We start from the raw sequence: 72,089 nt of genomic DNA on the forward strand, positions 1-72,089 counted from the left end.
TGTGAGCAAAACTTAGAGGTCATTTTCTCCCTAAATGGACAATTGTATGTGGCCTTAAGAGTGTTAATAGGAAGGAGGCAGCCTAACATTTATTCAGTACATGCCATGTGCCAGGAACATTTACAGATGACTTTATAGTGTCCCCCATATTCATGAATCATAATGATGCTGGAGCTTAGAAGCAAACTCTTTCCTCACGAAGATGATTTGGTTTTGTTGAATGCCATAGCAGGATGGGATGATCACAAGACAGACATCATTCCTCTTCAAAAGAATGGAGTATTCTATTTATTAAAAGTATCTGGAATTCTATTGTATGTGAGTCTATTGTATGTGCAGGGAAACAATGAGTCTCAAAGTGAAGAAAAACTTGGATTCCTGGTTCCTACAGCACTTTTGTTCAGATGCTCTGTTATTTTGCTACATAAAAAGGGAGCTTGAATTTCATGTGAAGTATAAAAACCAAGGAGAGAAATCCTGCTTGGGGCCATCAAGTATTATAGCATTGTGGTCATGAATGATTAAATAGATAGGGGAAGTATAATTCTCAATAAACACCAAATGAATTGTTTAGATGAAACTCAAAGTTTGCCAGTTGAATTTTTTAAAAGGCACATAATTCTTTATTTGGTTTTATTTCCTCTCCATCCCAAAAGAATATTGAACGATGGAACTTGGGCAGTACAAATGCCTTGAATTCTTAGTCCTCAGTGTTATTTTGTTTTGTTTTAATTGGCTCTTTTAAAGGAACTGTGTGGTCAAGAGGCAAGCACAGAGCAAACAGAGAGAGGGAGAAGGGGGCAGTCTGTATCGGCCTAGGTTTTGATCTCCCATCCATTACTTTATTAGACTGTGATTTCTGGCAATTTTACTGAACTTTTGGATACACAGTTTCCTCATCTTTAAAATATGGATAATTATTGCCATTTCAGAAGCTTAGTGACTGCTGAATTAAACATAAATGTAGACTGTTTATCGTGACAATAATAATAAGTGGTTGTCCTCCTACACTCACTTTTTCCCCTAAATCCAGAGTCACTAAAATCCAAGAGTCCCTTAAATGCAGAATATCATCTCTGAAAAATATGGCTGACAGTAATACAGTTAGTATCATATATATTTGTGATTAATGGGACAGAAATTACCCCATTCATTGCCAGGGTGGGTGAAGGGCAATATCAGTTGAGGTGCCCAGTCATGACCAGAGGAGTAGGCACACTCTCTGGATGTGATGGCATTGGTTATTGGTTCCAGAGAAGGCGTGGTTAGCAAGAAAATCCTGCACAAATAACCCATTACCTACTGGATAATAGGAATGTAGAATTCTTTTGATGGGATATCCATGAAGGGTAAGATTGTTCCCTTAAGGCAGAAAAAATCTGTAGCGTTTCCTTGTAAGCTACATTCCTTGTAAGTTTCCTTCCATGTTAGAAAAGCAAGAATCCAGGGGCCAGAAAAAGGGTAAGCAAGAGAAGGAAATGAAGAATGAGTTCTAGAAGGAGATGTTTATTAGACAGATTACCAATTACCCAGACAGAGACTTGCACAAAAAACAAATGGAGACTGTAAAGACCCTAACTGGGGTTAAGGAAGAGTCTGTGCTATAGAGAGTTCACTTATTAAAACTGGAGGACAAATTCAGGATGGGGTAGCCAAAGGGCCCTGAGACTTGGCCCTATAAAAACTAATGAGTGACATCCTGGTGTAAGTTGGGTGGAATGAACAGGGTTTGGGTTACAAGCTGGCTACTTGGCCTGACGAAAGGAGCTTCTGTTACTTCAATAAAAATCTAAAAAGTCTACTCCAACCTCTTTTCATAGAACATATAGTGTATTCCTCATTGGCCTTAAAACTTATATTTGAATTCAAGATATCTAGTTCAGAGTTTTGATCCCTCTGTTTCTTAAGCTAGTCATTCAACTTGTGAAACACTGGTTCATCCTAACTACTGGGTTGTAAGCATCCAATGTGGTAGTAGGTATGAAGAAATAGAGCTGTGGTTATTTTTTGTCCTAATCTTGTGCTACCTCATACGTTAGCAACATGTGTCTATGGAACCCTTAAAATATGTTGAAATTGAGGTATTCTTTTTTTTTTTTTTTTGTTTTTTGTTTTTTGTTTTGTTTTTGTTTTGTTTTGTTTTTTTAAATTTATTTATTATTATTATACTTTAAGTTGTAGGGTACATGTGCATAACGTGCAGGTTTGTTACATATGTATACTTGTGCCATGTTGCTGTGCTGCACCCATCAACTCGTCATTTACATCAGGTATAACTCCCAATGCAATCCCTCCCCCCTCCCCCCTCCCCATGATAGGCCCCGGTGTGTGATGTTCCCCTTCCTGAGTCCGAGTGATCTCATTGTTCAGTTCCCACCTATGAGTGAGAACATGCGGTGTTTGGTTTTCTGTTCTTGTGATAGTTTGCTAAGAATGATGGATTCCAGCTGCATCCAAGTCCCTACAAAGGACTCAAACTCATCCTTTTTTATGGCTGCATAGTATTCCATGGTGTATATGTGCCACATTTTCTTAATCCAATCTGTCACTGATGGACATTTGGGTTGATTCCAAGTCTTTGCTATTGTGAATAGTGCTGCAATAAACATACGTGTGCATGTGTCTTTATAGCAGCATAATTTATAATCCTTTGGGTATATACCCAGTAATGGGATGGCTGGGTCATATGGTACATCTAGTTCTAGATCCTTGAGGAATCGCCATACTGTTTTCCATAATGGTTGAACTAGTTTACAATCCCACCAACAGTGTAAAAGTGTTCCTATTTCTCCACATCCTCTCCAGCACCTGTTGTTTCCTGATTTTTTAATGATTGCCATTCTAACTGGTGTGAGATGGTATCGAAATTGAGGTATTCTGTAAGTGTAAAATGCAAGCTGAATTTCAGAGACATAGTGTGAAAAATGTAGAATACTCTTCTAATATTTTTTATATTGATCACATGTTGAAAATAACATTTTAGACATATTACATTAAACATAACCCACCATAATGTCTGTGGAAAATAAAAGGAAAAGTTAAATAGAATATATTGAATTAATTTTACTTGTTCATTTTAACTTTTAAAAATGTGTCTATCAGGTAATTTAAAATTACATATGTGGCTGACCTTATGTTTCCTTTGGAGATTGCTGCTCTATACAGTCCTTCTCCTTCTTCAGGCAACACCTCTGATTTTTATTTGTGGAGTGGCTCCAGTCCTAATGGTAGAATATATGAGTAAGCACAACACATTACACTGGCGATTGCTTCAGGAGTGAACCTTGATTCAGTCTCATCCACCAGACAGCATGTGATGACAATGGCAATGTAGTCTAACCTGTACAACTTCTACTTGACAATGCAGAGTCTACCATGCTAGGGACTCTGAGACAGAGCCTGAGAATGAAGCCAATCAGAGGAAGCAGATCCAAAAGCTGGCTCAGATAAACATTCCGATGGCCTCTGCAGCCAGATTCATCACATGGGTTTTCCAGTTCCATGAGCCAACACACCTTGTTGCTTATGTCACATCAGACTTCTTTTTTTTCTACTTTCAATACGAAGAATTCTAATTATTTCCAAGGACCTTTCACTGGTGAAGAAGGTCCTGCATATGCACTGCCTGCCTGTGCTGATCACTTCTTCTGGAAAAGATGAAGCTTAGGAATCTGTAGTGACTTGTCCAAAACCAAAAAGTAAAAAAAGCTCAGGTTGTAAAGTAGCAGAGGAGCCTCCTTACTCCCAGACAATGCAAATCCCACTGCCACTCTGGCGTAAGAGTGAGAATAAGTGATGTACAACAGTCCAATTTTGGATGTTCAAACACTGGGTCTGGCTCAAATTCCCTTCATCTCTCCTGCCCTGTCTAGCCTTGTAGTGTGTACACCAACCCTGATTCTAAGCCCGTTTTTCCTTGTCAGGAATCAAGGCTCCGAGTACATTAAACATTTTGGGCTATCAGCCAGGGAGTCTTGAAATATTCTTATTGCCTTAAACTCCAAATCAATTGTATGTTGAATAAGTCCTGAGTACCTGCTTAACCATGGTGTGCCTCTTTCTCTTGAACCTTGAATCCTAGGCTAAGGGTGGAGGCTTTCCTTACCTTAGTCACTGGCATCACCACTTTGCACTGACTCTAGGAGGGGTGAGTAGGGCGTGGGAAGAAGGGATGTTTTACTAAGGAAGCCCTCCACATGGAATTATAAGCTGGAACACAGGCTTCCGCCCTAACAAGAAGGACCATAGAGAAAGATGCAACCAAGCCGTACACAAGTAGATTTTCTTTTTGCATAACCCACACATCTACTAGTCTAGCTGGTGCCTCAACACCAAGATCACAATAATCTCAGCTTGTGGTGGCTTTTTTAAATAACCCTCTAGAACAATTAATTTCTTCAATACTTTTCTGTACCTCTGAATTGTCTCAATCTCTGAATGAGGATATAGTGGAGACGCCCAAAAAAGTCCAGACCTGACATTTGTGTGAGCCCGCTTAGCACGTTAGACATGGGGAAACACGTGTGTGCTGGTAAGAAGCTCACCATCTCATCAACAGGAGGGAAAAGCCAGTTGAATGACTAGATGCTGCTGGTACATTTCTGAAAAATAAGAACATGTGAAATATAAAAGTAGTTCTAAGATTTTCTACTTTCTAAATTATAATGAAAAATCCTGCATAATGACCATTTTGGAGCCTGCTGAACCTGAGGTGGGAGCTCTGAATGCTGGAGAACATCTGTTTCCAAACACCAGCCTGCCTTTTCCTTCTCAACAAGTGTCTGAGAAAAGCCTGGAATGTGCTGCACTCAGACCCATACGGGGAGAGCGGAGGAGGGGGCAGCCTTTGCACTTGCTCTCGTAGAACTTCTCCAGGATCTCACTGTGGCTATTACTTTATCACACTTGCGGTGTATGTATGTGCAGCACAGAATGCTGTTGACCCTTTTCAAGATTAGCGTGAATAAGTCCCTTGTTAGATAGATGAGCTTTGTTTCTTTATTATTTATACATTATTATACATTTTAGATGTTGTATAGTAAAATTTTAATGGGTAAATAGAGAGAAAAGTAAATAATGTATTCTGAACTTTAAAAAAAATTCTTTGATGCTATCAGAGGAAAAAAGAAAAGTTGTTTATTGTGAATAGCATAGATTGAATTCACTGATGTTCACTCCAAACTCCCTGTAAGTATTCTTGTCTCACAGGGGTCAGAAACCTAAGTATTTGCTAGGTTTTCTCAACTGTACTTGCTACTAGGTTTCTAGATGTGATTTACAGCATTGCAATTAGGCATTTCTTTGAATTCAGAACTAGGATAAGGTGAAAGGCATCTATTTATTTGATGCTGATTGTGGCCTGATTGTGGAACTGGTGGTTTGCAGGTGGCTTCCCTGATTGCCAGGCAATGTTCTGATACTAAAGCCTCCTCAAGGAGCAGCAGCCTCCCAAGGAGCAGCAGCACCTGGCGAGCTAGTTCTGCACTGAGCTCTGGGGCCCCTTCCTGGAAGCTCACTTTAGTAGTCTGTTTCTTCAGCCATCCCAACAATTCGGTGATCTGCTTAGTACTCTAATAACTAGCAGGAGACAATTCCATTCTCTGAAAATTAACCGTAATTGAAATATTATTCAATGAATCTGCTTAAAAATAGGAAAAAATGAATTTAAAACAGAATGTAGTATTCCAAGTAGGAGAAGACTGACATTATCGGCATCACAGCTTCTCTCCAGGCATCATCTTCTTCTCAGTGCTGCTGAAACCGTCCCTTCGCTTGGGGTGTGTGCAGTCACAACACCCTGTTGACTCCTACTAAAATTTGTGCAAATGAAGTCCTCAGACTTTCTAAAAAGTGTATTCTGTCCCTGCTGTTCTTCCTCTAAGAGATTCTTGGGCTTCTCTTCATCTCTTGGAGCAAATGTTTCCTCATCTCCTTTAAATTAGGCCAGGCAGAAAGTGGAAAAAAGGCCGTCTGGACTGTTTAGCAGATTAAGGAAATAAAGTTTATGTTTCATCTTTAGAAGGCAAGGGAAAAGGCAAGGTGATTATTATAAAGTCACGAGGAAGGCAGAGCGTGGTGGCTCGTGCCTGTAATCCCAGCACTCTGGGAGGTTGAGGTGGGCAGATCACCTGAGATCAGGAGTTCGAGACCAGCCTGGTCAACATGACAAAACCTGTCTTTACTAAAAATACAAAAAAATTAGCTGGCGTGGTGGTGTGGGCTTGCAATTCCAACTATTTGGGAGGCTGAGGCAGGAGAATTCCTTGAACCTGGGAAGCGGAGGTTGCAGTGAGCTGAGATGGCACCACTGCACTTCAGCCTGGGTGACAGAGTGAGACTCTGTAAATAAAGTCATGGGTGTGATGGGAGGCTCTCCATATGACTGTGGGGCCTGTGGATAAGGCTCCATATGGTTCCCAAGCGGCATGGTGAAACCTTCTCGAGGGAGAGGCTGTCAACCAGCCTTTCTTATAAGCAGTTCATTGTGCTCAAATGCTTAGAAAGAAAACAGCTTTTAAAAGCAGACACCATGTTAAAAATCACATGGGTATTCTGTGGGCAAGAAACCACAACACAAAGAATGTTTGACTCCTTTCTTTAAAGACTCATGAGAGAGGCAACGAGTCTGGATTCAAGTTCTACATTCTTTGTTCTATTTTTAAAAATATATATATGCAGATCAACATCCCAGACATAGATAGAGACTTACTCCAAAGCATATTGGTCATCATTCTGATAGCCCCTAGCACACAGTTCTCTAATTCTGTATCTATGCAGCTCTCTCCCACTGAACGGCTTCTTCAGGCAGGGGCTATCTATGTCACAGTGGCAAAAACATGCATCTCAAAACTGGGCCAAAGCAAATTAACATCCAAGCTTAGCCAGTTTTTAATGCTACTTTGTCCACAGTTTTAAATTCCCACCATGGCTGCTTCGTTAATAAAAAAAATGGGTAAAATAATGCCTCATAACTCAAGCCAGAATGAGATAACATGTGCAAGGTGCTTAACAGAATGTCTGATTCTTGGAGAGCAATCAAAACCACCAGCTAATATGTGCTATATTTATTTCCAGGACTGAGTCCTAGAGCATCCAGTAAATAATAATAAATAACAAATGCTAATCGAATTTGAGTGCATAAATGAAGGAACTTTGAGTCAGAACTGAGTTCAGTTCAGTGGCTTACCCCGTAGTCATTAAGGGCCTTGGACAAAGCTCTCTCACTGTACCACTGGAGTCCTTATTTATTAAGTCATAATAACAGCTTATTTCTCACAGAGATACTATGATAGCAAATATGAATATGTAGTTGAAAGTTATTTGTAAATCTCTGTAAGTGAAGGCTATAAATATCAGTTAAGGATTATTCTTTGTCTCTGCCAGTGTTCTTACTTGCTGGTTCTCAGATCTGGAAACATCCCTACAAGACCATCAGTTTTGTCCTCAGTGTATATTCTGTGCAAATGGAAACCTGAAAAAGAGCTGCTGCTTCTAAAGGCTGAAAAGAACTCTGCTAAGTTGTGTGTCAGCAAAAGGGACTCCTTGAGCCTGCTGGTGGAGACACTGGGGCAAACGGAGTGTGTGTGTGTGAGACCCTCCCATCCTATGAGGGAGTGGCTGTCAGAACCATGGCACAGTCCCTGGGACTTTCTTTCTTACTGACACCGCTCAGGGGCTGGCTGGTGAAGGCTCCTTAGCTTAGAGCCATGGTGCAAGTTCCAGCACCTAACTCAGCATCTGTTGGGATGCTTCTGCTGGAAGCACAATGCTCACCATAAAGATGGGCTGTCCTCCAGCAATGCATTTGAAACTCTGCATGGATATTCTAATAGAAATAATGTATAAAAGCAAGCTGGCTCCTAAGTTAGTCCACAGATACCATTTTAGTTCATAATATAGCTGAATTCTGTTCAGTCATAATCTAGACCTGAGTTCTAGAACACATATGAAAAAGGAGAAGCAAGGAGAAAATGTGCGAAAGCAGTTCTTACGTATTTTCTGGATATAAATTCAGCTTGAACTAATTAAAAATTTGGCAATATTTGCATTTGGGAATTAACTACCCAAGAGACAAATGTCAACCTAGAACAGTTGAATGTATGGGGGAAAAAAACAAGGGTTTTGGAACTAAGCATCAATAGGTTTGAATCCAGTTCTGTTATTATTACCTAGGTGACCTGAAACAAGATTTTTAACTTCTCTAAGCCAGAATTTCCTTATTCATAAAATAGAAATAATATTATTTGCCTCATTTTATTTTCATGGGGACATTGAGATGATATTGATAAAGCTCCCAGCACCCAGTGGGTAAACAGCACATGACCTTTCTCTGTACCTTTTCTTTCTCTCCTCTGGCAAGATTAAGAAGTGGCACAGGCGACCATGTCGGAATGTTCCAAAACTATGCCGTATTCTTCCTTATCTTCTTTCTGCAAACCCTAGGTATGGTCCTGTGCTTGGTTCTAAGGAGATCTTCATCCATAGCTGTGAGGTATGGTCCTGTACTTGGTTCTAATGAGCTCTCTGACCATAACCGTGACTATAGACGTCCTTCCCCTTCCCTGTTGGCAACTTTTGCCCAGCCTTCAATTTTGCCTGCCTCGTTCATGGACCAGCTCCAACATTGGATCACTGACGTCTGTAAACCCAGCCAGGTTTCAGCGTTGCCTTCACCCCCTGCTTGTTAGATGGGAAGTGAAACTAACTCGTGGGTCAGTATGGATTCTGTTTTATATAAAATCCATCTGTACTTGATTAAAAAGCAAACAGAAGCTGGGTGAGGTGGCACCCGCCTGTAATTCCAGCACTTTGGGAGGCTCAGGTGAGTGGATCACCTGAGATCAGGAGTTCAAGACCAGTGCCTGGCCAACATGGAGAAAACCCGTTTCTACAGCTACTACTAATAAAAAATTAGCCGGGTGTGGTGGTGCGCGCCTGTAGTCCCAGCTACTTGAGAGGCTGAGGCAGGAGAATCACTTGAATCTGGGAGGCAGAGGTTGCAGGAGTGAGCCAAGATCACCTCACCTCACTCCAGCCTGGGCGATAGAGGGAGATTTCATCACCAAAAAAAAAAAAAAAAAAAAAAAAAAAAAAGTAAACCCAAAACACTATTACATATGATAATAATTACCAAAATAGAAAAAATAGCAATTCTAATGTCATGTCAATTTTGTGCCCTTGACTTGCCAGGCTCTTTCCATTTAATTGAAACGAACCCCTCTCACCCAAGCTTCCCCAGAGAAACAGGGATTTTCCTATCACAAAGATCAGAATACGTGGGAATTGGTGACTTGGCCTGGGTTGTATGACTGATTAATATATAAAATCTTCCATTTGACTGGAGGTTTGTTGTGCATCAAAATCTGTGTGTTTTCCATTAAAGATATCTTTCTGCTTTCCTCATTCAGCAAACTGTTTCCTCCTGTGCTCCAGTGCCCAGAAAGACTGCTGTACCCCTGGTACACAAGACAGAAGACACTTTGCTTACTTCCTACACTGCTTCACCATCAAAAACTTCCATTTTTTCTGCTTGAGAAACAGGAAAAGCCATCTGATTATATATGATCTCCCCTGAACTTCCTGAGAGTTTTATGTATGAAAATTATTATTATTTGTATTAGTCAGCGTTCTCTAGAGGGACAGAACTAATAGGATAGATTTATATATAAAGGGGAGTTTATTAAGGAGTATTAACTCACACGATCACAAGGTCCCACTATAGGCCGTCTGCAAGCTGAGGAGCAAGGAGAGCCAGTCTGAGTCCCAAAGCTGAACAACTTGTAGTCCGATGTTCAAGGGCAGGAAGCCTCCAGCACAGAAGGGAGATGTAAGCTCGGAGGTTAAGCCAATCTAATCTCTCCACGTTCTTCTGCCTGCTTTTATTCTGGCCTCACTGGTATCTGATAAGATGGTGCCCACCCAGATTAAGGGTGGGTCTGCCTTTGCCAGTCCACTGACTCAATGTTAATCTCTTTTGGCAACACCGTCCCAGACACACCCAGGAATAGTACTTTGCATCCTTCAATCCAATCAAGTTGACACTCAATATTCACCATCACACTATTCCTAAAAATAGACTAGTCATCCAAATCAACCTCTAAATTAGGAAGCATAACTTCTGTCGTCAAGTTTCTTAAAAGATATCCTATGGAAAAGGGATGGGCTTATTTTACATATCCTCATGGGATAGAGTTAGTATCAATGTGTGAACTTATACGCACACTTCCTAAGTTTCTCAACACAATAATGATGCAATTGTGTATTGGAACTCTGTGGTAAGGAATCATGGTATGGTGGCATCAGGGTGGCTATTGCAGGAAGGAGAGGTTGTATAAGTCAGTTGTTTGCATACTGGGGACTCTGCAATCCTCTTTATTCTTCATTAGAGGTAAGAGAGATGACCCAGGGAATTGGAAATAAAAATTTCCTAGGTGAGAAAGTTGAAAGAACAATTGAAATTCTTCATTTGATTGGTTCAAACAAACCATGTTAGTATGCATTTGCCATTAACAGGTGTGAATTGTCAGACTCAGTCCGGACAGACAGCCTTGCCATACTGGCCTATCAAACTCACTGCCACACTTTCTTAGTCCACTTTTACATTGGCTTCTCTACCACACCCCAGCATTCACCTCCCATTATCAACTGACAAGCTCCTCTCATGTCCATAGAGAATTGGGAGCTCTCAGGTGGAACTGCCTGATATCTCAGCACATGATGCCAGGACTCCAGAGGGCTGATATATAGGCCACTTCTTTCCTTCCCAAACATAAAACCAACTGAGACAGATATGAACACAGGAAAACAGACACAAAGGTCAGCTTTATTAGTAATAAGCTATTTGGAGAATGGGCTTCTATATTTGTGACCAGAGGGGTATCACTTACACCCTCTGTCACCACACCCACCTCTGCACCATTCCGCCACCATGTGTAGAGTCTAGAGGTCTAGAGTCTAGAGGTAGGGTGTCCCCCTAACCCCAGGAAAGCATGGATTTAGAGAATAGACACACTTGAATGATTCATTCTTTCACCTCCTTTGTGGATAACTAAGGAGCTGGGAAAGAAGGCAGGAACATCCTCCCTGTGGCAGCCTCTCCACACGGAAACAAGGCCAAGAGATTCTCCTCTGACACCTGTTCCTACATCTTGGTTCTCACAAGTTTAGGCCACCAGCTTTGTCAGGTTTAACCAGATGATCTGCTAGATTACCTGTGCTCCACAATTTTATTTTTAACCACAGGATGAGAAAAACACCTTTCAACTACCTTCTGAATTTATATGCAGGAATTTAAGATAGAATATTCTAACATTTGCTTAAACCCCTAAAGGAGTAATTCTTAAAATAAGTGATCTTCTATGAAGACTTTTCCCTTTGTTTACTAAATGTTTCTTACAAAGTTATAAATGCATGCCATTTCTATAGCACAAAAGTAGGACGTCAAACGGGAGCTTCATGGACCAGCTACCAAGTGCAGTGGTAGAAATAGAACAGAGAAGTTGAGATTTTAAAAGCTTGAAAGGGGAAAAGAAGACAGTGTGTGAACTGTTCAATGCCGTGAGGAATGCAATGTGTTCACTCGCTTTTAGTCTTCATGCTCACACTCACGTTTGATCTCTTTAATGCAGTCTCACAAAGACATTTGCAGTTACACGTTAGAAATTAGCATCATTCTCTTTTGAGAAAGGAGAGAATGTGAGAGACTTTTCATCCTCTTTATAACATTTTTTCAATACTTTCTCTGGGTGGTCCAAAAACCATGTTTGAAATGTGTGAGCAAGTAGTATTCTTGGCATGGCTGATATGAGATTTGCATTTCCTCCAAAGGCACCTTTTTATACCAGGACCTAGACTTTTCCAACCTCTCCTTTCTCAGAAACTGAACAAAGCAAGATTCTTTAAGGCCAGGATTCTGATGAGGAGCACTATTCAGTCCAGGATGATATTTAATTCTCTTACAGCCCCTATAATACATTTCTACATTTTTTAAAAATTTATTTTTTATTTCAATAGTTTTTTAGGGAGCAGGTGGTGTTTGGCTACATGAATAAGTTCTTTAGTGGCGATTTCTGAGATAAAACAGCCTTCCATCCAGTCATTCAAAAGGCAAGATCTGGGGGGTAGAAAATTATTCATCTCAGGCTTAAAAATCATTTGAGACCCAACCCAGCCTATGATCCCTTTAGGCTCCAAGAGCTTTCTTGGCTATACCTTTACCAGGAAATTGGAAGCGTTATCTGTTTTGATTATTCTCTGTCATTGTAAGGAGGGGTGGGGCAGAGCAGTTTATCCAAGAACACACAAAGCCAGATTGTTTAATCAAATTAAAAGAGAATAGGCACACTAGAGCTTGAGTCTCAACGAAAGCAACAGCAATGGTTTCTTATACTCCCAAAACATTTTGAAGCAAACAAAATGGATTCGTATAGGTTTTTTTCTTTTTTTAAATCTATTGTTCTATTTTTATTTTATAATGTCAGCTTTTATTTTAGATTTAGGGAGCACATGCACAGGTTTGCTACATGGGTATATTTCGTGATGCAGAGGTTTGAGATACAAATGATCCCATTACCCAAGTGGTGAGCGTAGTACCCAATAATTAGTTTTTCAACCCTTGCCCCCCTCATTCCCTCCCCTCTCTAGTAGTCCCCACAGTGTATTGTTGCCATCTTTATGTCCATGAGTACTCAATGCTTAGCTCCCACTTATAAGTGAGAACGTGCCTTACTTGGTTTTCTGTTCCTTCATTAATTCACTTAGGATAATGGCCTCCAGCTGCACCCATGTTGCTGCAAAAAACATGATTTTATTCTTTTTTATGGGTATGTGGTACTGCATGGTGTATATATACTACATTTTCTTTATCCAATCCAGCATTCATAGGCACCTAGGTTCATTCTATGGCTTTGCTATTGTTAATAGTGGTGTGATGATCACACAAATGCATGTGTCTTTTTGATAGAATGATTCATTTTAGTTTGGATATATACCCAGTAATGAGATGGCTAGGTCTAATGGTAGTTCTCTTTTCAATTCTTTGAGAAATCTCCAAACTCCTTTCCACAGTGGCTGAACTATTTACATTCCTACCAACAGGATAAGCATCCCCATTTTTCTGCAGCCTCACCAGCATCTGTTGTTTACTGACTTGTCAGTAATAGCCATTCTGAGTGGTGTGAGATGGCTTTATATTGGGGTTTGGATTTGCATTTATCTGATGACTAGTGATGTTGAACCTTTTTTCATGTGTGTATTGTCTGCTTATATGTCTTCTATTGAGAAGTGTCTGTCCACGTCTTTTGCTAATTTTTGAATGGGGTTGTTTTTTGCATGTTCAATTGTTTACATTCCTTATAGAATGTGGATATGAGATTTTTTTGTCAGATTTATAGTTTGCAAATATTTTCTGCCATTCTGTAGGTTGTTGATTCTGTGGCTAGTTTCATTTGCTGTGCAGAAGCTCTTTAGTTTAATTAGGTTCCATTTCATATACATTTTCTGATAGGAGTTTCAGAACAGGTTGGGTTAGGAAATTTCCATTTTTTTTTCATTAAAATTTCTTATCAATGTGGACTCTTATGTAGTTTTAAGAAATAATACAAAGACAACCTATCTACCCTTTATTCAGCTTCCCCCAATGGTAACATCTTGTAAAACTATAGTGGCCATATCATAGCCATGATTCAGCTTTCCCCAATGGTAACATCTTGCAAAACAAAAGTACACCGTCATAGCCTTGACGTTGATACAGTCCATTAATCTTATTCAGATATCACCTATTTTACTTGTAATATTTATTTGTAGGTCTATCTGTGTGCATGTGTGCATGTAATACCATAGAACTGTGCCACCTGTGTAGGAGCATGTATTCACCACCGCAGTAAAAATACAGAACTGCTCAGTCATCACAAGAATTCTTCATCTTCCCTTGATGACCACACATGTCTACCTCTACCCACCTGTTCACTCATCCCTAAACCCCAGCAACCACTAATATTTTCATTGATGTAAACAATTACATAAACGAAATCATTCAGTTTGGAATATATTGATTTTTTTTTAACTAAACATAAATTCCTGAAGTTTCATCCAAGGTTTTGCATGTATCAATAGTTTTTTTGTTTGTTTTGAGAACTAGAATTTCAAGGTATGTATGTACCATGGTTTGTTTAATCATTCACCTGCTGAAGGACACTTGGGCTGTTTCTTGGTTTTGGTTATTGATAATAAAGCAGCTATGAGCAGTCACTTCCTGGTTTCTGTGTGAACATATGCTTTCATTTTCCGTAAGAAGACAGTTGATTGGATATAATGGAAATTGCATTTTGTTTTATAGGAAACTGCCAAGCTGTATTCCAGCCATGTTGCATTTTCACCAGCAAGGTATGAGTGATTCAGTCTCTCAGCATCCTTGCCAGCATTTGGTATTTTTACTTAAAAAAATAATTTTAGCCATTCTGGGTATGAACCCGGGAGGTGGAGCTTGCAGTGAGCCAAAATCATGCCACTGCACTCCAGCCTGGGCGACGGAGTGAGACTCCACCTCAAAATAATAATAATGATAATAATAATAATAATAATAATAATATTAATTTTAGCCATTCTGATAGGGCTGTAGTGATAGCTCATCATGATTTTAATTTGTATTTTCCTGATAGCTAATGGTGTTGAAATTCTTTACATGTACTTAGTTGCCATCTCTCTCTTCATCCTCTCAGTAAAATGCCTGTTAATGTCCTTTGCTCATTTTCTAATTGGAATGTTTGTTTATTCATTTTACTGTTTTTTTTTTAAAGTTTTGAGATCTATTTTCTACATTGTAGATACTAGTCTTTTGTTGGAAAAGTGGTTTGCAAGTAATTACCCCCAGTTTTCAGGGTTTTCTTAACCCTCATTTTGATGAGGTATAATTTATCAATTTTTCCTTTTGCAGATCAAGCTTATAGTATCAAGTCTAAGAACTGTTTGCCTAGCCTAAGAACCTAAAGATTTTCTTCTATGATTTATTATATATTTATGATATAATATTTATTATGGCTTATATAACATAATATTTACAATATTTCTGTTTTACTTTGGAGAACGTGTTTGGTTTTTAGTGCTTGTGTGAGGTGAGAGGTTTAGGTCAGGGTTCACTTTCTTGCCTGGATTGAATGGATGATCAATTGCCCCAGATCTATTTGTTTAACGTTTCTTATTGACTGTTTTTGCACCCTTGCAAAAAAAAAACAAAAACAAAAACCTCTGTTGAGTTTATTCATTTGGGTCTATTTCTGGGTTCTCTATTCTGTTCCGTTAGGCTATCCATCCATGCCTCTACCAACACTGCACTGTCCCAATTACTGCATGTAAATAGTAAACCTTAATAGCAGATAAGTGATTATTCCTACAGTCTTTCTCAGACTGTTTTAGCTATTTTAGGGCTCACTCCTTTCCACACAAGTTTTATATTAAGCTTTTTAGATATGTAATCAAATCTTGCTGAGATTTTTGATAAGAATTGCATTAAATCTATACATCAATTTATAAACAATCTTTACTAGTTTAACACTTCCACTTCATGAGTTTCTATTTACTCTCCTAATCTATATTTGATATATATAGCTCTCTGTTTACTTAGATCTTTTTAAAAATGTCTTTTATCAACAATTTGTAATTTTCAACATACATAGATTTTGGTTAAGTTTATACCTAAATATTTCATTTTATTTGGAGAAATTGTAAATGTTATTGTGTCTTTCAACATAGAAATATCAGTTTCTATGTTTGTATTATTCATATATAGATATGAAATTGATTTTTATGCATTGATCTGGAATCCTGCAACCTCGTTGAACCCCTCTGCAATAAGGAACAGTTTTTTTTATTTCTGCCTTTTCAATCTGCCTTTTCTTATTTATTTCTCCTTCCTTATTTTGTTGACTGGAATTCTAGTAATATATTGAATAAAAGTTATATGTTTATTCATTTTGCTGTTTTAAAGTTTTGAGATCTTTTTTCTACATTATAGATACTAGTCATTTGGTGAAAAAGTGGCTTGCAAATATTTACCCCAATTTTCATTTTTTTACCCTCACTTTGATGAGGTATAATTTATCAGTTTTTCTTTTCATGGGTGAAGCTTATAGTGAGTCGTAGAACTGTTCGCATCCCTCCGTCTCCTCCATCTTCTGTCCTTTCATGTCCTCTTCCTATGTAACTGACTCCTCCTGTGCCCGTCTCATCTCTTGTACTTTTACTTTACCATCACCGTCCACATTCCCTCCAAAACTTCTCCCATCTTCCTCCTCTGTTTCCCTCGTTCTCCCACCCTTCCTTGCTTCCCCGTTATAGTTTTTAAAAATTTACCTTTTAAAATAGCTAGAAAAGAGAATCACTTGAATGTTTCTAGCATAAAGAAAAGATAAATATTGAAGTTGATGGATATCCCAATTACCCAGATTTGATCTTTACACATCATATGAAGGTATCAAAATATCACATGTATCCTGAAAGTGCATACATCTGTTATGCAGCAGTGAAAATAATGATAAAGAAACTTTAAAGTATTTTGCTTATATATTATAAATAAAAACTGTATCCATTTAAGGCATACAAACTGATGTTTTGTTATAGGTATACACAGTAAAACAATTACTACAGGCAAGTTATTTAACATATTCATCTCCTCACAAAGCTACTATGTTTGTGCGTATTTGTGTGTGTTGAGAACTCCTGAGATCTACACTTTCAGAACATTTCCAATATACGATATAGCACAGTCCTGTGCTGCATCATGGTTTGGTCAATGATGGGCTGTGTGTATGACTCTGGTCCCACAAGATTGTCATGGAGCTAAAAATTCCCATCACCTAGTGATATCACAGTCATCTTAACATTGTAGCATGACACATTACCCATATGTTTGTGATGATGCTGGTATAACCAAACCTGGTGCAGCAGGTTTGTTTTATAAAAGTATAAAAGTCTTATAAAAGTATAGCCCATACAAGTGTGTACAGCACATAATACTTGATAATGACAATAAACAACTATGTTGCTGGTTTATGTGTTTACTATATTATACTTATTATCATTATTTTAGAGTATACTCCTTCTACTTCTTAAAAAGAAAAAGGTAACTGTAAAACAGCCACAGACAGGTCCTTCAGGAAGTATCCAGAGGAGGACATTGTTATCCAACATTGTTTTCAACATACATAGTTTTTGGTTAAGTTTATACCTAAATATTTCATTTTATTTGGAGAAATTGTAAATGTTATTGTGTCTTTCAACATAGAAATATCAGTTTCTATGTTTGTATTATTCATATATAGATATGAAATTGATTCTTATGCATTGATCTGGAATCCTGCAACCAAAGCTCCATGCATGCTATTGCCCCTGAGGACCTTTCAATGGGACAAGATGTGAAGGCAGAGAGCAGTGATATGGATGGTCCTGAGACTGTGGGCCTAGGTTAGTGTGTGTATTTGTCTTAGTTTTTAACAAAAGAATTTAAAAAGTAAAAAAAAAAAACACTTGAAGAAATAAAAATGAAAGAAAGCATACAGAATAAGGAAATCAACAAAATATTTTTGTATAACTGTACAATGTTTGTGTTTTCAGCTAAATGCTATTACAAAAGAGTAAAAAAATAATTAAAACAAATTTATAAAGAAAAAAATTATAGTAAACTAAGGTGAATTTAATGTGAAAAATGAAAACTATTTGTTAATAAATTGAGTGTAGCCTAAGTGTGCCATGTTTCTGAAGTCTACGGTGGTGCACAGTGATGTCCTAGGCCTGCACAATCACTCACCACTCACTCAGTGACTCACCCAGAGCAACTTCCAGTCCTGCAAGCTCCATTCATGGTTAACACCCTGAACAGATACATCATGTTTTAATCTTTTCTACCATATTTTTACTGTATGTTTTCTATGCTTAGATATGTTTGCATACATAAATGCATACTATTTTGTTACAATTGCCTGCAGTATTCATTCAGGATAGTGACATGCTGTATAGGTTTGTAGCTTAGATATACAGTAGGTTATACCATCTAGATTTGTGTACATTCACTCTATGTTTGCACAATGACAGAATTGCCTAAGGATGCATTTCTCAGAACACATGCCTGTCATTATGTAACACGTGACTATTATTAACTATAGTCATCACGCTCTACAACTGTATCTCTAGAACTTTCTATTATATGTAACTGCAACTTTGTACCCTTCAATCAACATCTCTTCATTTCTCCTACCTACCCACCCCTGGTAACCACCATTCTACTCATGAGATAACACCTCACACCTGTTGCAGTGGCTATTATTTAAAAAGTGAAAAATGATGCATGTTAGCCAGGAAGTGGAGAAAAGGGAAGCCTTGTATATTGTTGGTGGGAATGTAAATTGGTACATTCATTATAGAAAATATTATGGAGATTCTCCCCAAAAAGTTAGAAATGGAACTACCATGGGATCCAGCAATGCCTCTTCTGGATATATAACCAAAGGAAATAAAATCAGTGCCTCAAAGAGGTATCTGTGCTTTCATGCTGGCTGAAGCATTATGCACAATCTTAGTGTCTGAGGTAGGTGAAAGGATAAAGAAAAATGTGAGGTACACACACACCTAATGGAATATCATTTAGCCTTAAAAAGCTCTACTTTTGAGACAACTAAAATCCAAACATCTTCTTCTCCTTTTCTTTGTTTCTTCCTCCTTCCTCCTTCTGCTCCCTTTCCTTTCCCTTCTGCTTCTCCAGTCCTTCAGCGCTCCAGCCTCTGATGCTGTCAAAGGCTTACTCTGACTATGCCCACAGTCTGAGAGAGGACAGAACGGTCAGCATGGACTTGTTTCCAGATGACTTATCTCAGTGAAAATAGCCTGGTAATCTAAAGTATTTCTTAAGGAAGGAGGCTGCCAGGTGCGGTGGCTCATGCCTGTAATCTCAGCACTTTCGGAGGCTGAGGTGGGCGGATCAAGACCATCCTGGCCCACATGGTGAAACCCCGTCTCTACTAAAAATACAAAAATTAGCCGGCCGTGGTGGCACGCACCTGTAGTCCCAGCTACTCAGGAGGCTGAGGCAGGAGAATTGCTTGAACCCGGGAGGCAGAGGTTGCAGTGAGCCGAGATTGCGCCACTGCACTCCAGCCTGGCGACAGAGCAAGACTCCATCTCAAAAAAAAAAAAAAAAAAAAAAAAAAAAAGTGTATATCAAGGAAAAGAACATGACAGGCATAGGTTAAAGCAGATACAAAAGTCCATGGGGGTAGATGAGTAGTTGGCATACATGAGCGAGAGAAAGGAAGAATAGCTGAGGGGGGATAAGGGGTAGGTGGAAATAAAGTGGGAGAGGTAGCCAAGAGCCATGTGATATTATTCCTTGAAGCCCATGGTAAGCATTTATAATTTTATTCCAAATACAAAAAGAAACCAGTGGAAGATTTTGATCAGAGAAGAAAGGTTGCAGTCTGACTTACACTTTTAAAAGATCCACTCTAAGTCGCATAATAGAGAACCTCTAGAATTGGATCAAGACTAGAAGCAAGGGGACTATTTAGAAGTTATTATAATAATGCGGGTTGGAAATCACCGTGATTTGGACCAGTGCAGTTGGGTTGGGCAGAGATTGGGGATTTATTTAGAATGTATGAAAAGGCAGATTCTGAAGATTGTTTCTGTTTATATTTCACAAAAAGGTGGATCAAGGGTAAAACAAAGATTTTGGCCTCTACACCTGGAAAATGTTGCCAGTTAGGAAGAAGTCAACAAGAGGATCAAGAATCAGAGAAAAAAGTATCAAAAAGCATGTTTGCACATGTTAAGCTCGAGCTGTTTATTAAATATTCCACAGAAATATCAAGTTAGAAATAGATTCAAATGTAGGGAAGATATCATATATATGAATTTATATGTTGTTTATTCAAAGCTCTAAGAAATTGTGCAGCCAAACAACTTCTTTAACATTATTTAGCCCATAGTTTCCCAAAGCAATTTGACCTGGAGGCTTGTATTTCTAATGATGTGTGTATATGTATTGCAGAACTGGTGCCTCACAGAACATATTTTGAGATATGTTGGCAGATAAATCACAGAATGAAGACCTAATAATTGTGTGTCTTGAAAATTTACTGTTGAATAATATTTTTTTTTAAAAAAAAAAGAGGAAAAGAAACTGTCCCAGTGAATGCATAGAGTCCTGTAGAATCAATGCTTATGCAATGTTTCTCCTCACTGTATTCCTGTTACAATTAGTGAAAAGTCATTGTTGGAGAAAAAATAAGCTTAAATAGAATAGAGGCTGGATACCATTGAGTGTTTCTCTGCCACCTTATAAATATGTCAAAACTCCGAAGGGCTGAAGCAATTTATTCTGAAAGTGGGAGTGGAGTAGCGAGGGAGTACTTGGAAGGCTGTTTTCAATCTCTCCTGCTGACGGGTAGGTTCATAAAGCATACAGGCATTGAGTTCAGCTGGATGTTTCAAATTATGAGCAGAAAGGCATCAGCGTCTAATTCGCATTTAGTGAGTTTGAAAACACTGTTTTTAATGCAACAGACTAGAATGTCATGACACCAAAAAGAGTGGATTAATATGAGAATAAAAGATATTAAATCACTCCCAGCGAGGAAGGTTAAATATTGTTACCTATACAGTCATGCATCACTTAACAACGAGACTATGCTCAGCAAAACGTGTCCTAAAGTGATGTTGCTGTGAGAACATTATAGTGTCAGTATACTTACACAAACCGAGACGGTATAACCTACTACATACCTAGGCTATATGATACAACCTATAGTCATCTACCATGTCTGGAGCTGGCAGGTGTGAAGCAAGTGATTGCAAAGGTCTAGGACATGCTTGGACACTACTGAAGACTCTGGAAACACTGTACACTTAGGCCACACTAAATTTATAGTTTTGTTTCTTCCTTCAATAGTACGTTAACCTTAGTTTATTGTAACTTCTTTATAAACTTATTCTCATGAAATCCAGGGTGGCTGCAGCAACAGAGGGAAGGAGAGTAAGGAGAGCCTGGAGTCGCTGGCCCTGCTCATATGGAAAAGAGCACAGAGCGTTCTCCACTCAGAGGGTCAGTGGCTGCAGAGGGGGCTGGGTTATGGAGGGGGAAGGCATGGAGGTTGAAGGACAGGCTGGGAGGAGAGATAATAGTGGCTTGGAGTAGATGATGATGCCACAGATAGGGAGAATATGGACAACTTCTTGCCACCTTCACTCAGTTATCCTAGTCCCAGCCCCCATTATCTCTCACCAGGGTGGCTGAGTTTGCCTCTTAACTGGTCTCATTCCTCTGCTGTCCCTTACCCACACAGGACCTACTGGAATATTTCCCTTGAAAAGTTTTACTAGCATAAAGCATGCATGCAGAGAAGTGTGCATACAACAAGCACACGGCTTGATGAACTTTTACAACTTGAGCACCCCCAGGAACCAGCTCCAGATGAAGAATCAGACCCCGTCCCACCATCCTCAGGCTTCCTCCTACTTCCCACCAGACACAGCCCCTCTCAACATCAACCACTGCCTGACCTCTCGCAGCACAGAAGAGTTTTGCCCCCTTTTCTACTTTGTATAAATGGAATGCAGTGTGAGATCTTCAGTATCTGGTTTTCCCCCTACTTCACGGTATTTGTGACATTCCTGCATATTGACCTGTGTGAAATCCTTTAGAAAACACTCATTCTGCCATGTCATTCCCCTGCCCCAAACCTTCCCCTGGCTTTCTATGACATTCAGATTAAAACTCTTACCTTTCTGCACAGGCGCCCACCTGTTTTGGCTGCCACTCCACTCTGGTCTCACTCTGCTGCTTCTTGTACCCCCCTTTCCTTGATGCTGTGCGTGTGACGTGCCAAAATAGTCCCTACACCAAAAAGTTGTGATCTGAGATTGGCGGTACAATGCCCAGTTCAAAAATGTGGCTTGTCCTAGGGGCAGGTGAGGTGGCTCATGCCTGTAATCCCAGCACTTTGGGAGGCCGAGGTGGGTGGATCACCTGAGGTCAGGAGTTAGAAACCAGCCTGGCCAACATGGTGAAACCCTGTCTCTACTAAAAAAAATACAAAAATTATCCAGCGTGGTGGCACGCACCTGTAGTTGCAGCTACTGGGGAGGCTGAGGCAGGAGAATCACTTGAACCCAGGAGACAGAGGCTGCAGTGAGCTGAGATCATGCCACTGCTCTCCAGCCTGGATGACGGGGTGAGATTCCATCTCAAAAACAAACAAACAAACAAGCAAACAACCTGTGACTTGTCTTAGGTCACAGAACTCAGTACATGTAGAGCCAGTCTTCCACCCCTCCCTCCAGTGTCCAGCATTCTTTCCCTCCCTGTGCAGTTTGAGATTCACCCTTCTGCAAAACATGCCACCCACTCCCCTTTGCTTGTCTCTCCATGAGATCTGGAGGCACAACCACCCTTTTCCCCACAGTTCCCCTTTCTCTCAATCACCCTTTCTCCCACAGCTATACTTAGCCCATATCACTCCCTTCCCTGGAAAGCCCACCTGTGCAGACACCAACTGCCCCGTTCATTCAAAGGCTGCTGCTTTTAAAATCCTGTTCATTGGACAAGGTTCTGTTGAGTGAAAGTTGTTTCCTTCATAGGAATCAGAGAATTTGTAGTTATGGAATTTGGATTTTAGCCTGTCTCTGGCACTTTTAATCTTTAATTTGAAATGCAAACTATTATTCAGCTAGTAGTAACCAGCATTCGTAACTGAGAATGAATTTGGGAGCAAGACCAGCTAGATTCGAAGGTTGGCTTTCCCTATATGCTCACGATATTTTTATGAGGATTATGAGAGTGAATACACACAAAGCATCTAGAAGGCCAGCCCAGAGTAGTGCTCAATGCATACTGCCTGTTATCATGATCTGCCACCTCCTCCACGAGGCCTTTTCCTGCCATGCCCTCAGCCTTGACTAGAAGCACTTTCCTGGAAGCTTTTCGGGCAGATACGCTAGGATTTTCCTTCGATTTCAGTTAGTTTTAGATGTGTACATTTCTCCAACAAGGCATTTTCTTCTTACAGTCAGAAAGGAAGTTTGTGGTTTTTGTATGCTCCGTGCTGAGAGATAGTATTTAATACGTTGAACTTTCTAGTATGGAAAAAAAAAAATTAGAAAGGAAGTCCAAAGATATCCATGAGATGGAGCTGTGAGTCCACAGTCATAAGGAACAGGGGTTTTTTTTTGGTTTTGTTTTGTTTTTTTCAGGAAAGGAAGTGAAGCCCCCAGTAAGCCAGCCCTGGAAAATGTTGCAGGTGAGGCAGAAAGTTTGGAGCTGGCTAAGACCTTGTGCAAGCCTCCATCCAACCCATCTCCTTGGAGTTGGGGCAACTGATCATTGCAATTTACACAGATTATATACAAACCATTTTTCATATGCCAAGCTTTTTTTTAAATCAAGATTTCATTTCAGATATTAGGGAAAAATTCATAAAGAGCTGGGGAAAGGTGAGAAACATTTAAAAAAATTGAACACCGATTGTATGACATTCCGTGCATTTATCTAATTTTACTTGATGATTTAATGAATGAATAAATCCTTATAACTGACCACTTTGCAAAGCATGCACTATTATCCCTGTATTATAATGAGCAAATTCAGGGTCCAAGAGGCCAAGTTCCTGGCCAAAGCCCACCTATGACTCTCTTAATTTTCCATGTCTAGATTGCAAAGTTGTTTCTTCCAAATTTCAAGCCTTTGCTCTTTATAACTTCCATGTAATGTCAACTGAATTTCAGTACCCTAGTTTTCCAAGATATTATGGTGTGATTGTGTATGGGTTTGCTACTCATGCATGGTTATAGTAGTCCCCTGCCTACAAAAGGACCCTGTTCTTATGGGGAGTGGACAATGGGATAACACAGCATGGATTGCCCACCCATGAAGGTGTCTAAAATGTTTGTAAGCCGGCATCACATACAGTGTTTATTACATAGACTATTGTGTTGAAATTACTAGCTTATGTTCTAAATATTTTCCAGGCTATAAAAGTGGGTCTGCCTCCTTAACGGATTTGCCAGTTTTACTGTGGGTTGATACGATACAGACAGCAGTGGTCAAGGGCTCAGGGGACTGTGTTGCGATATTTTTCCCCCAGTTTGCTAGATGACCCCAAGCAAATCTCCTAACTTCTCAAAGTTTCAATTCATTGACTTCTAAGATAAGTTAAACTAGTGTGAACGACTTTATTTTTTTAAATACTTTTCTTATTTTTTAAAAAAACACAACTTTTGAAGACATCACCCCAAAAAGAGCAGCCCAAGAGTTTTACATTCCACTTATTACAGGTCAACTGTAGTGTTCACATAGCTCTCATTCATTGAAGCATTTCTCTACAGCTACTGGCACTAAACTAGGTGGCAGAGACAGAGAGGTAGGGGACTCCCTATTCCACAATATGAGACTTAATCAGATCCCCCCACACCGCCCACACCCCCCACAGTCAGCCTTTTGTCTGGAGATGAGCATCTTGACACATTACAGTGGTTCTTGGCCCAAGCTTGGTGATCAGGGGTTGAACAGAGGGCTTATCACTGGCCTAACAACCCAGGAGCTACACACTCAATCAGGCTACCCTATCCTCCCTGCACCGACAAGAACTCTGTTGGCTCTTTTCATTACTCTCTTGTTTTCTATTTGCTGCCGTAACAAATTACCACGAACTTAATAGTTTAAAAAGAAAAAAGCATATTACCTAATAGTTCTTTAGGTATCTCCCATTCTGATATAAATCTCACTGGGCTAAAATCCCGGTGTCAGCAGGACTATATGCCTTTCTGGAGGCTTTCGGAGAAAATACATTGCTTTGCTTTTCCAGTTTCTGGAAGCCACCCGCATTCCCGGGTTCATGACCCTTTCTCCATCTTCAAAGTCAGCAGCCTTGCATTTCTCTGACCATTATGCTTAGTTACAGCTTCCTCTGACCACATCCAGGAAAGGGTCTTGGTTTTTAAAGATTCATGTGACTGGATTATGCTTTCCTGAAGAATCCAGGATATTCTCTCCATCTCAAGTTTCTTAACTTTAATGACATGTGCAAAACGCTTTTTGACTTGTAAGGTAATATTATCCACAGACTCTAAGGATTAGGACATAGAAAGCTTTTGGGGTAATAATTCTACCTTCCATATCATCTCGGTAGGAATTGTCGGATCATGAAAAATTCGTGGTCAATTATTTCTTTTTGCTTATTTAAAAAACATACAGACACATTTCTCCTGAAACAATATAGAAATATGTGTATCAAACAAATGAACTGACTAAAGAATTAGAGTGATATTCATTTTTCCTTAATTCAGATATGCAGCTATTTTATGAGAAAGGGCACTATGAAGTTACTCTGCTCTGCTTAAGAATAGTGATCTTGATCTAATAATATCCTTTCTTCCCATAAAAAGGAGAAAAGAAAAATCATGTGGCAAGAGCCAGGGGCTTTGGGCACATTTGAAGAAAAGTTATCAAAAAGGTTAGATATGTTCTCAGGTAGCTTCTGATTTTCAAACAGTATCTCTCTGTTCCTAGGTCCTCAGGCAAACTGTAAATAGGTAGTGATAGTGAAGGTCCTAGTTAAATATGAGGTTCTAACTGGTGAGATTTGGACTGTCCTTAGGACGTACAGCCTGTCACACATTTTTCTGGTAGATATTTAAGTAGGATGTTTGAGTTCTCTATTAAAGAGAGCAAGAGTGAGAAAGAGTGAGAGAGAACAAAAAGCTTATATACCCTTCCTACCTTAATTCAACAGATAGTTATTGAGTATCTGCACGAAGCAGACAATGTGTTAGGAGCTAGAAATAGAGAAAATAACACACATGGTTTCTATTCTTAGGAACTTGCAGTCTAGCATAGAAGAAAGAGAATTGAAGGAGTAATAATACACTACAAAAAAGAAAGTTAGGTTTTTGATAAGGGGAGTGCAGAGAATCATGAGACTCATCTTTATCAGAAAGTCCTGGGTGGAAGGTGACAAACTTTTTTTTTTCTTCCCTGAGTAGGTAACACGGTGCAGCAGGACAGGCACTGGAGGACATGGTAGGGTGAGTTCTGCCTCAGATTGCCCCACTCATCAGCTCCATAGGTTAATCATACTCAGTAACTTTAGTCTGGGCCGTGAGTCGTGACTCACACCTGTAATCCCAGCACTTTGGGAGGCCGAGGTGGGCAGATCACCTGAGGTCAGGAATTGGAGACCAGCCTGGCCAATGTGGTGAAACCCTGCCTCTACTAAAAATACAAAAATTAGCTGGACGTGGTGTCGCATGCCTGTCGTCCCAGCTACTCTGGAGCCTGAGATAGGAGAATCACTTGAACCTGGGAGGCGGAGGTTACAGTGAGCCGAGATCACACCACTGTACTCCAGCCTGGGTGACAGAGCAAGACTCTTTCTTAAAAAAAAAAAAAAAGAAAAAAAAAAAACCAAACTTTAGTTTGAACTGACTTTACTGTCATCATGTCTCCCTTCTGGAGCTGTTCGTGAGATGGTTAGAAAGGTGACTTTGATGTCTCCTTCTAGTCCTAAATGCGGGGGTTCTTAGGCTCTGAGATGTGGCAGAGTGGCTTGGCGAGTGTATCTCTCCCTGGTGGCACAGACATCCTTTCAGCCAGAGATAGCAAGCCCCAGCTCAGCGTCTACCTGCTGGAAGAGATGAAGTCAGTGCCTGTGGAAAACACAATTCATTTTCTATTCTATACCTCATGGAATCATACCATAATTCATTCTGAGTTTTATGGCTAAAGAAAAAAACCAAAAAACAAAAATAAAGAGTACCTATGTTTCCTTCTTCTTACTCACCACCCTTAACCTGTAAATGGAGCTTCTTATGCAATGGTCCAAACTTAAGTTTTCAGGAAAATGGATATCAGAAAAATAGCCTTGGAGAAATGAAGGACTCCTAAGAGAATCATTGAAAATATATTAAGTCTAGAAAAAGTATGAGTATTTCAATGAAAACCTAGAAAAGGAATGCAAAGCAAAACATAAGGATTCAACAACATTCAACAAAAAAAAGTATGGAGAATATGTAACAGGAATTGTTCCAAAAAAATGGGGTTCTAGAAGTGGATGAGGTGTGGACTGCCCCTCATTAGAGAAGTAAGCAGACATATTAAAAAGGCAGCCCTGCAAACACTGTGATATGTGCAATAATAAGGGAATGTGAAAATGCCATTTGAATCAAAGAAGTCAGTGATTGCTTTGCTGAAGTGGTGAGGAGAGGTTTTGCTGATATTTAAAATGAGTTTTGAAGTACAAGCAGGAGAATTTTACGTGGAATAAGAGAGGTCAATCTGAGCACACAGACCAGAACATGAAGATCAGAGAAACAGGAGAAAAGCAGGCATGTTGGATTCTGGACAATGGTGAGGTCTGTTCCCCTGCATTGCTGACTTGGGTGCTGACTTTTGATACTGCGTGAGATACTTGGGGGTACAAATAAGTGCAGGATATTCTCCTCAAAAGGCTTGAAATCTAGCTGGAGAGATAGAACTTGAGAGATGAGCCCATTTAACTACTGATATAGAAAGGAGAGTGAGGGATTTTAAAGGCAGAAGGGCCGAAGTAACCAGAGATACATTTTCTCATTCCTTTACTCACACAACAAACATTTTGTGTGGTACCATTAGTTTGCTATCCCTGTTCTAGGACCTAGGGATACACAAGCAAATGGGAGAGAAAAGGTCCCTGCTCTGAGGCAGCTTACATTTAATGTGGGAAAGACAGACATTAAATAAGCTAAATAAATAAAAAGGAAAAATGTATAAAATAATGAATGGTGTGCAGAGAATTACAATAAAGTGATGAGATAGGAAGTGATTGGCAGCAGTTTTGAGTAAGTGATCAGGGAGGCTTCACGGAGAAGTTAACTTTCCAGCTTAGTTCTGGTTATAAAGTAGGAGCTGGGTGCACACGCAGATTGGGGAAGAAGCATTCCTGGAAGGGGGCATGGCTAGCGCCAATACAATGACACGTGCTGAGAAAGAATTTTAGTGCCCCAGCTTTCACAATAAAGGCAGTGCAGTGGAGGCAGAGCAGAGGGCGAGTGGTTTGGGATGAGGTCTAAGGTATATACCAGAGGGAGGCATCTCAGTTCGGGCTGTGTGCTTCTGACTACAGTAGAAGGTCCCTGAAGGGTTTTCAGCAGAGGGATTGTATAAAGGCATTTCTTTGTTAAAATTGCTCTGGCTACTGCATAGAGATTGGATTGTCAACAAGGAGAGGTGGAAACAAGGACATCAGTGAAGAGGCTGTCGTGGCAGTCAGGAAAAGAGAGTGATGACTTGTACTAGACTGTGCAAGTGACAACAAAGAAAAATCAATAGATATGGGATGAGCTTGGACAAGGAATGATGTGCGATGGCTTGTGGGTAGAAATGATTTGAAGAAGATGAACAAAAGCAAAGAATCAAGAATAACCCTGGAGCAGTTATCCAGAGAGGCAGGGTAGATGGAATAATTTACCCATACGGGGAAGACTGCAGATGGAGCATGTCTTCCAGAAGAAAACATGAGTTTCATTTTATCTATATTTTTTTCTGAGAGGTATATTGAACATTGATTAGGACTTTTATGTAAAAGTTGGTAATTCTAAATGGAGTTTAGAAATGTAGATCTAAAACTGGTTGTGTCTGTCAGTTAGAAATTATCATGGACTGATAGTAACAGAGATGAAAATAACGATCATTTAAACAAAAGGGGAGTTTACAATTATCTCACATTAATGCCCAAAGGTAGGAAGTCTTGAGCTGACTTAGTGGTTCAGTATTACCAAGGACTAAAGCTCACTTTATCTTTCTTCTCTATAAATCGTGTTAAGCGGTTTAGTCACTGAAGCTGGCTTCGTGATCAGAGATGGTTTCTGGAACTCTAGCCCTCTTACCTGTGTTTCAGGTAGGAGTTATGCCCAGGAAGAAGTGTAAGAAATGAAAAAAGGCTTCCCTGGAGACTCAATCCAACAACTTCTACTTTTTCTTTCTTTTATTTCCTATAGGTTGTGCCTATCTGCAAGGGATGCTCTGAAACAGAAAAATCTGGATATATTGCCATCCTTAATAAAATCAGGATTCTGACATAAATAAAAGAGGGCTTGGCTACTGAGTAGATAATCAGCAGTTTCTACCACACTGACTCTTATAAACAGATAACCCCTAAAACCAAGGGAGTGAATGAAGTAATCTCAAAAGAGTTAGTAATAAGAGGGCTGGGGGACTGGACTGAACTCTGTGCCCACCGCCTTGTAGAAGCTGAAAGGAGGAGGCTACTCTACCAGTGGCGACTGGGAACCTTCAGCAAATGAAGTAAAGGAAAAAAGCAAGAGCGTCTTAAAATGTTTTAAATAGGAAGAAATTGTCAGTCTTTCAAATGCTGCTTAATGGTCAGGTAACGTAACAATAGAGGGATGGTCATCACTGGTAATTGTTGACCAGACCATCATTCTCCAAGTGTAGATGCAGAGAAACAGAATCGAAGGATAGTAAATGTGAGAGTGAGCAGATTGTTTGGAGAGAAGGGCTTGCACATGACAGGAAGGGAATTTGAGGGTTGAAAATGTTAAGATGGGGACAGATCATGAGGGGTCTTGGGCAGGATGCTGAGACCAAACTTTTCCCAGAAGTCATCATCTCTTATAGAGACTGGTACCGTTGTGCTGGAGCTCGTGTTTAAACTCATGGGCTGTAGCGAAGCCAGCGAGGGTGGAAGGAGCATCATTTACCTTGATGAGACTGCATGGACAGTATCCTCATGGACCTCTGTGGCTGTTTAGATACAGCTGCCACCAAAAGGAAGGAGTCAAAGATTACTATAAAGTTTCAAATCTAAATGATGGGAGGCTGGGCGAAGTGGCTTGTGCCTGTAATCCCAGAACTTTGGGACGCCAAGGCGGATGTATCACCTGAGGTCAGGAGTTTGAGACTAGCTTGGCCAACATGACGGAACCCTGTCTCTACTAAAACAAAACAAAACAAAACAAAACAAAACTTACAAAGATTAGCCAGGTGTCATGGTGGGCACCTGTAATCCCAGCTACTCGGGAGGCTGAGCCAGGAGAATTGCTTGAACCTGGGAGGTAGAGGCTGCAGTGAGCTGAGATCGTGTCACTGCCATTGCACTCCAGCCTGGGCAACAGAGTGGGACTCCATCTCAAAAAAACAAAACAAACAAACAAAAAAAAACTCTAAATGATGGGGAAGAGGCCCTTTTATGAATATAAACAGATGATTCATTTAGGAAAAAGCTTGGTGGAGAAAGCAAATAAAGCCAACTTCGAAACATTAAATTTGAAATATTAAAACACAAAATACTACTTAATTTGTAAGGTATGAAAATGAGGTATGAAATTAAGATAATAAAATGGGATGGGTTCAAGGAGAGAACAAGGTGGAGTGCTTTTTGTAATAGTTTACGTGAAATTAATTCAGCTATTCATAGCTAATTCTTCATTAATAAATGTTTACTGGATATCTACCACATCCCAGACATTAGGAAAAGTGATGAAGATACAAGTTGAATACACTATAGTCTCTAGCCTCCAGGAGCTTATCATCTAGACTTGAGGAAATAAACATATAATGCAACGAATGCATTGACAGTTGACACCATGAGAGGGAAACATGTATTCAAGGGAAGCCATGGGGATTCGGAGGAATGCCACCTCAGCTTTACTGTAGTCTTTCTCTGCTAGAAAAACTTTTACATGGATAAGGAAATAGCCCTGTCACAGTATGGGAAATAGAAGCTATTAATACATCTAGGACCTACTTTATTGATCATTCATGGGTTTTAAATATAAGGAAAAGAAATGAAGCATTTTCTAAGCACCTATATGCATCCAACAATTTCTTGTACATGATTTCATGTAGCATTTGCAGCAATGGTGTCATCTCATTTTCCCATATATAGAAACTGGGTCTCCAGGATAACAAATCTCATTCTCCAGGTCACACAGCAAGTAAGTGTTAGAGCTGAGGTCCCAATCCAGGTCTGTCTTATCTGACAATTGGTGTTCTTTCATTTGTCTCATGTTACTGGTAGAACAAACTTTCTCACTCTCTGCACTATTGACATTTGACACTGTAGAATTATTTGTTACACATCCTTGGCTTCTACCCATGTCCTACTAGACGCCAGTAGCACCCTCTCCAATGGAAACGTCTCCACGTATTCCCAAACATCCCTAGAGGGGCAAAATGGCTTCTGGATAAGAACTGAGGACCAATGTTCTAGAGAAGACTCCAATTTATCTCTTTCTCTCTGCAGAAACACACCACACACACACACACACACACCACACACACACACACACAAACACACACACCACACACACACACACACACACCACACACACACACACACACACACACACACACACACACACACACACACACACACACACACACACACACACACACACACACACACACACACACACACACACACACACACACACACACACACACACACACACACACACACACACACACACACACACACACACACACACACACACACACACACACACACACACACACACACACACACACACACACACACACACACACACACACACACACACACACACACACACACACACACACACACACACACACACACACACACACACACACACACACACACACACACACACACACACACACACACACACACACACACACACACACACACACACACACACACACACACACACACACAAACACACACACCACACACACACACACACACACACACACACACACGAATTCTCTACGGAAAAAAATATTTCAATCTGATAGTTCCCCAGGCATTCCTTATCTTTTCTTCTAAACTTTCTTCTCTTGTATAATAGATTCTGTACAACAACACTATTATGCATCCCTCACCCAAAACAGAGACTTGGGAATCATCCTGGACTCATCCTTCTACTTTTCTCTCTGCAATAGATCAGCCTTTTGCTTCTGAAACATCTCTTGGACTCACCCTCTTCTCTCAAGTTCTATCACCACCACCCCAATCCAGGCCTTCTTCTGATACAGGAAAGAGAGAATATATACCGCACACCCAGCACACATCTCACCCTGTAGTCACCGAAGCTCCTGATAACCCTTAGAGCATTCATTTCCTTTCAAGTCAAAAGACCTCCATAGGCTGCCTTATTATTTTCCTTATTTCCTCCACTGCATTCCATCCCTCTTTATTTTTCTATTTCAATACTTCCTAAGCACAGTCCGAGGGACATATGTCCATCTGTGACAGAGTTCTTATTGTTCCACAGTGAGATGGGAAAAACAAGGACAAAAGCAGATAATGTCCTCTTGAAAATTATTTTCTCCTCTACTAATAGTGTGTAATTTTCATCTTTTCCTTTTTTGTGCGTTTTGGAAGGGATAAACAATTATATGTCCTTCAAAGAAATTCTTTTATTTATTGATGATACACTGCTGTTCTTTAAATGTCCTAACATGATAAATGAGAAAACTAAGAAATAAAAACAATCATATGTTACTACTGCTTGAATATTTGTCCACCCATGAAACTGCATGTTTAGTGATTACCATTTCTTAACTCTTTGTTAGATTCCCTTAGAAGCATGCCCTAAGACACAGGTTTGCATGTCAGTGGTGTATTTGGAAGGTGAGGCATGAAGTAGTTTTGTAAGAGTGGCGGAGTGAGGAAAGTGCAGGAAGGCAGCCCGTGATGCATAATGGGACCAGTGACCACCACAGGAGGTGGGGCCTAATCCCATAGGCAAACCCTGGAAACTAGTGAGTGCCTACACCACAATCCCTGTCAGTGATTGGAACGGGCTGCTTCGTCTTCTGTAACTGATTTCATGTAGCCATCCCCAGTGAGTCCTCCCAACTGGCCCCACCCAAGCTCTGATTTAATTGCTCATCCTTGTCCCTCCCAACGTTAAAGCTCTTTGAGGACAGGGACATCTTCTTCTTCATTTTCTTTATCAATGTCGATCCCAGCATCTTGTACATGGAAAATCATCACTGGATGTTAACTGAGTGAATTCCTGTGTATAGTGACATAGGAAAAGGGAAGAACTAGTTAGTTTTTAATGCTTGTTTAATGGGAAACATGACGGCATATTTGTTATTCTTAGTGAGAAGTCTTGAGGGTGAGTTCTGGGCAACTTGTCCCAGACAAATGAATCAGTTAGAGTTGATTTGAGTCAGTGTATGTCACTTTCACTCAAAATAAAAGGTACCAAGATGCCTTTCTAACATCCTGTTTCCGCAAAACAGCCTGGAGTTAGTGTGTGTTAGTCCCATCATGAATCAAGCTGAGTCTGAGATTTGGAAAGGAAATAGAGTCTAGAACTTCACTTTCCAATGCAGTAGCCTCCAGATGCATGTGGCTCTTTATGTTTACACTTAAATTAACTAAAATAAATAAAATAAAAATTTCAGTTCTGAAGTCTCATCAGTTGCATTTTAAGAACTCAGTAGCCACAAAGAGTTAGTGGTTACTGTGTTGGTTAGTGCAGATATAGAACATTTCCATCACCACAGGAAGTTCTATTGGACAAAGCTGGTGTAGAGGACTGGGCATAAGGGGTGTGTGTGTGCATGTGTGTGTGCACACACCTGTGCCTCTTTAGCTTCCTAAGAAGTGGGAATCAGAACAGAAGAGAAAAAAGGAGAATGTTCTATTAATTCCAGCTGTTTTGTTTATTCTTCAGCCATCAGGTTCCTGAGGAAGCCTTTCCTGACCCTACACTCGGGTCAGGAATGACCCTTATTATAATTTCTATAAGACAAAGCTCCTCTTCTAAGATGGTATTTCTCTTACAGTGTGTGTGTGTGTGTGTGTGTGTGTGTGTGTGTGCAGCTATAATAATGTAACTATTGTCTATCTCTTCCAGTTAGTTGTATACTCAATGAGGTCATGGGTTGGGTCTGATTTTTCTTAATATTTTGCATTGCTTGGCCTAGAGTATAAACTGAATATTTGCTAAATAACCTAATGCTATGTTGAGCATTTACGATCACAAAACATTGTGGTAGACAATTTATTAAAGTTATTTTTTTCTATTTTCACTCTAATATTTTAAGTGATAATAGTAAGTTCATTTTGGAGGTGAAAAAAACAGAATTCAAAGAGGTTCCATGACTTGCCCTCCCTAATCAATAGATGACAGAGATCAATATTAGGAGAACATTGGCTGGTGAGGCATATATGATCTAAACAACAAGCAGTCACTGATAGAATTAAAGCTGAAGAGAAAATCTGGGGCATCTAAGAAGATGACTTTAGAAAGCCTGCCGTGTCCTAAAATGGAAAAGAGAAGCAATGAACGCAATATCCACTGAAGGTGTAAGGCCATGCCTTAAGCATGATGGCAAGAGGAGTCTAGAAAGGACTCTGTGAGCCGAGTGCCTCTTCTGCCTGGGGAGCGTAGGATAGGGGCCCTCTTGAAGGTGATTTCTGTGTGGTTGTAAAGATGAGCAGGTGATTGGCAGATAATCAGGGGCAGGCGTCCTATCCAATGAATCAGCACAGGGAAATGCAGAGCAGTGTGAGGGACCTACTGCATTACAGGAATGACCTGGAGCTGCATGTGACTTGTATGTAGGCAAGAAAATGGAAATGAGACTGAGGAGGTAGACGATCCCTGGTTATGGGGAGGGTGGGATCTATGAGTCATGACACTGACCATCTTGTTGACAGTGGGAAGACCCTGAACTGTTGTCACATACTGAGATTTGAGCATGGAGGGAGGGACTAGAATGCGCGAGCAGTGAGGACGGTCTAGAGTAAATATCAGCCAACAGTGAGATAATGTAGGGCAAAGGATGGGGGTGTGGATTTGGGGGCATAGATAATAGCTTAAGTCTTGTACATGCTGAGGAAGATATGGCCATAATCCATATGCAAGGAGATGTGCTGATCCCCAATAATCTCCAAGCCTTAATGGAATAAGGTTTGCAGTGACAACATCCTTGCAACCTGGTTGACCCAGAGCTCAGCAATGAGTGATTGCTCTCCTGTGTTTCACATCCCTTCACTTGCACTGAATGAGTAAAGCTATTCAGTTGCTTATCCCATTGGGAATAAAATTCACTTTTCTCAAACCGAAGCTTGAGTCCCTGGAAATAGGTCCCCAAGTTCACTATGTAAACTCTGTGCTTTTAATTCTAAAATCTCACACGGAGAGAGGCTGTCCTTCAATTTAATTTGATTCAATCAATATGTACCAAAGGTCAGTAGGTTAATGCATTTAATATAGTAGGTTCCACAGACAAGAAGACTGAAAATGAAAGGTTGGGCTTTCTGGACTTCGATAGTGTATAGTCTAATTGGAGCCAAAAAATAGAAAGAGTGCAAAGAAGATACTTTTTATTGGAATGCATTGTCTGTATGTGAAACATATTTAAAAGAGTGTCATGTTTTTAGTTGATAGAATTAAAATGTTCTAGCAAATTTCTATAAGCAAATAAGATTTGATTATAGGTTTTCATGATAAAACGACAGACAGAGTTGGAGGAGGACCATTCTTTCTGAATTGAGTCAATGGCTTTTAGGAAGATGGGAATTAAGAGATGCTGGTGCTGAGTCCTTCTGGGGACAGTCATCTTCTCTACCAGTTCATCCCATGCTTCCTCTGGGGATCCTTCCAGATGCTGACAGATTTCTTGGGTTGTTCCAATGCAGGCTGCATAACCTTGGGATGTTGTCACTGATATCTGGGCATGAGGGCATGAGCAGAGCACTAAAGAATGAATGTCCCTCCCCCAGAGACATGAAGTTGAATTAAGTATCCCTTGTTTGAGACAGTCAGGGCTTTCAAGTTGAAGCTAACTGATTTCCATGTCTAAGGTCCTTTAAGAATTTGTTGATTGGTTCATGTTTTCACTGGGAAGGGAAAGAACTCTGACAATTCCTTCTGAAGCACAATAAGCCCTCACTTAACATCAGCAATAGGTTCTCGGAAACTGTGATGTTAACTGAAACAACATGTAACAAAACCAATTGTAGCATATACTAATTAATATGAATAAGAGTTAAGTTTCTACAGTATATTTCTGACCACAAAAACATCAGTCATTAAACTTCTAAATAAAGACTCAAAACACTGAAATAAATGTAAGCTAATATACATTTTAAAAAATAATAAGCCTAAGTAAGATAATTATTTATCCCATTATTCATTTCAGGGTCACATGTGGCCGGAGCCTGTCCCAGCAGCTCAGGATGAAAGGCATGAACCAGCCCAGGACAGGAGGCCATCCCATTGCAAGGTACACTCACATACACAGCCACACTCACTCAGACTGGGACAGTGTAGCACACCAGTGAAACTAAGGTGCACAGCTGTGGGGTGTGGGAGGAAACAAAAGTACCTGGAGAAACCCATATAGACTTGGGAAGAACATGCAAGCCCCACCTAGATGGGGAATCTATTTTTTTCTCATCGATGTCATAACGAAGTGATGTTGAACAAAACAGTGTTATTAAAAGACCTGTTCTATGTACATTCTCATCTAGAACACCCAAAGTCCAGGTGTAAAGGCAGTGCCCCGATGAGACAGGTATTCTCCAGATAAGGGGTTACCAGTGTTTGAATTAGGAGTGAACAAACCTGAGATTTCAGGGACATTTACAAGAAAGGTCCCATGTCCCAAAAAGACAGATTGCCTCTCCACCACGATGAAAGACAACCTTCCACAACAAGTGGATTGTGGGGGCAATTTTATTATTATTTCTGTCGTAAGTCATTCCCTGATGGAGCATAGTAGTGAGGTGGGAAGAATTTTGTCCACCCACTTCCAGAAAAAGAAGAGAGAAATGTCAGGGCAGCAAACACAGCTTCCCAGCAGAGGTTAGAATGTCTCAACATCTAAGGTCAGAATAACTTGTTTCTGATAATGAACCATGACAATTAGAGACCATCTTCCCTTGAGGTAGTTCTATGAATTGTCCAGAAGAGCAGGAAGGGGTCGATGACAATGTTAAGTGTAGATTCCTTCTTTGAATTGAAAAAACACCCACTGATGCTTTGAACGTATCGGAGGAGGAGAACTACAGAGAAAAACAGTGTCTTCTGACAATCAGTGGGATTGAGACTTGAATCTTTTAAAATAAATAAAGGAAATACTATGTGGTTTTGCACCAGAAGCTGGTGAAGATGCCCAAACTTTTTACACCTACAATTTTGCTTGACTCAAACCATGTTAAAGGTGTGACAGCCACCACTGATTCTTACCTTTTTAAAATTTTTATTTTTAAGCTCCAGGGTACATATGCAGGGTGTGCAGGTTTGTTGCATAGGTAAATGTGTGCCGTGGTGGTTTGCTGCACCTCTCAACCCATCACCTAAGTATTAAGGCCAGAATGCATTACCTATTTTTCCTAATGCTCTCTCACTGCCCTCCACCCCCTGATAGGCCCCAGTGTGTGTTGTTCCCCTCTCTGTGACCACGTGCTCTTGTTGTTCAGCTCCCACTTATGAGTGAGAACATGCGGTGTTTGGTTTTCTGTTCCTACATTAGTTTGCCAAAGATAATGGCTTCCAGCTCCATCCATGTCCTTGCAAAGGACATGATCTCATTCCTCTTTATGGCTGCATAGTACTCCATGGTGTATATGTACCACGTTTTGTTTATCTAGTCTATCACTGATGGGCATTTGGGTTGATCCCATGTCTTTGCTATTGTGAACAGTGCTACAAGAACATACACGTGCATGTATCTTTGTAATAGAATGATTTATATTCCTTTGGGTATATACCCATTAATGGGATTGCTGGGTCAAATGGTATTTCTGGTTTTAGGTCTTTGAGGAATTGTCACATTGTCTTCCACAATGGTTGAACTAATTTACACTCCCACTAACAGTGTAAAAGCTTTCCCATTTCTCCAGAACCTCACCAGCATCTGTTGTTTCTTGACTTTTTAATAATCACCATTCTGACTGGTGTGAGATGCTATCTCACTGTGGTTTTGATTTGCATTTCTCTAATGATTCTAAGCACAAAATGGAGGCATGCCTCTTCTAGAGTCATCATAACATGATGGTTGCATGTAGTCAGATAGGTGCCTTCCTGCTAATATGGAGGGCCACTGTCAGGGATGGAGTCAGACTGTGTTACTCCCCTTACTTTCAGATTCTATGTTCATTCCTAGCTTTGTTTTTGTTAAATTGGTTGGTTTAGAGCCTCATGGACTCTATCTGGCATTATCTTCGAAGCAAAGATTACCTAAAGGAATTACAAGGTGTTTAGGAACAGCACCTGTAAGATGAAACCCTCTTCATCTTACAGACATTGTCTTAATGTAATGAGAGTCACTTGTCCTTGAAAATTTCAGATGAACCATTCATTTAGATCAGATGTTGGTGATCAGTAGAATGCTAAACTAGGAAGGATATGTCCACCACCACTTTATGTTTGGGAAAGAAAACCCTCAAACTTCAGGTCTAGAAATGTAGATTTTTGTTTCCTTAGAGTGATCAGTTAACAACCGGAAACTGAATTTTGCATGATACTATGTGAAATAATTTATAATTTAGAAAATATGTTACTTTGTTTTAGTTGTAATTGATCCAGGCATTTGAAAATATTTTCAAACATTTTAATGAAAAAGGTGTTTTTATTGGCAATACATTAATATATCTGATATTTGAAAATGCATTTATTTGGATTCACGTAGTCAAACAGGTTTAATTTCAATAAAGGGCATTCATGTGGTAATTTTTGAAGTCTCAGTTTCTACTTCTCAATTTGTCTGACTTATTCCAAATAATGTTAAGGTATTCTTTTTAATCAAGCACACGTTGAATTAAAAAAATATTTTCTCGAAGGCAGGTAATGATACGAAATGCACACACATAAAGCCATCAGAGAACAATTGTGTTAACTGTTTCCCAGGCACCCTGTTTATAAGGAAGGATTTCCACCTGAGAGTCGTGGAGATGGACAAACACACCACACCCAGCACTGGACAGAGAAGCTCACAGCAGTTTGTTAGTCACACCTACCCATGGCCCCAGGGAGGAGGACCATGTGGAAGTTACAATTGAAAATTCAGTGAATAAGCAGGGGTTGTGAGAGACACATCTTGCAGTATCAAGAGAGTGGGGTGGTCCTTTTTCCTATGGGAGGATGTGATTGGCTTGTTTGAATCATTCTACAGGCTGGCAGGGAACAGAAACCAAGTACTTGGTTATAAACAGAAAGTGTGCCTAGTCCCTTTGAATGAGAAGGTTATTTGGTCAAGGAATCTTATTCATGGGAACAAAGGGAGGAGAAAAACTTGTGATAAGGTCATCTCATGAGATGTCAAGGCAACATGTCGTATTGAGTCTTGATTTTAGGTCTTAAACCCCAACAATAGAGATTTTCAACACCTATGCCTTCTCTACACTTGACATTTTTCTACCATGATAAATGACAGCTACTTTTTCAAAATATTCAAAGCCTATTTCTTTGTATCTATTCCTGACCAAAATTCCATTCCTTGCAGGCACTTTTATGTTAGGAATTTTTATTAAGTAATTTTAAGAATCAAATTCCTTATCTCTTAAAAAAATCAGAAAACCTAAACCTATGTATAATCTTGTGCCTGGTTCTGTGTATATGATGGTTAAAAGACTTGTGGGCTGGCAACCCAGGTACCTCCTTAGAAAGCTCTCAAATTCCACAAGACAGTGTCATTATTATTGTTGCTATTTAACAATATTTATTATTTCTAACCTTATCATAAAAGGGATATATTATATTAATTTATCAGGTGATAAAATGGAATTCTAAAGAGGTTAATTAACTTGTCCAATGCTACAGTGCTGGTAAGAGTTGTATCTAGGACATTTCACATTATAATTCTAACTATTAGGATACGCTGTATAGTTTACATCTTTGTCTCCTTCACTTATAGGATGTTTTCTGATGAAAGAGAATATATCATATTCATCTTTATATTCATTGTGGTAGCTTCATGGTTGGAGCAAAATAAACATCTGATGAAATAAAATTCTATTTCACTGTAAAAAAGAATGAAAATGGGAGCCTTTTATGGAGGCATAAAGAAAGAATGACTCACTGCATTATGGAATGGTGAAGCTAAGGCAATCTCTTTGGACTGGTTAGATGTCTTACCTAAACCCTATTTCTGATATACGTATGTTGGAGGTTTGATGATGTTCATTCAATGATTTCATCTCCATTCTTCCATCTCATGAGTCTTAACAGTTGTGGACACCAGGAGTTAGATCAAAATAGAAAGAAAGTAACGTATTTATGAATGGTAAGTTTGCGTTCAAGTTTATAACAAGACTTCCTATGGCCCTTAGTGAGCCTAGACTTTGGAACACGTCTGTGGAGAGACTTGGGTCCATAGTCAGAGACTGTCACCTGCTTCACAACTTGGCCACCAGCAGACTAGGAATCAGGGGGCATAGGCCAGGGCTGCCCTGTCTTTCTAATGCCATGAAGCTTGCAGTGGTGCAGGGAAGCTGCAACGGCTTGATGAGAATTACCTCATGAAATCCTCACAGTAGCCGTCTAGGAAAGGGACCATTCTTTTCTTCAGTTTAAATGCTGGATGGCCACATATGGATTTGGTGGCTAAACCAAGGAAGACTTGAGCCCTTGCCTTACTGCAACACCCCCCATAAGGAGCCTGATGAGAACTCTATTGATATTCATTGTCTGTCTTCTGAGATGGGATGAAGAATGAAGCATTAGCTGATAATGCACCTCTCCAGACTATGAAACCCGAGGACAAGACATCATCCTCTCTCACCTTGTCTTATCTTCACTTCCCAAAGCCACATCATATGAAGATGCCCAAAGCTGGGTTGCTGAAGGCTCGTCCCCTAGAAAACATCTGCCAGGTATGCCTCCCCATCTGATTTTTTTTTTTTTTTTTTTTTTGAGATGGAGTCTGGCTCTGTCACCCAGACTGGAGTGCAGTGGTGCAATCTCAGCTCACTGCAACCTCTGCCTCCTGGGTTCAAATGATTCTCCTGCCTCAGCCTCTCAAGTAGCTGGGATTACAGGTGCCCGCCACCATGCCCGGCTATTTTTTTTTTGTATTTTTAGTAGAGACGGGGTTTCACTGTGTCAGCCAGGATGGTCTCGATCTCCTGACCTTGTGATCCGCCCGCCTCAGCCTCCCAAAGTGCTGGGGTTACAGGCGTGAGCCACCACGCCCAGCCCTGAAAATTTAATTGGGACAAATTTCAGAACTTTCAGAAAGACCATTGAAGAGGTTTCAAATGCCTCACAGAAGAGCCTGTAATAGCCTTCCCATACGGCAGGGAAATGAGCGACAGGGTGGTCTTCCCACATACGATAAATTTGGAGCCCCCCACCTTCCCCCAACACTTTGTATTTCAACATAAATGACAGACTTCAGCTTCAAAATTAGACTTTAAAAAACACAACCTGCTCTAGAGATTATGAGGTCCAGATTTTCTCACTAGCAGAAACTTTCCATTCTAAGTTTTCACTGCTTGTGCTATTTCATGTATGTATGAGGTCATAGTTTATTTCATTATTGAAAGGTGCATAATGCCCACTGTAACAGTCTGTTCACATGGGTATATCAAGAAAGGGAAGTGACAAATGGAATTTCCTTTTTAGACCAGAGAGCAGAGGGGTAAATGTCAATGAGCTGGAGTTATGAAATATCTTTCTTCCTTTGAAACTTAAGCAAAAGGCAAATTCAGCTCTACCTACCCCAGAAAAAAAATATGAGAGTGACTTTAAACTCTCCTCAAATTAACACTGTCATCTTTCCTGGTGGCTAGACTATACTTTTACTTTTATTAGAATGAGATGAACATTTCAGAACTTCCAGGGACAAAAACTGGTCACCGTTTTTCATCTGGAAAATGCAATGCCCTTCAGTGGGTAGGATCCTCTCCTCTCCTACCTTGCCAACATCCTTCCTAGCTGACAGCTTCCTGCCAAAGCTTAGATTCTCCAGTCATGCAAACACCCTTGGATTTCAGAGACACTACTTTCTCAGAGACTGCTGATTGAATGAGAGAACATTATACCTGAAATTTTATGTCAAACTTCCCATGGGTCAGAGCTGGTGCCTGTTTCAACAGGCAAAGGGTGGTTCTGATTCTTTTCCATTGCTTTCTTGGGTTAGGAATTGTGGCCCATGCTGATACCCACTTAGATCTCCTCTGCACCTTGTTTGCGATTTGTCTCTAAAGTATCTCTAACCTATCTGTGGGACATATATCTCAAAAAAGGTAAACAGACAGAATTTAATTATTGAAGGCAAAAAATGTGCACAGTTGTTAAAGGGAGGTGACTGATAGCTTTATCAGGGCATTTACTAATAGAAATAATACACACTCTACTTTTACAAAAGGGACATGAGGGCTATGGCCACCTTACATAAGCACACTGGTCTAGGCATTAAATCTCATCTATTCGGGTGAAAAAGAAAAAACATCATATGTTGGTTACACTCGGTTGCATTTAGGAATTTTCTAAGGGTGCTCATAATAAGAGGGAATTATTTTTAAAACAAATATTCCCACGTAATGACTTAAACAGTTTACCTCTCATCAGAGATGGAAATATTATTTACAAATTTCAGTAGACTCTTTCAGTGACTGTTCTTATTTGTTTCACGCTGGACTGGAGGCCAGTGCAAGATCAAAGGAGACTCAGTTCCTCCACTGAATGTAAAGCCTCTGTCAGTTGTTATCATCATCTATCAGTTTCTACTTTGAAATATGCTCAGGAACCTCTGAGGACACCTATATATTAAAAAGCTATTTTTACAAAGTCCTCAGTTCTCATTCCCATTTTAAACACAAAATTGAAATTGACTTGTATAGCCAGGAGGCAGGTAGAGACAGAAAACAAAAATGTGGTGGTGGTGGTAGACTTACAAAGGAAACCAGCATGTTGCTGGGGAATGTGAAATTGTCCACTACATGTAGCTGGCTGGCTGCCAGTTTGAGCATTCCGTTCTTGATGCGTATTTTTCCATTGCAGAACGTTAAGCTTTGTGAATTGGTGGGTTTCGGAGGGCAGCTAGAAGGAGAGCTAGATGAGTCACATGGGTCCCTGCAATCCAGGCACAGTTTCCGGACACTACAGACCAGAGACTAAATAGAGAAGTCTTCATTTTCTAAGGGATTTATAAATAAGATCCTTGATTGCTGGGACTGACTTCTCTTTCCTTGGTGATGTGGTTAGGCTTTGTGTACATACCCAAATCTCATCTTGAATTGTAGTCCCCATAATCCCCACGTGTCAAGGGAGAGACCAGGTGGAGGAAACTGAATCGTGGGGGCAGCTTCCCCCATGCTGTTCTCACGACAGTGAGTTCTCACAGGATCTGATGGCTTTCTAAGGAGCTCTTTCCCCTTTGTTCAGTACTTCTCTTCCTGCTACCTTGCAAAGAAGATGCCTTACTTCCCCTTCCCCTTCCATCATAATTGTAAGTTTCCTGAGGCCTCCCCATCCAGGCTAAACTGTGAGTCAATTAAACCTCTTTCCTCGATAAATTACCCAGTCTTGGTCAGTTCTTTATAGCAGTATGAAAACAGACTAATACACTTGGGATCTGTATTTTAAATTCTAAAGATAGGATTGAGGAAGAAGTCGTAACTAATCCTGTTGTCTTCTTTGCTGATTCTTGGAGGGAAGGGTTGGTGTTTATATTTATAGCCATTATATCCTTGGTGACAAGCATGATGACTTCTCCATAAATATTTGTTAAATAGGTATCATGCTTTCCACTTTATTGATGAAGAAACTGAGACTCAGAAAGATTGAGCCTCTTGACCAAAATCGTAAAATCAGTAATTGAGAGAGTCAGAGTAGAAACCTTTTGATACCTGAGTCCAAAGCCTGTGCCCTTTATACTACATCACACCATTGCAATCCTGATAAATTAATCTGGTCTTTTTTGACATGAATCAAATAGTTTAAAATGTGTCTATATGAGTGAGGATAATGCATACGTGACCATTTAAACATAATCATACATGTAAAGCAAGCATGGCTTTCAGCAAGGTGGATATCTAGTTACTGCCCTGCCAAGAGCAAGGATGCATTTTCTCCAGCAGTGAGAGCGGCTCCTTCAAAGAGTTTACATGGACTGCCCACTGGGTTTTTCTTCCAAGAGGCACTAGAGAGTACTTTTAACTCTCAGTAGTGTGACATTTTAATTTTTTAAATGTGACATGGCATTATGCCTGTTAGAAAAGATAAGGAAGAAAATATACAAATGGCTTTGCTTCCCCTAGGAGCCTGTTTCAGCCACGGGGATTTGCAAATAGGGGGCTTAGAGACAAGTTTCTCTCTCAACTTGGGTGACGTTTTGAGAAAGTCACTTAATCACTCTTGCCTAGGGGTTTGAATTTCCAGTGATGAACTTACTGCAAATGGTGGCTAGCACTGCAGGTTTGTTGGCAATTTTACATCTGTATATAATGTGTTTGTAGAAGAGTTGTGTGGTTACACTTAGAATTGAAGCTAATTGCATTGCTAGCCCCTCAATAGAGCAGTGTATATGACACTGGCAATACTGAACTGCCTCAAAAGAAATAAACTTATATATTAGGTGGGAAGAAAATTCATGTTTTATTTTTACTACTGAATTCAGATTTTTTTGTATATGCACTATTATCTATTGTCTATTGTGTGTATGTGTGTTTGTATATATGTATATGTATACATACACAGTCATTTGTCCCATAACAATGTTTAAATTAATGACAGACCACAAAAAAGATGGTGGTCACCTAAGATTATGACACGATATTTCTACTGTACCTTTTCTATGTTTAGAAGTGTTGGCTGGGCACGGTGGCTCACGCCTGTAATCCCAGCACTCTAGGAGGCCAAGGTGGGCAGATCACGAGGTCAGGAGATTGAGACCATCCTGGCTAACATGGTGAAACCCCGTGTTTACTAAAAAATACAAAAAAAAAATAGCTGGGCGTGGTGGTGGGCGCCTGTAGTTCCAGATACTCGGGATGCTGAGATAGGAGAATGGTGTTAACCTGGGAGGTGGAGCTTGCAGTGAGGTGAGATGGCACCACTGCACTCCAGACTGCAACAGAGCGAGATTCCGTCTCAAACAAAAAGAAAAAAAGAAGTGTTCAGATACACAAAACTTGCCATTGTGTTACAATTGCCTACAATATTCAGCATATTAATGTTCTGTACAGGTTTGTTGTCTAGAAGCAATAGTCTATACCCTACATTCCGGGTTTGTAGTAGTCTACACCATCTAGGTTTGCGGAAGTATACTCTACGATGTTCACACAATGACTGTATTTGGCCATTCTTGCATTGTTGTAAATAAACACCTGAGACTGGATAATTTATAAAGAGAAGAGGTTTAACTGACTTATGGTTCTAAAGGCTGTACTAGCATAGCACCAACATGTGCTTGGCTTCTGGTGAGGGGCTCAGGAACCTTACAATCGTGGTGGAAGGGGAAAGGGAAGCAGGTGCATCACATGGTGTGAGCAAGAGTGAGAGAAACGGGGAGGTGCCACACACTTTTAAACAATCAGATCTCACAAGAATTCACTTATTATGGTGAGGGCAGCACCAAGCCATGAGGGATTCACCCACATGACCCACATGCCTCCCACCAGGCCCCATCTCCAACACTGAGGATTATATCTCAACATGAGATTTGGGTGGGACAAATATCCAAACCATATCAGTGACAAAAATCACCTAAGGACACATCTGTCAGAATGTATCCCTGTTATTAAATGATGCATTACTGTATATATACATACTAAATTGATAAACATTGTTGTGATGAAAAGTGGCTACTGTACATGAAAGTGGCTACTAAAGTGCAAATATGTCAGTCACCTTCCTCAAAGGTGGCCCCTAGGTTTCCCATGTGTGAAGTCTGCGAGGAGCCTCACTGCTGGTTTCAAATTATTTGGCATTTTACAGAGTACTCTAGCAATACTGATGTACTTATTTGATTGGCAGCCACACTCTGATACATCTTCCTACACCCTAGTTGGCTGGTGTAGAACTGGTCTATACCTTCTGTCTATTGCCATAGTAATGCTGTATAACAAGCAACTTTAGAACCTCAGGGGCATACAACAATGGACATTGTTTTCTCTGTTTTCTGGGATCAGCTGAGTTTGGTCAGGAGGCTCTGTTGATTTGGACCGGCTTTACTTAGATGCTCAGTGTTGGCTGGCTGTCCACAGAGCTAGGCTGCCCTTTGCTGAGGCAACTGGCCTGACTCTGCTTCTCATATTACTCATCCTTCATCAGGCTACTCCCAGCATATCCTCCTGCAATGAGAGTGATCCTAAAATGGTCAATCCCTGTAGTTTAAGCAACTTTGACTTGGATATAACCACATCCACTAATATCCTATTGGCCAAAGCTAGTTACTTGCTCTAGTTCACGGGTCAGGAATTTTACCCTGCAAAGGTTCCCCCAGTTCAAATAGTTGAAAGAATTCACCAGAATCCACAGAGCACACTCATGTGAGTCTTTTATTTAAAGGCAAAGGATTTGGTGTAGCTAGAGAAAGAGAGTTCAGGCAAGCATCTAAAGTCAGAGAGACAACCCAAATACATCCAATAGGTCATGGGTGGTGCCCCTATTCTGCAAGCCCCTAAATTATACCAGTGCTGCTGGTCCAAAGAGTTTTGAGCTGCAGAGTAACTAACGTATCGCTGCAATAGAAATGTCAGTTTCAGACCGGGCACGGTGGCTCACACCTGTAATCCCAGCAATTTGGGAGGCCGAGGCGGGCAGATAATGAGGTCAGGAGATCAAGATCATCCTGGCTAACACGGTGAAACCCTGTCTCTACTAAAAATACAAAAAATTAGCCAGGTGTGGTGGCATGTACCTGTAGTCCCAGCTACTCGGGAGGCTGAGGCAGGAGAATCGCTTGAACTCAGAAGGTGGAGGTTGCAGTGAGCGGAGATCCCACCATTGCACTCCAGCCTGGGTGACAGAGCAAGACTCTGTCTCAATAAATAAATAAATAAATAAATAAATAAATAAATAAATAAAATGTCAGTTTCAAAGATACCTGAGCTATATGATGAAAATCCAAATCAGGGACATAGGGGAAAGTGGGAAAAATCAATACTGTCTGACAGTGATTCCTCAATATTTGGGAACTTAGTCTCCTTCAAGAAATTTATGAAATCTCTGCAAACATCTGTCCTCTATCAAAATGTGTGCATTCACACAAACACATAATTTAGAATACAATCAAAAAATTTCGGATGCCTTAATACCAAACCATAGACTCCCAGTGGAATTCATGTGTCCTAGATTAAGAACTGCTGACAGGAAGTATAGTTTTGATAACTGCAATATGGAGGCATCATCAACTTGGGCAGGAATTCTGGAAGTTAATTTTTGGCGGTTTTTAAGCTGCAGTCAAGACACGTGTCTTTCCTCCTTTTTCTTCAAATGCTGCAAGCCACACCATAAGACCTTGATAAAATTACTTATAACATCAAAGCATGGGCTTTATTTGCTTTTTCTCACCCAAGCATGAGAATCCCTCTTACTCATGCACACATTTACCCTGCTGTTCTCTCCATCCACATCTCTTACAGGACACAGGATGGGTTTTCTTTTCACATTCCTTCTTATTTCTAAGGGGGAAATATGTATTTCTTTCTCACCTCACAGTGTGAGCTCCAAATTTGTTGTGTGATCGGCCCAACCCTTGAGCATTTGTGTTTAGTGACACAACGCCCATTGTACTAGCCTTGCACCCCTTCTGCCTTGCTTGCTCACATCTTAATAAAACCACTCAATTCTCTTTTGTTCATCCCACACGCTGTCCCACAGTGAACTCCATCCTTGGTGTTCTGCAACGGTCCACAGAAATAGAATAAAACTGTTGATATCTGGCTAAAAGACAAAAGATTTCTATTGTTCTTTGTCATGACCAACAAGACAGTGACAGCTTTCAGGAAAGAAGTGTAAGTTTCAGGAATTAGTTAGACTGCTTACAAAATGGACTTTGCCTTTATAATGTTGGGATAAAGCCACTGGCTTGATTTGTCTTATATTTTCTAAATTATCCTTGGTAACAACACTCTATCCTAATGTTCTCTTGTTTGGCTAGCCTGATACAGTTATCAGCCTTTTATCTACCGAGGCAGTCAGCACCCCACTCTGTTTATGATCATTTTCCTAGAACTTCCTAGTTTAACTTCTCTTCTTCAACACCTTTTTAGTTCCTAATTTTTGGCTTTTTGTCCCAGTCAAGAACCTGCTTCTGCTTTGAGAGTATTTCTCTTCACATGCATTCTGTCTCCCCTGCTTGAACGCTGGTTTTCTTGTTGAGGAACTGGACAAAATTTATTTCAACACAGATGAGCACAATATACCCAGGCCATGCTGAATTTTGTTACCCTTTCAAATACTAGAGGCATTTGACCCAAATAGATATAGGTAGTATATGAATTTGATCACCTGTTTACCATGTGCATTTGAACTTAACCTCTTTGGGCTCAGTGCCCAATAAGTGAAATGTCACTTATTAGCTCTGACTTGGAGCACGTTGTTTAACTTCTAATAGTCTCAGTCGCTCCAAGTATAAAAAAGGGGTTCTGACAGTACCAATTGTCCCAATTTTGTAGATTTAGTGAGAGGATTGAATGAATTAATACATGGAAAACACGTAGCATGCTGCCTTGGATGATAAATGCTCAATATATGTGCTACAATTATTAAGGAGAGACATGATGTTTATGCTTAATGTGCCTCACAGCCAACCAGAGATCAGGTAACAGTGAATAAACAATCCTTTAAGAAATGGCTCAGATGTAAAGAAGGGGAAATAAATACAAAATACTCCAAGGTCCTAGAAAATGTAGCCTATTGAGGGTAACTTTGTCTCTGCTTAGCTTTCCAATTTAGCACACGAGACCCTGGGATGTAGAGGCTCCCTTCCCAGGGCTCATTCACATTTCATATCATCTTAATATCCCACCAGCAGGAAGACATTTATTCTTAAGTCTACAGATTTCCAGGATCTAGGTCTCACAAGGGAGGCCAAGCCTCTCTCTTGCTTTCCAGAATTGATTTGCAGTATTTGATAATAGATTGTATTTGGGGAGTGCAGGGAAGGGGGTGACTTCAAGAGCATCTGTAAGATTCTGCTTTGAGCTACTTGGACACCTGGTGGTTCCATTTAGTGGGATGAGAACAGTGGAGGAGGGGATTCAGGGAGGGGAGCCAGGACCCAGGCATGGGGAGGAACTGTACATGAACAGCAGTAGAAAAACATCTTCCATCTCAAAAAGAGAAGCTAATAGAACAGGTGAAATTCAAGTCAGTTTGAACAGCAGAAATTCAAGCTCAACAATTTGAATTGCTGGATTCTTGGCACACATCGAGGGTAGTATCATATAAGACATACTATTGATCTCATGAACCTAAAGGTGATATAATATGCCACAGTTAGGAGTATGTGCATGGGTATTAAGTGGGGTGAAAGAAAATGATTTAAAAGTTTGAGAATAGGAAATGTTTGTTCTAATTTGTGAGTTCAGAGGCAAGTTTAGAGTGTGATCATGGGAGCAGCTGGCCTAAGCAGAGTGGAGTCAATGGAAATCAAGAACTGAAAAGGCAGAGCTTCATCTGAGTGCAGAAACTACCTGATATAATGGTGACAGTCACTGTCAGAAAGTCCACACTGGGTACCTACCTCCCGTGGATTAGACGGAGAGTCCCCAGCTGCTATGCTCTCCTCATGTGTAGGGTATACTATAACATCTTCAGTCAGCAGTTTTGTATGGTGAAAGTCTTCCAGGTATAGCTGGCTCCTGCCTCATCCCTATTCCTAGTAGAAATATTCTCCTTGTCTTTTTGCTGAGAAGGCTGCCTGGCTCTGCAGTCCTGTTTGATGTGTCAATAAAGAATGTTCCTTGTAGTCCATCTTCTGACCTCTTTGCTTCAAGTTGCTCCTCTTAAATTAGTCCTTTCAAAAGAAGGTGGAGACATTAGTCCAGATTAGTTGCTTTTGTGGTTCTTGGGTTCCAGAAATCAGAGAGGAGTTGGTAACCTGAGTGCTGCAAGGACCCTGTGGGGGATTGCAAGTTGTAAGTGGCAATGGTGGCTCTAAAGGAGGGTTTCATCCTCCACAGTGAGAGGAACACAGTGGCAGTGGCAGTGGCATTGGGGGCGGCAAGAGAAGAGATGAGGACTCTGATCCTGGCCTTGCTGCTCTTTGTATATGAGACCTTGGGTTGAAAACAAAATCATTACATATCTCTAAACATCAGTTTCATCAGTGTAAGGCACATTGCTTCTAAGGACCTTTTGACTTTAAAGTTCCTCCTTTTGAGACATGCACTGTAGTGAAAAGAACATCAGGTATAGAATCTGCCTTCAAAAATCTGGGTTCCCATTTCATCATCACACAAATTAGAACTCACAAATTAGAACAAACATTTCCTATTCTCTGAGATTAATAACTCTGAGATTTTCTGCAAGTTCCTGAAGAACTCTGCACATCTTCTCATCTGTACAGTGGAGCTAATATGTATTTCATAGTTATTCTGACAATTGAATAGGTTAAAGTGGGGATCAAGTCACTTTTGAGAGCCACAGACAGTACTTGATTATAGTTCGCTGGCTGGCTGTGTACTGCTCCTGGTTCCATGTGAGGGACTAAGCAGTGTGATCAACACTTCATTTCATGGGTCTCCTTGTTTATGCATGGCCTTATCACATGTGGACCTAAGGAGGTTATTAACAAGATGTAAATTAATGTAAGCACTATATAGCTGCAATTCTTCTATCTCAAAATATTTCCACCAATTTCTTGCATAGATGATTGAAATTCCCTCATCAGAGGCAGTTTCCTGAGGTCTGCAAGAATTATCTTAAAATACCCTGAAGTAGGGCAGACCTTCATTGACCACTGAGCTATGACCTTCATTGACCACTGAACTAGACCTTCATTCACCACTGTCAGGGGGATTTTGTAAAAGCAGCAGAAATGGCAAACCAAATGAGTCCATGTCTCAGGGGCAGACCTAGATGCTGGGTGGAAACAGCCCTTGGCAGAGGAGTTGCCATTAGGTTCTCAACTCTACAGCTGAGGAGTTGGGGCGTAGGCTATTCTGCATTCTGTAAACCTTGCAGTTGGATTAAAGACCTGAAAATAAGCTAATTTGGACATGGTATGCCACAGTGCACTCTGGGTCTCTTCAGAAAAACTGGGCAGGTCCACAATAGGAGATGGTGTCTCTTAGAAGGAGGTAGCCTGAAGGAGGGTGGGGACATGACCCAGTTAAGCTGTAAACAACATCAGAGTGGCTCAGCATCACTCATGACATGCAAGTTTACTCTATTAGGCAAGAGAGAAAGTCAGACTGCTGTCATGGAATAAAGCAAAAGGGCTTTGAAACAGAAGAGGAAGGAAGGAGAAAAACACACAGGCAGTCTGGGGACAGTGAGTTGGTTTTCTTTCCTCGAATGTGCTGATTTTCTGGAAATTAATCAGAGGCCAGCCTCTGCAGTCTGCACTGATACATGTTGAGAAAGTCAGTAGAAAAAAATAATTTTGGATGAGGGTGGATCCTCTGAGAACCTTGGAGGTTTATTCACACAGCACCACACATCGTAGAACTACTGTGTGCAGTGTCTCTCAGGGTTTTTCCCCTGGCCCTGCTGTTCAGTTAATCCAGGATTTCACCTGCATCACCTCACCAGTATTTCTCAACAGTAATGTGATCAAACAGAAAGAAGGGATGAAATGGAGGAGAGAAAGGACCCTCATCCCCTCACCTGACAGTGAGCTCTCTGCCTGTGGCCTTAGTCCTAAGTGTTCTTCATTCTTGCTGGGCAAGAAGAAGGTTATGTTTGAGTTGGATTAAACTTGATGCTGTGGATATCTAAGGAGTGGTATATCTGCTTAGGAGACAGAAAGGTGAAAAATTCTAAATATCAGTGCCATGGCTCAAAGCCCTGAGCCCATTCCATGGCATCAGATGTGGGAAACATCATTGTTTAAGAACATTTTATTATTTTTGCTTTTTGAGATGGAGTCTTGCTTGGTTGCCCAGGCTGGAGTACTCACTGAAACCTTCACCTCCCGGGTTCAAGCTATCCTCCCTTCTCAGCCTCCCAAGTAGCTGGAATTATAAGAGTGCACCACCAGGCCTAGAGAGTTTTTGTATTTTTAGTAGAGATGGGGTTTTGCCATGTCAGCCAGGTTGGTCTCGAACTCCTGGCCTCAAGTGATCCCCTAGCCTTGGCCTCCCAAAGTGCTGGAATTACGGCCATGAGCCACCATGCCCAGTCTCTAAGAACTTTCCCTAAACAAATTAATTGCAATCATCCCTCAGTATCCATGGGGATTGGATCCAAGACCCCCACAGATACCAAGATCCATAGATGCTCAAGTCATGGATATAAAACGGAATAATATTTGCATATAAACCAAGCACATCTTCTGCTACACTTTAACACATCTCTAGATTGCTTTTAATAACTGACATAATGTAAATGCTATTTAAATAGTACTTATATTGTATTGTTTAGGGAATAATAACAATTAAAAAATCTGCACATGTTCAGTACAGATGTAATCATCCATTTTTTTTTTCAAATATTTTTGATCTGTGGCTGGCTGGTCGAAATCATAACAAGGAACCCACAGACACGGAAGACCAGCTGTATAGCCCAAATGATCCTGAATTACATAGAACTCTCATATGGTTTGGCTCTGTGTCCACACCCAAATCTCACCTTGAATTGTACTCCCATAATTCCCATGTGTTGTGGGAGGGACCTGGTGGGAGATAACAGAATCATGGGGGTGGTTTCCCCCATACTGTTCTTGTGATAGTGAATAAGTCTCACAAGATCTGATGGTTTTATCAGGGGTTTCTGCTTTTACATCCTCCTCATTCTCTTTTTGTCTGCTGTCATCCAGGTAAGACAGGACTTGCTCCTACTTGCCTTCTTCCATGATTGTGAGGCTTTGCCAGACACATGGAACCATAAGTCCAATTAAACTTCTTTCTTTTGTAAATTGCCCAGGCTCAGGTATGTCTTTATCAGCAGCACGAAAATGGACTACTAATATATTAGTCAGTTTTCCTGCTGCTGATAAAGACACACTTGTGACTGGGAAGAAAAAGAAGTTTAATTGGACTTACAGTTCTATATGGTTAAGGAGGCCTCAGAATCATGGTGGAGGTAGAAGGCACTTCTTAACATGGTGGTGACAAGAGAAAATGAGGAGGAAGCAAAAGCTTAAACCCCTGATAAATCCATCAGATCTTGTAAGGCTTATTCACTATCACAAGAATAGCACAGGGAAAGATTGGCTCCCATTATTTAATTATCTCCCCTTGGGTTCCTCCCACAATACATGGGGATACTGGGAGATATAATTCAAGTTGAGATTTGAATGGGGACACAGCCAAACCTAATCATTCTGCCTCTGGCTCCTCCAAATCTCATGTCCTCACATATCTAAACAAATTATGCCTTCCCAACAGTCCCCCAAAACCTTAACTCATTTCAGCATTAACCCAAAAGTCCATAGTCCAAAGTCTTATCTGAGACAAGGCAAGTCCCTTCCAACTATTAGCCGGTAAAATCAAAAGCAAGCTAGTTACTTCCTAGACACAATGGGGGTACAGGTATTGGGTAAGTACAGCTATTCCCAATGGGAGAAATTAGCCAAAACAAAGGGATTACAGGGCCCATACAAGTCTGAAATCCAGCAGGGCAGTCAAATTTTAAAGCTTCAAAATGATCTCCTTTGACTCCATGTCTGGCATCCAGGTCATGCTAATGCAAAAGGTCAGTTCCCATGGCCTTGGGCAGCTCTACCTCTGTGGCTTTGCAGGGTTCAACCTCCCTCCTGGCTGCTTTCATGGGCTGGCATTAAGTGTCTGTGGATTTTCCAGGCTCATGGTGCAAGCTATTAGTGGATCTACCACTCTGGGGTCTGGAGGTTGGTGGCCCTCTTCTCACAGCTCCACTAGACAGTGCAAGGACTCTGTGTGGGGGCTCCAACCCCATATTCCCCTTCAGCACTGCCCTAGCAGAGGTTCTCAATGAGGGCCCTACCCCTGCAGCAAACTTTTGCCTGGGCATCTAGGCATTTCCATACATCTTCTGAAATCTAGGCAGAGGTTCCCAAATCTCAGTACTTGACTTCTGTACATCCACAGGCTCAACATCTGATGGAAACTGTCAAAACCTGGGGATTCTACCCTCTGAAGCCACAGCCCAAGGTATATGTTGGCCCCTTTCAGCCAAGTCTGGAGTGGCTGGGACACATGGCACCAAGTCCCTAGGCTGCACACAGCATGGGGACCCTGGGCTCGGCCCCCAAAACCACTTTTTCCTCCTGAACCTCCAGGCCTATGATGGGAGGGGCTGCCATAAAGGTCTCTGACATGGCCTGGATACATTTTCCCTGGTGTCTTGGGGATTAACATTAGACTCCTTGTTACTTAAGCATAATTCTTCAGCTGGCTTGAATTTCTCAGCAGAAAATGAATTTTTCTTTTCTACTGCATTGTCAAGCTGCAAATTTTCTGAACCTTTACACTTTTTTTCCCTTTTAAAGTAAAATGCTTTTTAACAGCACCCGTCACATTTTGAATGCTTTCCTGCTTAGAAATTTCTTCCACCAGATACCCTAAATCATATCCCTCAAGTTCAAATTTCCATAAATCTCGAGGCAGTGGCAAAATTCCACCAGTCTCTTTGCTAAAATATAACAAGAGTCACCTTTGCTCTAGTTTCCAACAAGTTCCTCATCTCCATCTGAGACTACCTCAGCCTGGACTTTACTGTTCATATCACTATCAGCATTTTTGTCAAAGCCATTCAACAAGTCTCTAGGATGTTCCAACCTTTCCCACATTTTCCTGTCTTCTTCTGATCCCTCCAAACTGTTCCAAACTCTGCCTGTTACCCAGTTCCAAAGTCACTTCCACATTTTCAGGTATCTTTTCAGCAATACCCCACTCTACTGGTACCAATTTACTGTATTAGTCCATTTTCATGCTGCTGATAAAGACATAACCAAGACTGGGAAGAAAAAGAGGTTTAACTGAACTTACAGTTCCACATGGCTGGAGATGCCTCAGAATCATGGCGGGAGGCAAAAGGCACTTCTTACATGGTGGTGGCAAGAAAAAATGAGGAAGCAAAAGTAGAAACCTCTAATAAACCCATGAGATCTTGTGAGACTTATTCACTATCACGAGAGCAGTATGAGAAAGACTAGCCCCTATAATTTAATTAACTCCCCCTGGATGCATCCCATAACACTTGAGAATTCTGGGAGATACAGTTCAGGTTGAGATTTGAATGGGGGAAACAGTCAAACCATATCATACAACCTCCTATCTGCAGCTGAAAAAGGACACATAACCTGAAGAAACAACATTACAAACAAAGAGTTTACACTACAGTTATTTAATTATTTCAATTTCCTCCTAAGAATCAGAAAATCCAGCTCCAAACTCTTTTTCCCCTCTTGGTCATGATCACTTGGAAAAGATACTTAACTTTTTCCTTCTTCCCCTACCAATCTATTATTTCTAGGAAACAAGAATAATACTTAGCTCAGACGGATATTATAGTCAATAAGTAAATCTATTTGAACAATTGGTAACACCATTTGGTTTGGGTTTTTTTGTTGTTGTTCTTTCTCTTTCTGGTAAATAATTGTAATGATGATTCTATAGATAATTATTGCCTAGACTACTAATTAAGCTTGTGGTGGTCAAGAGTTACTCACTATTCATTCAAAAACACTGAGAGAAAAAAAATTTTCATACAAATCACCCGAGTCTATAGCTCCTGAGGGCCAATAACATAGGGAAGTATGAGGAAAAGAATACAGGCTTGGGATCAATTGTTGAGCCAGAAAATCAACAGGCTCTGGCACCAGGGCTAAGATATTTGGAGCATTATCTCCAGAAATCCATCCACACGCTAATACACAGATTCACATTGGCTCAGCTGCCTTAAACAGTGAATAGAAACAATTACAAAACCAAATTATAGGGGGGATGAACATAGAGAGATGATGAAGAAAGAGAGAGAAAAAAGAAAAGCTAAACAAAACCCCCCACAAAACCCCAAATTCCCATTCAAAACTAGCTTGCAAATAAGATTACAAAACACACAAAATCCAATATTAAAGCAGGTGACATAGTCAGTAATTCGATCACAAATATATTTTAGTCAGATAAAATATGTTTGAGGTATTCAAAAATATAGATTATAACTTCCATTTAGAAAAGGACACAAAATCAGGCAAAAATTAAATATAAAAGCAAGGATAGGAAAACATAATTCAAGGGGAAAAAGCCAGCAAAATAAAATATACAATAGAGAGGAAAGCAGTAGACTTCCAAAACACAGTTGGAGAGAAAAGTGGTGAACTGACAGATGTCACTGATGAAGTCATTCAAAGCCTAGCAGAGAGACAATCAGATGGAAATTTAAAATATCACTTAAATGATATGGAAAGATAGTTTCAGAGGCTGAAATGGGCATCAAATACTGTCAGCAGAGAATAGAAGAGAAGCAAGAATTGAAGAGATCATGGCTAAATCATTTCCAGAATTTAACGTAGAAGGGGAGTTGTACATAAGAAATGGTGGCCACAGAAATTGACAAATTATCAGAAAAACAAATCCAGTTATGCATTAGGTATACAGACATAAAATATACACATATGCATAAAATATACACACTATGACCAAATAAGGTATATTCCAGCAATGCAATAATAGTTTAACATTATAAAAATGCACTGACATAATTCACTATATCACATTTTAAATTATATATTCATTTTAACAGATGCAGAAAAATAATTTGAGAAAATAAAATTCTCATCTATGGTTTAAATAATAAATGTTCAAAAGTTAGAAGAATTTTATTTGCAGTCAGAAACACCAAAGTTCCCTATTACCATTTCTAGTCAATACCATTGAGAAGCCCAAGCCAATGAAATAAGAAAAGTAAACTTATCAAAAAATGGAAAAGAAATAGATTAAAAACTCTTTTACTTAAGGATGACATAACCTAGAAACAATTACAATTAATAACAACATTCAATAAGATTTCTAGATATAAAATTTATATATCAAATATTCAATAGTCCAGTAAAACCCAAATAGAAAACATAAAAAATGAAAATTTAAAAGAAAGGAAAAACAAGAAAGAACAAAAGAACAGACAGCAAACTTCTACTTGTGATAGCAACAAGAATTATAATGTACACAGAAATCAACCTACCAAAATATATTAAAAATGTCTATGAAAAAATGTTGCAAAGTTATTTGAAGGGCATTAAGTACTGGGATAGAGAAGGCAATTAAGTTGTCGTATTAACTGCCACTATTTTAATGCCAAGAATAGAGATGACAAAACTACAATTTTCAGGAGGATCCCTAACAAAAATTTGCCACCCTGCTCAAACTGCAATGACTTGATTCTATTGAGAAACACTGATCTAAATAAATGCAAAAATAACTCACATCCATTAATGCAAATAATAAAGAAGACTCAATATCCTAAAGATGCAAATTTTCTCCAGGTTAATCTTATCTCAATTCAAAGAAGGGGAAAAGTTTTTATGCCATGTTTTGTCATAGAAGTGATTTACTAAGACTTCTTGTTTCATTATTATTTCCTTATTTCTTATTTAACAGCTTGTATTAGTCCCTTCTTACATTACTGTAAGGACATACCTGAGACTGGCTAATTTATAATGAAAATAAATTTAATTAACTTATAGTTATGCATGGCTGGGAAGGCCTCATGAAACTTATGGTTGTGGCAGAAATGGAAGCAAACACTTCTTTCTTCACATGGCAGCAGGAGAGAGAAGTGCCAAGGAAAGGTTTGCCCCTTATAAAACCAGGAGATCTTGTGAGAAGACACACACGATCATGAAAATAGGAGCATGGGGGTAACCACCCCCATAATTCAATTACTTTCTACCAGATCCCTCGATGGACAAGTAGGGATTATGGGGACTATAATTTAACATGAGATTTGGGTGGGGACACAGCCAAACCATATCATTTCACCCCTTTCGCCTCCCAAATCTCATGTACTCACCTTTCAAAACACAATAATGGCTTTCCAACAGTCCCCCAAAGTCTTAATTCATTCCAGCATTAATCCAAAAGTCCAAGTCCAAAGTCTCATCTGAGACAAGGCAAGTCTCTTCCACCTATGAGCCTGTAAAATCAAAAGAAATTTAGTTACTTCCAAGACACCATGAAGTACAGGCATTGGGTAAATTCAGCCATTCCAAATGGGAGAAATTGGTCAAAACAATGGGGTTACAGGGCCCATGCAAGTCTGAAATCTAATAGGGCAGTCATTAAATTTTAAAGTTCCAAAATGTTCTCCTCTGACTCCATGTCTCACATCCAGGTCATGCTCATGTAAGAGATGGGCTCCCAAGGCATTGGGCAGCTGTGCCTCTGTGGCTTCCCAGGGCACAGTCCCCCTCCTAGCTGCTTTCCTGGGCTGGCATTAAGTGCCTATGGCTTCTTCAGGTGCACAGTGCAAGCTGTCAGTGGATCTCCCATTTTGGGGTCTGAAGGATAGTAGCCCTCCTCTCACAGGTTCATTAAGTAGTGCCCCAGTGGGAACTCTGTGTGTGGGCTCTGACCCCACATTTCCCTGCCACACTGCCCTAGCAGAGGCTCTCCATGAAGGCTTTGTCCCTGCAGCAAACTTCTGCCTGCACACCCAGACATTTCTATACATCCTCTGAAATCTAGGCAGAGATTCTCAAATCTCAATTCTTGACTTTTGTGCGACCACAGGCTGAACACCACATGGAAGCTGCCAAGGCTTGGAGCTTGAACCCTCTGAAGCCATACCTTGGCCCCTTTTATCCATGGCTGGAGTGACTGGGATGCAGGACACCAAGTCCCTAGGGTGCACACAGCAGGGGGCCCCTGGGCCTGCCCAGGAAACCATTTTTCCCTCCTAGGCCTCTGGGCCTGTGGTGGGAGGGACTGCTCAGAAGGTCTCTGACATGCCCTGGAGACATTTTCCCCATTGTCTTGGTGATTAACATTAGGCTCTTTGTTACTTATGCAAATTTCTGCAGTAGGCTTCAATTTCTCCCCAGAAAATTGGTTTTTCTTTTCTATCACATTGCCAGGCTACAAACTTTTCAAACTTTTATGCTCTGCTTCCTCTTGAACACTTCGCCACTGAGTATTTATTCTGCCAGATATCCTAAATCATCTCTGTCAAGTTCAAAGTTCCACAGATCTCTAGGGCAGGAGCAAAATGCCACTAGTCTCTGCATAGCAAGAGTGACCTTTGCTTCAGTTCCCAAGAAGTTCCTCATCTCCATCTGAGACCACCTTAACCTAGACTTTATTATTCATGTCAATATCAGCACTTTGGTCAAAGCCATTCAATAAGTCCCTAGAAAGTTCCAAACTTTTCCACATTTTCCTGTTTTCTTCTGAGCCCTCCAAACTGTTCCAACTTCTGCTTGTTACCCAGTTGCAAAGTCACTTCCACATGTTTGGGTATCCTTACAGCAGTGCCCCACTCCATTGGTACCAATTTACTGTATTAGTACATTCCTCATGCTGCTATAAGGACATACCTGAGACTGGTTAACTTCTAAAGAAAAGAGGTTTAATTGATTCATAATTCCACATGGCTGGGAAGGCCTTGGGAAACTTACAGTCATTGTGGGAGGGAAGAAAACATGCCCTTCTTTACATGACAGCAGAGCAGGAAAGAGAATTGCCAAGCAAAGGGGGAAAAGCCCCTATTAAAACCATCAAATCTCGTGAGAACTCACTCACTATCATAAGAAAAGCAGCATAGGTGTAACTGCCTCCATGATTCAATTACCTTCCACCAAGTCCCTCCCAAGACATCTGGGGATTATGGGAACTACAATTCAAGATGAGATTTGGGTGGGGACACAGCCAAATCATATCACAACTTTATCATAAAAAGGGATTTTCTTTTGTAATTCAATGCTAAAATACCAAAGAATAGAGAAAGGTGGACATTTGTTCGAGATGTCTAAGTTGGTATCTGAATGCAGTCAACCTTGCAGACATATAATAATAAAAATGCAAATGGTTTAAGGCTATCAGTTAGGTTTTGATAGTTGCATAGTCAGATTGCTTTCCTGTCCATTGATTACTTGTATGACTAGTTATTCTCACATAGGAAACTTTGGTTTGTTTTAATTTAATTACAAAAAACTCTGTACATATTTGCTATTTAAACACTAATGTAATAAGAAAACTGGGTACCTTATTTTTTCAAGCACATAGGAAAACATTTAAAAAATCACACTAGAAAGTTTTCATTTGTTTCATACAATTTAAATAGGAGGAAAAGACAGCCAATTTATTTTAACAGATTATTATATTCTAATGGTCTAGCGCAGTTTTGTATGCATTTGGGCACAAAGAACACTGAATCTTGCAGATTTTAGTATAAAATAATTGCTTTCAAAAAACTTAATAAATGGTAAGAAGTCACTGGAAATAAAATATTTGGGTAAAAAGATGATTATTTGCAAGGCGTTATGCCCTTTTTGCTGCCTTTCCTCGTTTTCATCTATGCTGGCCTCATTTCTGTGCCCTCTCCAGCTGAGAAAATGAAGGGGTTGGATTTTACAGACAAATGAGGTACAGAGAACAAGAGAAGAGAAATTGATTGAAGATGTAATGTGCCCAAAACTCCACATACATTATATTATTTTACTTTCTTAACTGCTTCAGGTAGGCATTATTATTCCTTTTAGTGGTTGAGGAAATTCTATCCACCAGCATCTAGTTAATGAAAGACTTAGCCACAATTTGAAACCATTCCTAATATTGATATTCAAATCCACACCCATTTATTCCACTTAGGCATATTAGAAGATCCATTGGTTCCTGAATGTGAAGATGTGGTTAGTTCCACTAGCCTGTCTCTTCTTGAATTACCTGAATTTGCAGATTTCAATTACCAGAGACTGCAAAATAAGATTGTATTTCCTTTTCTGTTTGAGTTTCAATTGCTTGAAGGCAGCAGTGCAGTTCTTTTATCAATATTTGCAAGTGTTCCTGAGCCCTCATAGTGCTTGTATATTCCAAACAGTCATCCTGACTGCTCCTCATTGCCTGGGTCAGTAGTTCGGCATGAAGTCATAGATCTTGGATCCAGCTGGGACAATCCGCTGCTTACACAGCTTGCTCTATAACTCCGCTCAGGTTGCGCCTGTTCTCTGCGGCACACATCAGCATGGGAACAGGTACTTAACTTCTTTTTCCGATTTTATTTAAGAACAGGACACAAACTCACAATCTGAGTACTTACTTTGATGTAACAGAAATGGATATTAACCCAAAGTAGATAGTGAACTAAACATAGCTGTTCTCAAGTCCACAAGCCCAATCTCCTTCATGGACATCTTTGCCATGATTGCTGCTGTTTCACTTTTGCCAAAGTCAGTCTCCCGATCTGGCCCCTGCTCCAAAGCAGAGGAAGCAGCTCACATCCGCAAAGTGGAAATCCTCTTAAGTATGCTTCTGTCCTCTAGAAGTCGATCCAAATATTCCTAAAGTCTGGAAAGATTAATCAGGCCCCCACTCACCTACTGCTGTATCTAAAGGCCAACTACACTCCATTTTCTTCCAGATATGCATTTTTCTCCGAATAATTGAGAGTGACAATGCAGCTCTCTTCAGAGTATTCCATATTCAGCCCTTAGAAGCCTGGGCACTGGCCCTAGACCCTTAATAAGAAAGCTGTATCCCATTGCAGTGATCTGTCCACTGGTATCATGATGAGGGTTTAGGTTATTGAATATAGAATGAGATCACATTTAGTTCAGAAATGATCTATTTCTTTTCTTTTTTTTTTCTTTTTTGACAATACAGCTTCATTTTGTTTTTCACAGCCACTTTTCCATGTTGAGTAAAGATCAGGTCCACTTTTCTCTCTTGCTGTCTGCAGGGTTCCCACTGTCAATCACTTGCAAACAACTACTTAAGCAAGAAAAAGAAAAAAATAAGAGAGTAAAACCAAAGTACAATCTAAATGTAGACTAAAGAAAGTGTCATTTTAATTAAAATATTCCATGAATATGCACCTCTGTTAAAGGCTGCCAAATCAACATCTTTACTATTGAAGACAGTAGTTTAGTTCCAGGATTCCAGAGCAACTTAATCCTGTTTCCTACTAAAGAGGTCCCTTGCTCTTTGGTCAGCTTAGCTGATTTTCTTAATCAAAAGGAAAAGCTGAATTTAAAGGGGAAGTATGAACTATCACTCTTATCAAGAAAATTGCTCTATGAACAATTTTAGAGAATTTTTTTTTTCCTTTTTGAGATAAGGTCTCACTCTGTCACCCAAATGGGAGTGTAGTGATGCAATCACAGCTCACTGCAACCTCGACCTCCCAGGCTCAAGCAATCCTCCCACCTCAGCCTCCTGAGTATCTGGGACTAAAGGCATGTACCACATTGCCCGGCTAAGTGTTTGTATTTTTTGTAGAGATGCGGTTTTGCCATGTTGCCTAGGCTGGTCTCGAACTCCCGGACTCAAGCGATCCTCCTGCCTCGACCTCCCCAAAGTGCTGGGATTAAAGGCATGAGCAACCGTGACCGACCAACAATTTTTAAGTTAATTCATTCTACAAATATGAATTGAATCCATGCCTATTATGTACTCTGGATTACTCCAATAATGTGTGACAGATAGTGAAAGCAAAAGCCAAGAGCCCCTATGCCTAGGAGCTTACATTCTAATAAGAAAAAAAGAATTAAAATAGAAGAGGACACTATGTCCAACAATTTCACTCTTCCAACATGTTCATGAAGAACTCAAAGCAGGTGCTCAAACAAATACTTGTACATGAATATTCATGGCAATGCTGTTAACAATATCCAAAAGTGTAGACATACCAAATGCCCGTGGGATGAATGGGTAAATAAAACATGTTATAGCCATATAATTAAATAGCATCCAGACATAAGAAGAATGCAATATTGATACATTCTACAGCACGAATGAATCTTGAAACATTATGCTCAGTGAAAGCAGAACACACGCAAAACTTCATATATTTTAGGATTAAATTTTTATGAAATATTGAGAATAGATCAATTTATAAAGGCAGAAAGCAGAGTTCTGGTTGCCAGGGGCTGGTGCAGTGGAGAATGGGGAGTGACTGCTTGATTGGTGATGCAGTGGAAATATTTTGGCACTTGATAGAGCTGGTGATTATATAACATCATGAATTTACTAAATACCGCTGAATTTTGTACCATAACGTGGTTAATGTTATGTTATGTGAATTGTACCTCAATTATTAGAAAAAATACACAAACGTGCTGTGATTGCTACCAAACAAATGACCACTTGTTTGGTAGCAATCGTGTGGGTTTTTCTCCTAATGCTTGAGGTTAAGGAAGGCCTGTCTGAAGGGGTAGCATTTCAGCTGAGGTGGGAATGATTAGAAGAATCAAATCATATGAAGATTTCGGGAAAGACCTTTCTAAACATGGAATTGTCAGTGCAGAGTCATTAGGGAGGAAAGGGAGACGCCCAGTGTGGCTAAGGCCAGAAAAGCAAAAGGGAGGGTAGTGAGTGATGAGGCTAAGAGGAGAACCATTGGGTGCTTTCTGGGCCCAAAGTTTGGCTTTTGTTCTAAATAAATAGAAATTTAAGCCAAAAATGTGTGTATATTTGATACCAACTGTTAGGTGCATTTTAGAGTTGTTACAACATGAAATAACGCGTTTACTGGAAAATTGAATACAATATATTTTAAAAAGAATATTCTGTACTTTGTGGAGAAAAGAATAGGGGAGAATGTGCAAAAATAAAAGCAAGAAGAGTTAATATACACTCCTGGGCTGACCCCATAATCACAGCAGTGTTGGTCTAGAATGTGGCTAATAGAGGAGGGTGGACCACAACCCTCCCCGTGGGAGGAACTGTCCCTGTCCGTCTGCATTCACTGTGGTCTGCACACGGACTGGCGGACTGACGGGGTAATAGCACAGCTGTCAATTTTACTATGATTTCGATCGAGCAGAATAAACACAACAATAAACCTGTCAGAATAGACTCAGAACAACTATATGATGATCTTGAAATGAGGTAGGGCAGGAGTGAGCCTGCAGATAAAACCACAAATGCTGTCAATAATCTAACATACAGAGGGTTACCATTTAAGACCGTTATCATTTCTTTTTTATGTCTCACATCTTTGCCTTTCACTTTTAACTTTACTTAAGCCACAGGGCCCCTTCTACTACCACCACCTATCCTGCACATATTTCCTCATACTATTTCTAGATTTTCTTTCAAATCATTAACGAAAGGTTAACTTTAAGGCTATATGTCAGCTTCGGATTTACAAGGGTAGTCATTTCAACTGCTCTTTGTTATTTAAAATTAACAACTCAGTCTTGACCATGAGAATTTTAGTCAATTTCATGGACATGGGAATGAACAAAAAATTATGCGACAAGAGCACAGGAAAGAAGTCTATACTCCATCCAAGTTAATAGAACTCGTCTTTGCTATCTGCTACTTGGCAAAAATACCGGTGAAGTGCCATGAAGAACACAATTAATATCTTAGGTTGTAATGAACATAATTTTTTCATGTACATACCCAAAGAGTAAAATTTTCTGCACTTTGCTGATATGACTTATCTTTTAAATGTAGTTTATGACTCCAGACCTGTGCTCAGATATCTTATTGTAATTAAGAAACCCACCTCCTCCTTACTCTACTTTGAAAATAAAATCAAGTAATGAAATGTGAAATATAATGCATATGACATAGAAATGGACATTTTAAAAGGTGACTATGCCATATAAAATAGTGCTCCAGAAGAAAATTTATAGTCATTGAACACCTATTACTTAGAAAATAATTTGTGTGTGGCATATTATTAATTTTGACAACAAAATTCTAAAATAGTTCTCACAATGCCAGTTTTGCAATTGTGGAAACTGGGGTTCAGGGGCCCTAACTGATTTTCCAAGTCTCACTGAGAGTAAGTAAGAACAGAGGAATTGAGATTTTGGTCTGTGCAAATCCCAAGTCTTAGAGTTTCTTCTAAGATACCTTTTCTCTCTCTCTGTTTGATGCATATTGCTATAGACTGAATTGTGTCCCCCAAATTCCATATGCTGAAGCCCTAACCACCAATGTGACTATATTTAGAAATAGGGACTTTTTAAAGAGGTAATTAAAGTTGGATGAAGTCATAAGGGTGAGATTCCAGTTCAATAGGATTGGTGTCCTTACAAGAAGAGGAAGAATACTAGAACTCTAACTGCATACACACAGAAGAAAGGCTTTGTGAGGACACAACAAATACGTGGCTGTCTCTCACACAGGAGGACAGTCCTCACCCTAACCCAATCTGCTGGACCTTGATCTTGGACTTCTAGCCTCTAGGACAGTGAGGAATAAATGTCTATTGTTTAAGCCACACAGTTTGTTTTATTTTGTTATGGCAGTACTAACAGTCTCGTACATGTATACAACTCTGTTTTCTGCCCCAGATGTCAAAAACCAAGGGTTGCTCAAAAGTTCCATGAAATACTCCTTCAGATATCAGAAAATACTTGATTACTATTTGTTAAATTAGTTAATGTATTATTATTTAAGCTACAGAAATATAATTTTAGCAGTCTTTTTAAAATTTTGTGTCTGGAGCAGGAATTAAAAATGATTTTTCTAAATAACTCTACAGCGCATTATACTTTTACTTTTGTTTTCTGATTTTCACCATTGCCTTGAAAAGCAGCTAAAATTTATCTCCACTTTGCAAGTTTGGTAAGTGAGGTTTGGAGAGCTTCAGTTACAAGCTGGCAGCTCCTGACTCCAATTCCTGATATTGTTACACCCCCACGGCTTCCTGCATATACCTTCTCAGGGGAGCTGGGATATCACTCAATGTTTCTCGTGTAGGTCCACAATAATGATGAGAAAAGGGAGATTAATTTCCAAAATGGTTTGATGACTTCCTGCCATGACAGCTGTTAAATCTGTTGTTCAGCTATGGGCATCCGATGATGGCACCACTAATCTTTATTTCTAGCATTCCCTTTCCTGCTCTTGTTCTCTAAAAATGAGTGTTGTGAAGCTCGTAAGAATTCTCAGGTAATATTAAATTCTTAAGTGAACTTCTCAGACTTTTTTGTAGTTTCTCCAATTTAAATCCAATACTGAGTAGATATAGCTCTATTAAGGATAACTTCACTCTATTTTAGTAAAGGAATAATACACAAACATAGAGAATATCCTGTATATACAACCTTGCATAATGGTCTATGATGCTTAGTTATTAATACATGAGTAGACATATTTATAAGTATGTATAAGCTACTAGTATATTGTATGTTAAATAATAATTAGCATCAGAGTATTCAGAGTTTATTCCTGAATCTGCTATGAAGTAACTTGATTTACGTAAATCTATTGAATCATCTCGATATTCTCTGTGTCTTATATAGTCCCTGACATACAGTTCACAATTAATAATGTCTGTTGCGGATTTTGTTTTTAATCTATAAAATGGAAATGGTAAGAGCTGCAAAGTTTTTAAAGAGTGAAATAAGACAATACATGAGATATATAAACTACTTCTATTCTAAGGCATATATTTATAATTGCTTTTCTTAAAATAGATGATGTGATTAAAATATAAAACATTAAAAAGAAAGAAGTAAAAATCTCATTAAAAACAAAAAGCAAGATTTTCCCTACCTAGTATTGGAATATGGGGCACCAGGGCTCAAAGTTATTACTACATAATGAACAAGATTTATTGTAAAGGAAACCTCAATTAACATTAGATTATTGGATGACTGGTTTGTAGGCACTAAAATTAGGTATGCTATTATAAAGGATTCACATATAGAATACCTGATTCCTTTAATAAAAAAAAAAAAAGGCTTTGTAGAGCCTTTGCGAATAGTAGTAAATGTTTTTGTGTGGATTGTTGGGAGAGCAGGTTGATGAGATTGGTTGCAGTCAGGCAGAGGGAGGCCTTAAGTGCCATATTCAGGACCTTGGACTAATGCTGTATTTAAAGGGGGAATTAATGGAAGATTTTAAGCAGAGGCCTGATTGCCTGGGTTTTTGTTTGTTTGTTTGTTTGTTTGTTTTGACAGAGGCTTGCTCTATCCCCCAGGCTGGAGTACAGTGGCAAGATGTCTGCTCACTGCAACCTCCACCTCCTGGGTTCAAGGAATTCTCATGCCTCAGCCTCCCGAATAGCTGGGATTACAGGTGCCCACCACCATGCCTGGCTAATTGTTGTATTTTTGGTAGAGATAGGTTTTCACCACGTTGGCCAGGCTGGTCTCGAGCTCCTGACCTCAGGTGATCCACCAACCTTGGCCTCCAGAAGTGCTGGGATTACAGGCGTGAGCCACTGCTCCTGTTTTGCTATCCGAAGGAGAGGGGACAGCTTCTCTTTTGCCATGTCAAACTGCATTTCAAAAAATGAAGATAATGTAAGAAATGGAGAATAGAATTTATGGGGTTATGCTGGAGACCTGCAGCAGATTGAAAACACTCATGGTCTGAGGCAGGAAGAGTGGACTCCAGAGAATAGGGCACTGAAAAAAGACTGAGCAGATACCAACGATAGTGCCCCTACTCTCTTCAGGAAGGTGGATTCCTAAGAAGAAATGCTGATACAGTATGAGTTTCCTCAATGAAACATGTATTAGTCAGTTCTCATACTACTATAAAAAACTGCTCAAGACTGGATAGTTTATAAAGGAAAGGAGTTTAACTGACTCACAATTCCATAGGGCTGGAGAGGCCTCAGGAAACTTATAATTATGGCAGAAGGGGAAGCACACACATTCTTCTTCACATGGCAGCAGGAAGGAGAAGTGCTGAGCAAAGTGGAAAATTACCTTTATAAAACTATCAGATCTCATGAGAACTCACTCACTATCACAAGAATAGCATGAGGGTAACTGCCCCCATGATTCAATTATCTCTCACTGGGTCCCTTCCACGACACATGGGGATTATGGGAACTACAATTCAAGATGAGATTTGGGTGAGGACAGAGCTGCTCCATATCATTCCACCTCAGGCACCTCCCAAATCTCATGTCCTCACATTTCAAAGCAAAATTATGCCCTTCCAACACTCCCCCAAAGGCTTAACTCATTCTCGCATTAACTCAAGAGCTCAAGTCCAAAGTCTCATCTGAGACCAGGCAAGTTCCTTCCACCTATGAGCCTACAAAAACAAAAGCCAGTTAGTTACTTCCTAGATTCAATGGGAGTACAGACACTGAGTAAATACACCCATTCCAAGTGGGAGAAATTGGCCAAAACAAAGCAGTTATAAGCCCCATGCAAGTTCAAAGTCCAATAGGGCAGTCATTAAACATTAAAGTTCCAAAATGATCTACTTTGACTCCATGTCTCACATCCAAATCACACTAATTCAAGTAGTGGGGTCCCACAGCCTTTGGCAGCTATGCCTCTGTGGCTTTACAGGATACAACCACATTCCCAGCTGCTTTCATGGGCTGGTGTTGAGTGTCTTTTCAGGTGCATGGTGCAAGCTGTTGGTGGATGTTCCATTCTGGGGGCTGGAGAATGCTGGCACTCTTCTCACAGCTCCACTAAGCAGTGCTCCATTGGGGACTCTGTGTGGGGGCTTCAAATCCGCACTTCCCAACTTCACTGCCCTAGCAGAGATTCTCCCTGAGGCCTCTGCCCCTGCAGCAAACTTCTGCCTGGACTTCCAGGCATTTCTACCCATCCTCTGAAATCTAGACAGAGGCTCCTAAACCTCAATTCTTGACTTCTGTGCACCTGCAGGCCCAATACCACATGTAAGCCACCAAGGGTTGGGGCTTGCACACTTTGAAGCAATGAACTGAGCTGTATATTGGCCCCTTTTAGCCACAACTGGGATGCAGGGCATCAAGTCCTGAGAATACACACAGCAGCAAGGCCCTGGGCCTGGCCCATGAAACCATTTTTTCCTCCTAGGACTCAGGTCTGTGATGGAAGGGGCTTCCACAAAGGTCTCTGACATGCCCAGGAGACATTTTCCCTTTTGTATTTGTGTTTAACATTGGGCTCCTTGTTACTTATGCAAATTTCTACAGCGAGCTTGAATTTTTCTCCGGAAAATAGGAGTTTCTTTTCTCTAGCATCGTCAGGTTGCAAAATTACCAAACTTGTATGCTGTGCTTTCTCTTGAAATTTATGCCACCTAGAAATGTCTTCTACCAAATACCCTAAATCATCTCTCTCAGGCTCAAAGTTCTACAGATGTTTGCCCCTGGCAGGAGTAAAACACTGTCAGTCTCTTTGCTAAAGCATAACAAGAGTAATCTTTGCTCCAGTTCTCCAAAGGTTCCTCATGTCTTCTGAGACCACTTCAACTGGGACGTCATTGTCCATATCACCTTCAGCATTTTGGTCAAAGCCAGTCTCTGGGAAGTTTCAAACTTTCCCACATTTTTCTGTCTTCTTCTGAGTCTTCCTAACTGTTTCCGTCTCTGCCTGTTATCCAGTTCCAAAGTTGCTTCCACATTTTTGGGTATCTTTGCAGCAGCACCCCGCTCTCTGCAGTACCAATGTACTGTATTAGTCCATTTTCATGCTGCTCTAAAGAACTGCCTGAAACTGGATAATTTGTAAAGCAAAAAGGTTCAACTGACTCACAGTTCCACAGGGCTGGGGAACCCTAAGTAAAATTACAATCGGGGCAGAAGGGGAAGGAAACATGTCCTTCTTCACATGGTGGCAGTAAGGAGAAGTGCCGAGCAAAGGGGGAGAAGTCCCTTATATAATCATCAGATCTTGTGAGAACCCACTATCAGGAGAACAACATGGGGGTAATCGCCCCCAGGTCTCAGTTATATTCCACTGGGTCCCTCCCATGACACATGGGGATTATGGGAATTACAATTCATTTTGAGATTTGAATGGGGACACAGCCAAGCCATGTCAGAACTGTTACTTCAGGTCTCCTGAAGACATTAGAAATATTTAAGTCATCTTTGGATCAGCAATTTCGGGGGTTACTTAAAATTAAATAAGAGATGACTACAGAATTATGAATATAGGACAGTGAACCTTCTTCCAACATGGAGAATAACATTACTTATTATCCTATCTGCAAATAATTTCCGAGGCACCCTGGGATGTTACATGTTAGTCATCTGGAAACATGTTCTTTCAAGGTTACTTGCCAAATTCATCTGTCTTGCAGGATCCCAGGTGGTCCTGGCAGTGGGCTTTGTGTGCCCAGCAGTACAGAGCTGTGTTGGATGGCAGGGTTAATGTGAAGTGACCATGCTGAGGGGAACCACTGGGATGCATCCAGATGGAGAGCAGCACAGCTCCACCTCTGCTCCTGGGATTGATACATTGTTAAGCTGCAAATGGACCAGGTGCTCCCTGATCACTGAGAAAATCCCTCTCAATCATGGAAGTACACCACCAACAAAGAAACTCTTTCCTCCTGTCCAAATGAGCTCCAGTGCCCGTATGTGGGCATTAGGCGAGTATTCTTCACAAATAATTGACTGGATTAAAAGAATATTTCAGGACATGGCAAAATGTTCATATACAGTGTGGAAAAAAGGTAGCATTTATATCTGTTTGTTAATAAAGCATTTTGACGTTCATTGCTTTGAAAATAAATGAACACTATAAAAGGCATTACAGAATCGTTCAGTCTTCTAAACAGAAGAAAGTACTGCCTGTGTACCACAAGTTGGGAGTTTCTGAGAGTTTAGGACTGTATTTTATTCATTTTTTGTGTCTCAGAATAATTAAGATTTCATTAATAGGCAATTTTTGTTGTTGTTGTTCTGTTTTGTTTTTCTGGTCAATTCATTCTTCTGCTCTTCAGAACAACTGTTTTAAACCTTTTTAGCTTACTTTGAATTTCTGAAATCCATCTACTTTTTCTCTACACATTGAGAAAATAATCTTGTTTCCAATTGTGGAGGGAAAATATCTGTTAAGTATACCACTAAGTCGAGGCTCCTCCTCCTTATTTCTTCTCTAAAAGTATTCTTCATTGAACAGCTTTATTGAGGTATAATTGGAATATGATAAGCTGCACATATCTAAAGTGTAGAATTTGATACACTTTGGTATATGAATACAACTGTAAAGCCACAACTAAAATGAAGAAAGTTAATATATCCACCGCTTACAAAAGTTTATATATGCTCCTCTCTAATTCTTATCTCCAATTTCTCCTCTCACCTTCTTTCAACATACGATTGATCTGCTTTATGTCACTACATATGTTTGATTTTCCTAAATTTTATATAAATGAAATAATACAGAATCAGCTCTTTTTTTGGGGGGGGGGGACGTGTGGGAGGTACAGCTTCTGATTTGGTTTGGCTGTATCTCCACCCATGTCTCATCTTGAATTTCCTGTGTTATGGGAGGGACCCGATGGGAGGTAATTGAATCATGGGGGCAGGTCTTTCTCGTGCTGTTCTCGTGATAGCAAATAAGTCTCACGAGATTATTATGAGGGGAAATTTCCTGCCCAATCTCTTTTTTGCCTGCCACCATCACATCATGTAAGATGTTACTTGCTTCTCCTTGCCTTCCACCATGATTGTGAGGCCTCCCCAGCCATGTGGAACTGTAAGTCATTAAACCTCTTACTTTTGTAAATTGCCCAGTCTCAGGTATGTCTTTATCAGCAGCGTGAACACGGACTAATATATCTTCTTTAACTAAGCATAAGTATTTTGAATGTCATACCTTTTGTAGGGTGTACCAGTAACCCATTTCTTTTTATTGATGAATAGCATTCGATTATATGTATATATTAGTTTGTTTAAACATTCAGCTGGTGAAGGAAATTTGAGTTGTTTTTCATTTTGAGTAATACAAATAAAGCTACTATGAACATTCATACATAAGTCTTTATAGGGAAGTATACTTTAATTTCTTTTGGGTAACCTCTAGGATTTGAATCGTTGAATTATATAGTCGGTATATGTTTAAGTTTAAAACAAACGAAATTGCCAAATTTTTTTTTCAAAGTGACTGTATCATATTAAATGTCTATTAGAAGTGTATG

This window comes from Macaca thibetana, chromosome 8 (assembly GCF_024542745.1).
Source record: "Macaca thibetana thibetana isolate TM-01 chromosome 8, ASM2454274v1, whole genome shotgun sequence".
Classification (NCBI taxonomy): Eukaryota; Metazoa; Chordata; class Mammalia; order Primates; family Cercopithecidae; genus Macaca; species Macaca thibetana.